Source organism: Pyrus communis, chromosome 14 (genome assembly GCF_041283825.1).
Source record: "Pyrus communis isolate YQ-2024b chromosome 14, ASM4128382v1, whole genome shotgun sequence".
NCBI lineage: Eukaryota > Viridiplantae > Streptophyta > Magnoliopsida > Rosales > Rosaceae > Pyrus > Pyrus communis.
This window is the reverse complement of record NC_142578.1, coordinates 14,610,325-14,682,413: the sequence shown is the minus strand read 5'-3', so window position 1 is coordinate 14,682,413 and position 72,089 is coordinate 14,610,325. Positions and strand designations below refer to the sequence as shown.

The window sequence follows — 72,089 nt, the reverse complement described above, 5'->3', positions numbered from 1 at the left end:
CCTTTAAACTAATTCATTTATCACTTATCAAACCATTCACTTATCACTCACCACATATCATTCACTTATCACTTAACATATCATTCATTTATTTCACTTCCATACTCCTCTTAATTCCACATGCATTCTCACACATGCACATCATTCACTCACATTTCCACCATTCATTCTTTATTCCTTTCCAAACATCTCACATGCATTTCCACCTTCCTACTTCATCATTTCACCACATTCTCCCTCTTTAACTCACATGCATTCATCATAATTCACAACACAAAACAACTTCATTGTTGTGGGTTCCCATTTCCTTTCCAAACATCTCACATGCATTTCTTCATTATTTCCTAACCCTACATGCATTATTTATTGCATCTTCACATGCATTCACACACACTTTACATGCATTATTTATTGCATCTTCATTATTTCCTATATGCCATTTTCAGATTTCCACCCACTAACCTAGTCATCAACACATGCACTTCCACCTTTCATCCACAATGATTCATGATTCATTCACTTTGCATCCTTTAAATCACATACTTTTCCATCATTAATTAGCCACTTGCATCTTAAACAAACAACCATATGTTCCCTCCACTACTCCTATAAATACCCTTGCATTCATTCATTCAAGAACATCTCATTCCATTGTAGATACCACAACACAAACACTCCATTCCTTCTCTAGCCGTGAGTTTCTCTCCATTTTCTGCACCATTTTCTCCACCACTCCTCACCTATTTCCATAATTCCCCACTCCATTCCACACTTCCATCCCCCAAACCAATTATCCCTAGACCTTATGCTACAATAAAGAGGAAGAGAAGAGGGCCTAAACGTTCATACAATTCAAGTTTGAGTTGTTGGAATGTTTAGGCGTTTCTTTGATTTCAATGTTTAATTTCAATTCTCTTTGTTTTGTATGAGGAACTAAACCCCCCTTTAGCTAGGGGGGGATTCGAAATATATGTTTATGCTTGCATTTTGATTTGATTACTTTTAATTACGTTTCATAAGTTGTGAATTCAATTTGTTTAACTATTTGATTGATATCCTATTTATGTATGTTTATTGAGAATGAACGCTTAATTTTCATGCATGAATATGACGCTAGAATATAAGTGAGTTTCACCTAATCGTTATGAACTTATATTCACAAGTAGTGGAGGTTGCTTATAAACAATCGCGTTAAACGAATTCTTGGCATAAGTTTCATGCAATCATAGTAACGAATGCCTCGTCAACACTTATAGTTTTCATGATGCTTAATGATTCTTGCTTGTTTCTCTATTATGCAATTCATGAAGGGAACTTGTGAGGAATGCTTTGGGTTGTCGTATGCAATCATCCAATTCATTAACTTAAGGAAAACTTGACGGTTAATTTAAGCGGACCTAATTAACCCGGGGTGATGAGTTTCATAATTTATTGAAATGCAATTGGAAATCATTTTATTATGCAAGTGTAACATGTATGGAGATGAACCCCTTAGCTAGCCATACCATCCATTCATTTCCGTCAATTTCATATTTACAATTTGTTTTCTTTACAATCTATCCATTTTAGTTTAAATTCGTCCAAAATCAATCCCCCCATATTTCGTTTAAGTCTTAGTCTTAATCTTTCTTATTTTTAGTTTTGCTTTCTTCGAGCATTAAATAGTGTTTTATATTGTGTTTTTACGTTTTTAAGTCAAATCCAAGTGATTAACAATCCCTCCTAATCCCCGGTCCAGAACGATCCCTACTTACATCATTACTACAATTGTCAAAAAGAGGGTTTAATTTGAGTGTCAAGTAATTCACGCATCAAATTTTGGCGCCGTTGCCGGGGATTAGAAAATTTGCTAATCCCTTGGATTGTTTGTTTCTGTATTGTCTTTTAGATTTAGTTTTTTTTTTTTATTTGTGTTTTGTTTGTTAAGAACAAGATGGCACTTGATAATGCTTCTCTTTTGTCACAACTCATGGAAAGGTCCCAAATGCAAAGAGTTGATATATTTAATCTTCAATCAAGGAATAACGTGTTTTCCAATACTTACAATTCGGATTGGAGTGATCATTCAAACTCTATGTGGTGGGAACCTCAAAATGCTCAACAAGGAGGATATTGGCAGCCACCACAACCTCATATTCAATATGCCCAACCAAATTTAAGTTCGTCAATAAATTATAACCAAAAGCTTGATGAATTAATTTGTTTGGTGCAGGGCTTACAAAATCAAGACAATGAGGCTCAACAAGAAGGATATTGGCAGCCGTATGAGGAGTTCTATTCAACGCCTATGCAGCCACCACAACCTGCCCAAAGGAATGTAGGTAATTCAAATGATAATGATACGATTTTTCAATTACTTACTACTCTGGAAAAGCAAATTGGGCAGATAGCGGAGTTCGAAGGACAATTTTGCGACCAAGGCGAACTCCCTAGTTCAACCATTGCAAATCAGAAGGGAGAATTTGAAACTGCCAAGGAAATCATGTTGAGAAGTGACAAGGAGGTTGGAACGGACCCTCAACCATCAAAATCAAATCACAAGGAAGAGGAATACACCCAACCCACGGAAAGGGTGGAAACACCTTTACCGGAGGCTCCTATGCCATCTAATACAGGTATGGTTCTTCCAAATTTCATTATTTTTAACCCTATTCCTTGCAGATTCATGACTTCCAAGGAAGAAGAAGGTGAAAAAGACATCTTGGAAGCCCTTCCAAAGGTGACAAGTAGGGAATGTCATGAATCCATCAAAGAGGACGTTCTTGAAACCACAAAATCCAAAGAAGTTAAATTTGATGACATTGGACAAGTAATAACCATCACTTGCAATCTGGCCAAGTCCAATATCCCTGAAACTTTCAAAGGAGTGGTATTTGTCATTGAGTTCTTGTCGGACAAAACAAGTAAGTATTTTTTTCCAAATTCCATTAGATTTTATACTAACTTGCTATTTTTTTTGAATCAGGCACCTACACTAGAATTCAAACCAATGCCGGTTCACTTCAATTATCACCTTCCATTCAAGGACCAATTCTATGCCGTTTGATTTTATTTATGTTAATAAAAAAAAAAAATAAAAAAAAATAAATAAAAAAAAAAAAAAAGAAAAAAAGAAAGATACTAAACATGGAGAAAGATGGAGCTTCACAAAGGTTGTTTGCGTGAAGTCCCACTACGAGGCGCAGAAGCGGAAGGCGCAGAAGCGGGAGGCATAGAAGCGGGAGGCATCGAAGCGGAAGGCATCGGAGCGGGAGGCATCGGAGCTAGAGCATTCCAAGCCTCAATACTTGGCCAAGCGCTGGATGACCCAGGAAAAAGGTGCCTCTGGAGATAAGACGCAAGCCTTTGACGGTCACTGTGAATTCGACCCTCAGATTCTTGCAGCTCATCAAGCTTCCTCTTCATCCCCGACGAATAGTTATTTGCAAGCACATGCAAACTTCTATTCTCGTACTTAAGCTGCTGGATCTCTTGCTTAAGTCTTTCCACCTCTGCCATCAACGATTCCACCTGACGGGAGCGGGCAAGCAGGCGTAGGCCCATGTTGGACACAGAGCTCGCACACTGAACACTAAGTGCGAGAGACTCTTGAACGGCCAACTCATCGGACCGTCCTGACAGCAGCCTACTATCTTTTGGAGTGAGGAGGTTTTTAGCTACTATTGTAGCTGTTGTGGCGTCCTGCATCACAGAGTCTTCACCTGAAAGAGGACCGTTAGAAGATAAAAAAGAAGGGCGCCATACATTACCTTGACGGGGCGCAACCGGATCGCTGCTGAGACTCAAATCTAAGCTAAGGTTCGATGAGTTTGCCATTTTTTTCAAAAAGTGTTCAAAGAGAAGGGGTGGATGGAGTTAAAAATTTCACAAAAGGCCGGAGTCGAGTTTCAGGAATGGGAAATCTTCAGAGTGTGTTTGTTGTGGTGATCGATAGCTCAATAAAAAAGCCAAGGCGACGCGTCCACCGATTCAAAAAGCCGGAATTTCCGGCGTAATTTTGGCGACGCTTTCTCTGCTTTTCAGAAGACGCGTTCAACTTTGTCAAAAGATTTCTTCTTTTCAGACAACACGTGGAGGCCATCACCGCAACTACATATCTTTAGCCGACAAGCGCAAAGTTCGGCGACGCTTTCTCTGCTTTTCAGAAGACGCGTGCAGCTTTGTCAAAAGGAGTCGCATCTGCACTACCACGTGTCGTTCAGAAAGCGAAGGGGCGTCGTTCAGAAATCGAAGGGGCGCCTGCTCAGAAATCGAAGAGGCGTATTCAAAGATCGAAGAGGCGCCACTATTTCAAAAAGCCGGAATTGCGGGATCAAAACGTTTGTCGACAAGGGTAAAAAGTACCACCACTTGATATTATCTCTATATATGTCGACCTTCGTCTTTTATGGCAGGGCAAACCTGAAGAAAATGCCCAACTCTCCCTCACCTCTGAGGGCGCACTCCCAGCAAGGCCTTTCAAAATACTCAATTCTTTCTTCTTCCCCAAAGATGATACCAGATGCCTGGAGTACATATGACCCAGGAGGAAACGGCGGATTGAAGCATGTGCTGATTCATCCACCGCTTCTTCAAAGCAAAGGTATCTCATATCATCAAGGTCAAAAGCAAAAGTATCTCATATCATGCTCTTTCCCTGTCTTTTTCTTTGTCCTTGTTCTTACTCGCATGGCAAAGTAAAAGAAGCAATCAGCCGGCACTTGGAGTCAATCTTCCGATCTGGAGCCAACTGCCTGGAATCTATTCCTGATTGCTTACCTAGCGTTGCTCTCGAGTAGTCATCTTCAACGGTTGATACACTTCCGGAGAAGGGACCACTTCTGCAAAGGGGAGCGAGTAAGGCAAGTGAAAATGATACATTGAAGCATGTGGAGACAAACATAGGCTGAGTTATCCTCCAACCCTTTTCAATACGAATTGGAAAGATTGAACAAAGAAACAGACCAAAAGGGTATGCTCAGACCTTCGGGGGAGACCAAATGAACCATCCTGCTGCCCAGTTCAAGAAGTAGCACAAAGGAAAATCAACGATGGGCAGAAACCAGTTCAAGAGTAAGCCTGTGGAATCACAAAGATCAAAAGCCTCAATGCAATTACCAAGGAGAAGATGGAATTTACACTCTATAACCAGATTTGCGTCTCTAAACTCTTCTCTTTGTTAATTACATTATGCCATGTTTAGTATGTTTAAGTGCTTTTTGTGTATTTACTTATGCTTTGTGTGAATCTATGCTTAAAACATTGAGGACAATGTTTGATTTAAGTGTGGGGGGGTAACTAAGTATATTTGATGCAAATTCGTTGGATTTTATCGCCTATCACTTCACATGTTGTGTCTCACTGTTTTAAAACTGTTTTAGTGTGTTTTGTCTTAAAAATTCGAAAGTCCCATAAAAATTTGAAAAATTGTTTTGAAAAACCCAAAAAAAGAGTTGTTTTAAAGTTGTTTTTGTGTGTGTGTTTGTGTCTTAGGATACCTTCCAACACAATGATAAGGATTTGGTTTGTAATTGCATGACTGTTAAAAAGAGTTATTAACATAGAGAAAAGTTTGATTTACTCTTGGTATATGCTTGGTTATGGTTATAATGTATAACTTCACATGCAATCATAAAAGAAAATTTAGTTTTTGTAACATGCCTGAAGGAAGGAACTCAAACAAATGCTACAACCCTGAGAGACTTGAGCCTATAACGTTCTTTGGAGAGTATAATCTGTGATTTCTTGTTTTCTAAAATCGTTGCATGATCTCATTATTCTTTGCTTGGTTACTACTTAGAAGGCGTTTCATCATATAGTTCCAAATGCTAGAACTCATGCCCATTTCATTCAAAGCATGTTATTGATTTGCATAACATATATCAAGATGAAGTTGTGTAGTTGCCACCATAGCCAAATAGCCTCGCTTCCCATATTTCGTATATGTTGTAAGTTTTACCCCCGTTGAGCCATGTTAACCCATGTTCTTTGTTAACCCACTTTATCTTCACCTAACCTAGAATATGACCGTCCTTACCCTTGTTCTTAAAAGATAGTGAGCATGACTTAATTGAATTCCTTTTGAGTTACATTATGAAAGAAAATAAGTGTGGGGGAGAGAATGTTTAAGTGTTTTTGTTTTGAGATTCAAAAGAAAAAAAAAAAAAAAAAAAAAAAAAAAAAAAAGAGAAAAGAATAAGTGATTGAAGAAAGGTTCCAAAACACCAATTCTGGGCGTAAATTGTCTAAATTCTCCCTTTTTGTTCAAAAGTTGAGTTTTCATTCAAAAGTGAATTCTAAGTTGATTAAAATGCTTTGCTCACTATTTCTTTAAGAACCTTTGTTTTCCATATCCCTTCTTTATCCACATACCCCAAGCCCCGTTACAACCCTTGACTTCTATCTTGAGTGTTGTGTATTTCAATTTGTGGAGTTTGAACTTGGTATGAGCTTATGGTGTCACTGGTTCTCGCGTCTAAGTAGTAGCATTCCATTCATGAGATCATATCTAAACTTGATTATTAACTCCAGAATTTGCGTTCTTTGTGATACATATATGTGAGTGTCGTTTTCATGTTTACATCAATCTTCTCACATATGACTAGATTAGGGTGTGTAGTTAGAAAATCTGAGTAAAAATTGAGTGCATATCTTGAAAGGAATTGAGCAAATTCTCTAAGGCATGTTACTACATTCAAAACATGGTTTTAAATGCTTAATTGTGAACTAGTATATGGTGACTATGATTAAGAATGTACTTAAATGTGAAGATGACTAAAATCTGTGAGAATGATGATTTTTAACTTGTCATGTGCATTGGAAATCCCTAAGACGGTTGTTGGAAGGTTTAGGTTGTGTTTTACGTGTTTAGTGTCGTTTTGTTTATTTGTTTTTATTCTGTTTTGCTCGAGGACTAGCAAAAGCTAAGTGTGGGGGTATTTGATAGGAGCATATTCATGCGACTTAAATGGCTTGTTCTCGTGCATTTACGTTATGTTTCTCTCGTTATTTTAGTCCTTTATGCTTCTTTTGTGTGTTTTCAGGTTCTAAGGGCCTAGGGAGCAAGAAAGTGCATTTTGAGGCCATTTGGAGCATTTTTGGGCATGGATTGGATAGCTTATCCATGGAGCCAAGAGGATGGACGAATTTGAAGGCCTTGTATGCACTTGAAGACACAAAACAATGGCTCTAGCCCAATCAAACACATTATGCCATACAAACCAACCTATTTTAGGCCCATTCTATGTACTTAAACCCTAGCCCTTTAAACTAATTCATTTATCACTTATCAAACCATTCACTTATCACTCACCACATATCATTCACTTATCACTTAACATATCATTCATTTATTTCACTTCCATACTCCTCTTAATTCCACATGCATTCTCACACATGCACATCATTCACTCACATTTCCACCATTCATTCTTTATTCCTTTCCAAACATCTCACATGCATTTCCACCTTCCTACTTCATCATTTCACCACATTCTCCCTCTTTAACTCACATGCATTCATCATAATTCACAACACAAAACAACTTCATTGTTGTGGGTTCCCATTTCCTTTCCAAACATCTCACATGCATTTCTTCATTATTTCCTAACCCTACATGCATTATTTATTGCATCTTCACATGCATTCACACACACTTTACATGCATTATTTATTGCATCTTCATTATTTCCTATATGCCATTTTCAGATTTCCACCCACTAACCTAGTCATCAACACATGCACTTCCACCTTTCATCCACAATGATTCATGATTCATTCACTTTGCATCCTTTAAATCACATACTTTTCCATCATTAATTAGCCACTTGCATCTTAAACAAACAACCATATGTTCCCTCCACTACTCCTATAAATACCCTTGCATTCATTCATTCAAGAACATCTCATTCCATTGTAGATACCACAACACAAACACTCCATTCCTTCTCTAGCCGTGAGTTTCTCTCCATTTTCTGCACCATTTTCTCCACCACTCCTCACCTATTTCCATAATTCCCCACTCCATTCCACACTTCCATCCCCCAAACCAATTATCCCTAGACCTTATGCTACAATAAAGAGGAAGAGAAGAGGGCCTAAACGTTCATACAATTCAAGTTTGAGTTGTTGGAATGTTTAGGCGTTTCTTTGATTTCAATGTTTAATTTCAATTCTCTTTGTTTTGTATGAGGAACTAAACCCCCCTTTAGCTAGGGGGGGATTCGAAATATATGTTTATGCTTGCATTTTGATTTGATTACTTTTAATTACGTTTCATAAGTTGTGAATTCAATTTGTTTAACTATTTGATTGATATCCTATTTATGTATGTTTATTGAGAATGAACGCTTAATTTTCATGCATGAATATGACGCTAGAATATAAGTGAGTTTCACCTAATCGTTATGAACTTATATTCACAAGTAGTGGAGGTTGCTTATAAACAATCGCGTTAAACGAATTCTTGGCATAAGTTTCATGCAATCATAGTAACGAATGCCTCGTCAACACTTATAGTTTTCATGATGCTTAATGATTCTTGCTTGTTTCTCTATTATGCAATTCATGAAGGGAACTTGTGAGGAATGCTTTGGGTTGTCGTATGCAATCATCCAATTCATTAACTTAAGGAAAACTTGACGGTTAATTTAAGCGGACCTAATTAACCCGGGGTGATGAGTTTCATAATTTATTGAAATGCAATTGGAAATCATTTTATTATGCAAGTGTAACATGTATGGAGATGAACCCCTTAGCTAGCCATACCATCCATTCATTTCCGTCAATTTCATATTTACAATTTGTTTTCTTTACAATCTATCCATTTTAGTTTAAATTCGTCCAAAATCAATCCCCCCATATTTCGTTTAAGTCTTAGTCTTAATCTTTCTTATTTTTAGTTTTGCTTTCTTCGAGCATTAAATAGTGTTTTATATTGTGTTTTTACGTTTTTAAGTCAAATCCAAGTGATTAACAATCCCTCCTAATCCCCGGTCCAGAACGATCCCTACTTACATCATTACTACAATTGTCAAAAAGAGGGTTTAATTTGAGTGTCAAGTAATTCACGCATCAATGATATGTGATATCTTCGATTAATATTTAATGAGATAAAATTACTAATTGACATAGTATTATACACGTCACTTGTCACATAATATGGTATTACTAGCATTATTGTAATCAAAACCAGTGTGAAAAAAATTGCAGAGTATGTCAGAATTTCCTATTTGTTTAACTCTTCTCCCAAAAAAATAGTCCCTCTAAAATTGACATATCTCATTATTTTAGTCCCTAAAGTATAAGATGTATCAATTTCATCACTAAACTTTACTATTGCACATAAATGTCATCCATGTCATCCAATTCCATCAATTTTCTAGTTTGTTTGAGGACATGGCACATGTGGGACTGACACACCCCGATCGAGATCAGGGCATGCTGGCCGTCACGTGAAAGTGACGTAACCATGTGCGCAATGCGGAAACTAAAAGAATAATAATAAAAATAGTACGAATAAATAAAAACCAGCTTTACACAGTAACAACAAACAGTGCAAGCCTAAGTGTGAAAACAAAGTTCAGAGCGCGAAGACCTAATGCAGTCCGGGAGAAAACGATACGACAAAAGCACACCCGAAGGTGGTCCTACACTGGTAATAGTCTGTCAGATATGCCGGGGAAATCCTCAGGGAAGCCACCAAAAGTGCTAGCCAACTAGAACCTGGAGGGGCGCAAAACAAAAAGTGTGAGTGGGCAAAAACAAAGCTTTTCAAAAACCATTTCATAAACAAGTTCTAACCCCTTGTCGTAAAACCTGTATACTTCCCAGAAAAATAGAATATACACATATATAAGTCATGCTCAGAAATATGCCATGCCAAAAGCCTTGAAATAAAATGCAAGTGCTCAGGTAATGTCAAAGCAATGCCATGTAATCTGTTAGCCGGAGTCACCTAACGTGACCTGTACGGCTGAATCTAGAGCTCAAATCTCCATCTCACTAACTATACCTGCACACGAGTCGGAACCACCTAAAGTGGTCTGTACGACATGACTGGGTGTAATATAAGTACGCTCAAGTGCTACGATCACGTGAAGGCTGGGCGAATAATTGCGGGTCACCTACGAGTCGGAACCACCTAAAGTGGTCTGTATGACAGGACTGTGCACCTAACTTGGATCCAAGATGAGCGTGTGGTGTGGGAGGTGAACATCACGTGAAGGACTGTGCCCAACTCTGGACGGGAGCACTAACACCGAAGGTGCAGGTTATGAGCTCTCTATGCATCTCAAATCACTACTGAACGTAAACATAAATCACAACTCACCTGGCACTTACCTGTGCGTCCGCAGCACCAAACATATATAAACATATGCGACTCATAATGCGTAAATAAATGGCAAACAATAAGCATGGCATATAAATGTATAAACGTTTCAAATCAATTTCTGGGAAAAACATAAGTATATAGATATTAACGGAAAACCAAAAGCCCACTCACTGGTATGTAGAAGGGTCGTAACCCCTTTGCCTTGAGTGACCGCGCTCGTCCTCGGGATAGGTCTCACCTATATGCGAAACAACTATAAAAACGTTAATTTTAAAGCACATAACCAACCTTATGAAATAACTTCTCATACAATGCTCAAATGGGGTGTATGAATACACCAACGTGATCTACTCAACCTCAGGAACATCCCCATATTTTTAGAAAAAATTTTCACCGTCGCACTCGCCCCCACGCGCCGGCCAAGGCACGGCCACACGCGCAGGCCACGCGCAGGCACGTGCCTGGCATGCTGACGGCGTCAGTTAACGCCGTCAGGAATATTCCCTTAACTTTAACGGAATCCGTTAACGCCGTTAGGAATATTCCGTCCAAACTGACGGAATATTTCGTCGTCTTCTCCGGCGAGGCTCCGGCGCCGTCGCTGGCGTCGAAAAATCATGAAATCTTTAAAACTTCATATCTTCTTCATTTTTCAACCAAATTCCACAAAATTGGTACCAAAATGAAGCTTACAACGAGAGGAACAAATCCATACCACTTCCAAGTGCTAAAATCCACGGAATCTCGCCGGGAAAACACCACCAACTCCGGCCAACCTCGAAACTCACGATCCTGACGTCCAAAACCTTCAAACGAACCACCCCGAGCCTCCTGAGGACCTCACCAAGCTTCCTACAAGCTTGAAATTCCCAAAAACACAAGAATTAACGTGTGCATGAACAGTGACAAAATCGGGGTATCCCGAGTTCGACGTGAAAACGAAGGTATCCTTACCTGAAATGGGTATGGTTGAACTCCTACGGACCTCACGAGCAAGAATATATAATTTGTTCCTTCGATCTGTGAAGATTACAAGGGTTTTGGGGTATGTCCGTACAAATGGGATATAAAATGGGGAAGGGAAAATGGCACGGGATAGGGTGCAGGGCAGGGAATGGTGAAGGAGATGTGTGGGGAAATGTGTGTGGTCCACAACCAGCCACACCAAGCTCAAAACAACCACACAACGCAAAAATCACACTAGGGGCAAAATCGTCTTTTCACGCGTACGTTTTAAAAATTTTCGAAAAGGGCTGTCACAACCTACCCACCTTATTAGAATTTTGTCCCGAAATTCACATCAACCATACTAAACAACCCCTAGTGATCAAAGAACAACCGAGGATATAAATCTCTCATCCGATCTTCAGTTTCCCTTGTAGCTTCCTCCACAGAATGATTCCTCCACAAAACTTTTACCAAATTCACTGTCTTGTTCCTCAGAACCTTTTCCTTCCAATCTAGGATCGTTACTGGTTTCTCATCATAAGTCAAATCCGGATTGATTTCCAAGGGTTGAGGAGGTATCACATGAGGCGGATCAGCAACATAATGTCGAAGCATGGACACGTGAAAAACGTTATGTACTCTAGCCAACTCCGGAGGCAACTCCAGCCTGTAAGCTACCTCGCCAACTCGCTCAGTGACCATGTATGGTCCAATATACCTGGGACTCAACTTACCTTTCTTTCCAAACCGTACAACGCCTCTTCATGGTGAAAGCTTCAGAAATACCCAATCGCCAACCTCATACACTTTGTCAGTAGCATGCCGATCTGCTAAACTCTTCTGCCTATCCTGGGCTGCCTTCAGGTTAGACTTAATTACCCGAACATTTTGAGTAGTCTCCTCAACAATCTCCGGGCCCACCAAAACTCTTTCTCCGACCTCTGACCAACACAACGGTGTGCGACAAGATCTACCATACAATGCCTCAAATGGTGCCATGCCGATACTCGAATGAAAGCTGTTGTTGTAGGCAAATTCCATTAAATCCAACTGCTTGTGCCAAGCATCACCAAACTGTAACACCGAAGCTCGCAACATATCCTCCAAAGTCTGAATGGTTCTCTCCGACTGTCCGTCCGTCTGAGGATGATACGCAGTACTATAAAGTAGTCTCGTACCTAAAGCTTCCTGAAACGCCACCCAAAATTTAGAGGTAAATCTTGGATCACGATCCGAGACAATACTCACAGGGACACCATGGTACTTCACGATCTTCGAGATAAACAACTCAGCTAATCGGCCCAAAGAATATTTCTCCCTCACTGGAATGAAATGTGCTGATTTAGTAAGCCGATCAACAATCACCCAAATGTCGTCAAAACCATTATGTGTACGCGGAAGCTTGTACAAAAAATCCATAGTAATGTTTTCCCATTTCCACTCTGGAACGGGAAGCAGCTGCAACAACCCAAACAACTTCTTCCTTTTCGCCTTAACTTGCTGACAAACGGCACACTTACTCACATACTCAGCTATCTCCCTTTTCATACCCGGCCAATAATAAAATGGTCGAATGGTATGATACATTTTAGTAGCTCCTGGATGCATAGCATAAGCCGAGATATGTGCTTCATCAAGAATTGCTTTCTTTAAATCCAAATTATTAGGCACAAACATCCTACCCTCTTGCATCAGCATGCCATCCGAATCACGAACTCTGAGGTCTCTCCTCCTCCCTCGATCTCGAGCTTGAATCAATTCTTGAGTTTCCCCATCAGCTACCTGAGCTTCAAGCACCCGATCAACTAAAATTGGCCTAACTTGAAAATTAGCAAGTAAAGCCACCTCTCGATTTTCTGCCTCCAACCTCACTCCCGTAGATCTTAAGTCTGTAAGAAAAGGAATGCGACTAGCGTACAACGCATTGATACGGCCCTGAGACTTCCTGCTAAGTGCATCAGCCACAACGTTTGCACGACCAGGGTGATAATCAATCGTGCAATCATAATCACTGAGCAGCTCCATCCACCTCTGCTGACGAAGATTAAGATCTTTCTGCGTAAAAAGATACTGAAGACTCTTATGATCTGTAAAGATCTTACATTTCTCTCCATAAAGGTAATGTCTCCACAACTTCAACGCAAAAATAATGGCGGCTAACTCCAAATCATGTGTAGGGTAATTCAACTCATGAGGTTTCAATTGTCATGAAGCATAAGCAATCACCCTACCATGCTGCATCAACACGCATCCCAGACCATTCAAAGAAGCATCACTATAAACTTCGAAATCACCACTATCGTCCGGGAGTGCCAAAACAGGTGCATGAGTAAGACAATATTTCAACTGCTGGAAACTCTGCTCACACTTATCATCCCACTCAAACTTAACGTCTTTCCTCGTTAATCTCTTCAGTGGTAAACCAATCACAGAAAAATCCTTAACAAACCGTCGATAATACCCTGCTAAACCAAGGAAACTCCTCACCTCAGTGACGGTTCGCGGTTGCTCCCATTTCTCCACAGCTGCCACTTTTTGAGGATCCACTAAGATACCCTGAGCTGAAATGACGTGCCCCAAAAACGTAACTTGGTCTAACCAAAACTGGCACTTACTAAACTTAGCATACAATTGGTGCTCCCTCAACCTTTTCAACTCCAAAGTAAGATGTCGAACATGCTCCGCTTTAGACTTAGAATACACCAAAATGTCATCGATGAAAACAATAACAAACCTATCCAAATATGGCTGGAACACCCAGTTCATCAAATCCATAAAAGCAGCTGGTGCATTCGTCAAACCAAATGGCATAACCAGGAACTCGTAATGACCATAACGAGTCCTGAACGCCATCTTAGGAACATCATCCCTACTAATATTCAGCTGATAATATCCAGACCTCAAGTCAATCTTGGAGAATACACAAGCACCTCGAAGCTGATCAAACAAATCATCAATATGCGGCAACGGATAACGGTTTTTAATCGTCACCCGATTCAATTGCCGGTAATCAATACATAGCCTCAAAGTTCCGTCTTTCTTTCTCACAAACAACACTGGAGCTCCCCAAGGTGAAGTACTAGGCTGAATAAAACCCTTATCCACTAATTCCTGCAACTGAACTTTCAATTCCCTCAACTCAGCGGGAGCCATACGATAGGGAGTCAAGGAAATAGGATTAGTACCTGGAAGCAACTCAATGGTGAACTCCATGTCTCGGTCTGGCGACAAACCAGGTAAATCCTCAGGAAAAACATCGGGAAAATGTCTGACTACCCTCACATCCTCTACTCTACTAGGAGCAGCCTCATCCAACACCACATGAGCTAAGTACCCCTGGCAACCTTTAGATAACAACCTTTTCGCTTTCACGGCCGAAATAACACCATGTCTCACCCCACTCTGCTTGCCCACAAAAGTAACCACAGGTAATCCAGGACGATGGAACGTAACTATTTTCCTGTAACAATCAATATTGGCACGATTGAAATGCAACCAATCCGTGCCCAGAATCACATCAAAGTCAACAATATCCAATGGGATAAGATCAGATGGCATAACAACATCCTCCACTATCACTGGACATCCTGGGTACACACGATCTACAATACATCTCTCCCCTCTAGGCATAGCAAACTCTAAATCATACCCTAGAGGTGTGGGGCGAGGTTGCGTCACTTGAGCAAATGTATGAGAAATCACATAATGTGTAGCCCCACAATCAATTTATACTCTAGCAAAATAACCAAGGATATTTAACGTACCCATGATCAAATCTGGATTGTTTTGAGCGTCCTGTAGAGAAATATTATGAATGCGCCCCTGGGTTTGCTGCCGTCCACCTCGACCTCTGCTCGTCTGGCCACCGCGACTCTAAGTGCCACGCCCCTGACTGGGCTGACCAGACTGCCTCGAAGACCCTGCACTACTCGTAGCATTCTCCCCCTGCTGAATCTGTCCTCCCTGAAACCACTGAGACCCGCCTGCTGGAGCTGGAGGATACGGCATATAGCCACCAGAATACTGAGGATAACCACCCTGAGAATATGGGTCCTGGGGATATTGATATTGCCCCGGGGCATAAGGAACAGCATCGCCCTGATAGTAATAGGCACCACCTCGACCTGTCTGCACATAACTACCAGGACCAGGAATTTGCTGAATCGGTACAGGTGGTGGCAAGAAAGTCTGCTGAGGCTTCTGCTGACTCTGGGGACAATTTGCAGCCCGATGTCCCATCTGCCCACAAGTAAAACAACCACTGCTGCCCCGCCTACACTCACCAAAATGCCGATTATTGCACCTGCGGCAAACTGGGGCCCTACCTCTACCAGCATCACTCTGTTTCTGGCCTCTAGCACCACCAGCAAACCTACCACCACGACCTTGACCAGTGGTGCTAAAACCACCGCTAGAAGAGCTAGAACTAGTGCCACCTCTCTTGAAGTTCTGTGTCCTACGAGGTCCAAGCGACGCCTGACCTTTACCCTTATCATCATTCCTTTGATTACCGTCTTTCTCTTCCTCCTCACTCTCGCTCGGCATATTTTCTGAATCCTCAATTCTCAGCAGAATCTCATAAAACTCCTGGTAGGTGTCACAAGGGGTAGTGGTCGCCATCGAACGCCACTTCTTTTTAGTGCCTAAACGGAAACGACGAAACATCTCCGCCGGATTACCAGCAACATCTGGATGATAGCGAGACAAATCAGTGAACCTCCGGTAGTACTTATTTGCTGTCAACTTCCCCTGTCTCAACTCAATGAATTCCTGCTTCTTGCGGTCAATATACTCAGGAGGCACAAACCTTCTCCTGAACAACTCTTGGAATACATCCCAATCAGTCTTCTCAGCTGGAGTCAAACGACGAAGTTCCTGTTCCCACCAGGATGCAGAATCCTTACCCAAAAACCACGATGTCGTCTCTACCCACTTCTCGACAGGGAGATTCCCCTGATTATGCAAAACACGAAAAATATTCTCAATATGTTCTAGCCACCGCTCCGCACCCTCATAACCCTCGTTGCCTTCAAACTTATCCAACTTCATATTATACATAGTCTCCAGAGGAGTCCTCTGGGGAGGGCGGAGCGCCGAATGAATAGATGTAGCAATAGCTTCCCCCAGCTGAGCTATATCGGGGAAACTAGGCTCAGCAGAGCGACGTGGTTCCCGACGAGGCGGCATAATTCTGACAGAAGACACCAAAACCATTAGAATACTCACAAAAGTACAGGACTGCCAAACCTAGGCTCTGATACTAAACTGACACACCCCGATCGAGATCAGGGCATGCTGGCCATCATGTGAAAGTGAAATAGCCATGTGCGTAGTGCGGAAGCTAAAAGAATAATAATAAAAATAGTCCGAATAAATAAAAACCAGCTTTACACAGTAACAACAAACATGTGCAAGCCTAAGTGTGAAAACAAAGTTCAGAGCGCGAAGACCTAATGCAGTCCGGGAGAAAACGATACTACAAAAGCACACCCGAAGGTAGTCCTACACTGGTAATAGTCTGTCAGATATGCCGGGGAAATCCTCAGGGAAGCCACCAAAAGTGCTAGCCAACTAGAACCTGGAGGGGTGCAAAACAAAAAGTGTGAGTGGGCAAAAACAAAGCTTTTGAAAAACCATTTCATAAACAAGTTCTAACCTCTCGCCGTAAAACCTGTATACTTCCTAGAAAAATAGAATATACACATATATAAGTCATGCTCAGAAATATGCCATGCCAAAAGCCTCGAAATAAAATGCAAGTGCTCAGGTAATGTCAAAGCAATGCCATGTAATCTTTTAGCCGGAGTCACCTAATGTGACCTGTACGGCTGAATCTAGAGCTCAAATCTCCATCTCACTAACTATAACTGCACACGAGTCGGAACCACCTAAACTGGTCTGTACGACAGGACTGGGTGTAATATAAGTACGCTCAAGTGCTACGATCACGTGAAGGCTGGGCGAATAATCGCGGGTCACCTACGAGTCGGAACCACCTAAAGTGGTATGTACGACAGAACTGTGCACCTAACTTGGATCTAAGATGAGCGTGTGGTGCGGGAGGTGAACATCACGTGAAGGACTGTGCCCAACTCTGGGCGGGAGCACTAACACCGGGGGTGCAGGTTATGAGCTCTCTATGCATCTCAAATCACTACTGAACGTAAACATAAATCACAACTCACTTGGCACTTACCTGTGCGTCCGCAGCACCAAACATATATAAACATATGCGACTCATAATGCGTAAATAAATGGCAAACAATAAGCATGGCATATAAACGTATAAACGTTTCAAATCAATTTCTGGGAAAAATATAAGTATATAGGTATATACGTAAAACCAAAAGCCCACTCACTGGTATGTAGAAGGGTCGTAACCCCCTTGCCTTGAGTGATCGCGCTCGTCCTCGGGATAGGTCTCACCTATATGCGAAACAACTATAAAAACGTTAATTTTAAAGCACATAACCAACCTTATGAAATAACTTCTCATACAATGCTTAAATGGGGTGTATGAATACACCAACGCGATCTACTCAACCTCAGGAACATCCCCATATTTTTAGAAAAATTTTTCACTGTCGCACGCGCCGGCCACGCGCAGGCACGTGCCTGGCACGCTGACGGCGTCAGTTAACGCCGTCAGGAATATTCCCTTAACTTTAACGGAATCCGTTAACGCCGTTAGGAATATTCCGACCAAACTAACGGAATATTCCGTCGTCTTCTCCGGCAAGGCTTCGGCACCGTCGCCGGCGCCAGAAAATCGTGAAATCTTTAAAACTTCGTATCTTCTTCGTTTTTCAACCAAATTCCACAAAATTGGTACCAAAATGAAGCTTACAACGAGAGGAACAAATCCATGCCACTTCCAAGTGCTAAAATCTACGGAATCTCGCCGGGAAAACACCACCAACTCCGGCCAACCTCGAAACTCACGATCCCGACGTCCAAAACCTTCAAACGAACCACCCCGAGCCTCCTAAGGACCTCACCAAGCTTCCTACAAGCTTGAAATTCCCAAAAACACAAGAATTAACATGTATGAACAGTGACAAAATCGGGGTATCCCGAGTTCGACGTGAAAACAAAGGTATCCTTACCTGGAATGGGTATGGTTGAACTTCTATGGACCTCACGAGCAAGAATATATAATTTGTTCCTTCGATCTGTGAAGATTACAAGGGTTTTGGGGTATGTCCGTACAAATGGGATAGAAAATGGGGAAGGGAAAATGGCACGGGATAGGGTGCAGGGCAGGGAAGGGTGAAGGAGATGTGTGGGGAAATGTGTGTGGTCCACAACTAGCCACACCAAGCTCAAAACAACCACACAACGCAAAAATCACACTAGGGGCAAAATCGTCTTTTCACGCGTACGTTTTAAAAAATTTCGGAACGGGCTGTCACAGGACTATCAGAGTAAATATTCTGATTAGTTGACTAATCAGAATACGTAATCAAACAACCTTAGTCCAACAGGCTAGGCTTAAGCCCATTATAAGTTATTACTTGTCTTCCAAGTAAGGAAACTCTAATTCATGTCAAATTAGGATACCTTGGGGATTAGGCAATGTAATCATATAATCCTAAGAGGATTGAATATTTTATCCTAAATTCCCTCCTAGATTGTCTCCTGATTTAATAGGGATTACTCGGTCAAGATCTTAATAAATACCCTAGTCTGGGTATTTATCTAGGAGAATCTCTGGATCTCGAGTGATCTTTTTAACTTCTCTACGATCATCTAATATCAACACATATTCTCTACAGGCTATTTGTCCACACATAGACATGGAGACTCCTCTTTCTTACACACGTAAGTCAAGGCATCTTCGTCAAAGATGGTTCACGATGTCGCACACACCACACCACACCACTCCATCTCTAGAACTATACCCGTGATTTGATTCTTCTTCCCAGAGAAATGTAAGTAGTCCGATCATGGATTCAATCACAAATCCGCCCTCAATCAACCCCATTCACACTTCGCTGGAGTTCATGGGTGGTTTTGATTAAATACCTCATTTTTGTGCATATGTGTCCAAATTTGCATCCAACAGTTGGTGATTTCATTAGGAGATCGAAGAAGAATCCTTTTTCATTTCCAAGATTTAATATATCATATATGTTCAAATGTAGGAATATGGTTAACTCCTACTAATCTTCTGTAAAACTAGTAAATAAAAGATTCATTAACATCTTTATGAGAAATCAAATGATTTGATCTTTTCTCATGAGACGCTTATAGCTCCCACTAGCTTGCTTAGGTTTATGGTGGATGGATCTCTACAACTTATACACCTTGTGGTTCCTAGTCTTAGACATATATCATCAAGACTATCTTGATAATGGTTTTAGAAACCCATATTATGTCCAAACGTTGAATCACCGTTTAGTTGTAGCAAGCAATCTTTGAATTAATTGAAACCAAGACTACGTCAAAGATGGTTTCTTCCAAGTCAACCAATCTCTTTGATTGTAGTCACCTTGAGCTATCAATTAGCTTTAAGGTTTCACTATTTCAGATCAAATGGTATTATACGATTTCCTTGAGTATATGTCCTACACACACCCAATGTAGTCATAAGGATCTTCATTCTTATTTCTTTCGAATTAAGAGGTGTAACTTTATGACATAATCACAAAGTTCAAATCATTCAACTGAGACGGTTTACAGATCCTTCTCGACTACCTTGGAGTTCGTGTTGTAGGAACTAGGTTGTTACATTTGTTGAGTATCATCTTGTCTCTTAAAGAACTTATTCCTTGAGTTCTATCTCTCGTTCATTTGCTCTATCTTAGGCAAATCCTGTTGTAGGATTATAATGAACTACCCAACATGCAACATTTGTTAGTTGGTTTATAGAAGTGATATCCTAAGGTTAATTTAAGGATATCCCACAAGATTGTTCTCAAACAAATATTGCTTATTCGCACATTACCCCAAATCTTAACTCGATTAAGACTTGTCTTTATTTCCAACTACATCCTATGGAGTTATGAAACTTTTTGGAAGACATTCTTGTTGACAATCAGATTGTCTTAAAAGTGTATATCCTATATATGGGTAATTTGATAATATGTAACAAACTACATCTAACTAGAGTTCGTTCTTCTCCTAATGGAGAAATCCATTCTTATGATGCTACTTTCCTTGATACCTTTCAAGCAAACTCTTCTAAAGTGTTCATTTTCCTTTGATCAAATCTAAGAAGAAAAATACTTTATACGTCATACTCATCAACTTACATTTTCTTTGAAACCTTTTGCAAAGTCTTCGGACTTGTGTTCATTCAAAATACACGATAGTCCAATCGATAGTGATCTTCGGTGAATGTCACACAACATGAGTAGTATTATGTAGTGGACATATTCCACTAACATCTAAGTGAATTAACCTCAACAACTTTGGGACCCTTTCTTCTTTCCAAAATAATAAAGATTTGAACAATTTGCCCTCATAAAAGTTTAACAAGAAGGCATCGGATCCGGACCTAACGATCCATAGCATCCATCTATGGCCAACTTGCAATTTATGTTTTTGAGATGTCACGACTTAGTATGGTTAGTCACTACCTTGTAACCTTTTGGGTAAGTATCATTATATTCTAAACAGTTAACACTACCACATAATCTCTATAATATAGAGACAATGAATCGGATTACAATAATCCAATTATTCGTTAATAACGAACAATGTTTTGTCAAACAAAACAATCCATCCATCTCTTAAAATTATAGTGACGGAATTAAGTTCCTTATTCAAAATTGGGATGTAAAGACAATTTTGGTTTTTCCAATTTCTTTGGTAGTTCATATGAGGAAGTAAGTATAATCTGCTTTCGCAATGATCTATATCTTTATTCACATTCCGAATGTGAAGTACTTTCTCTTCTCTCATTAATCTTCTACTTTTTATTAGTCACTCTTTTACAATGGTTGCAAAACACAGTTACTAGAATCAAACATTCAAACAAAAGAACCAACTATTTTGAAAAATTTCAAGAACAATTTACAACACCTTCGAAAGGTGAGTTCTCGACACTTGCAAGACGATGCTTGCAAATAACCTTTTCCATGTGCATCATTTCATAAAGAAAGTTTGTTCCCTTGGAGTTATTTTGCCTTCTTCATTGGACTTCTCCTATGACTACAACAGTAATGGTCCCTAAACTCCCACTGTCTCTCTTGAGACTTATTTCAATTATGTTATACACATCAAACGATTTGGAGAGTGTGTGGTTGTTGTTCACTATATAGTTTACAATAAACTTAGCGAACCATTTGCATAGGACGCAAAGGTGAAGTCCTAACTTAGTTTCTGTCTAGTGAAGTGGTTTAACACTTTCAACACCTAATGATTCAAAATCATCATTAGTGCATATTGATGGACTATTTTTGTTAAACAACCATCTTGTTCTAAACAAGATTACAAACTTTCAAGACTTGTTCAAGGCAAGTCTCACTTCTTTATACAACAATTTGTAAGTGAAGAATCATGGCACATAAACTGTCCATGCCTTTGTGTTTACTTCTCAAGTTCCATGTTTATTTAACAAAGAAACAAGCGCTGGTGTTAACTAAGGGTTGTTCAAAGAAACTCTTATTTCTTCATACAACGATTTGTAATTGAAGAATTATGGCACTTAGAGTGTCCATGTCTTTGTGCTAATCTTCTCAAGTTCCTTTGTCCATTTAACAAAGGAATAAGCACATATTGTTTGTGTTATCCTCTTTATGATAGACATATATAACATGTTCTTCCAATGATACATTATGAATAGGAAGATTGTGAGGAGTAGGTACATATCCAATCCATCCAAGACAATCTATGAGATTGTGGTACCAAGTATGGAAACTAAAGCCTTCAGTTTTTCTTTGTCAAGTTTTGGATAGTGCTTGCAAATATATCAGTAAATAAATATATAATGAATATAAATTGATTGATTTTAAGCTATTTGATCCGGGTCTTTAAATCAAATAGCACCACCCACTATTTGTCAAATTCCATATCCCTCATTGGAATCCAGGAGTTTTGGAGGAAACTTTTAGTAGGGTATGGGAGACTCACCATTACCATGCCAACCTCATCATATCTGATTATTGGCTAGCATTAATAATAATGAGAGAGTAACTCTTACTCTACAACTCTTGTAAGTTCCCATCTTATTTGGCCTCTAGAGAATCTATGCCTTATAATATCTTCTTATTGGCACTTCATTCACTTAGTCAAGTCTTACCCACCATGCTTGTTTGTGTAGGGGTTCAAGCATGCCTTAGAATGTCTTCTTATTGGTCACACTCGTTGCCTACCTTCACAACATCAAATGTATAGAATAGACTCCCTAAATGTAAACGCATGCTTTGTGCCCCCTCTAATGTAGAGTTAAAGCACGGTGCATTTGTGTACATTCGAAGAGAGCCAACCATGGTAGAAGGCCATGAAACGGTGTTCAAAGCACTTTCACGCTTGTCAACTTAATATTGGTTTGATTGAGGGTTTTAGGTCTCATCACATATTAATATACATTTTAATCCAATTAGAACTATTTGGTCCTATCACAACTATGGGTCCATGTGATTGATATAGTAGTATATGATACTCCCACTATGCTTGTAAAATGTTTTTAAAGTAAGAGTATATGGTACTACTAACTTGAGCTTTGCATTCTTTGATGGACTATATAGTTACCTTAGGGCATTAGGATGACTATGAACCTTCGATTTAATCCAACAAGAGCCTAGTGTTGGATCTCAGTCTAGGGATGGTAATTGATTTTAGTTACGCATTTAATCATATTAAAGCGTGGTTACCTATTGGGCGTTGGACCCAACTACTCCAATTTCATGCATATCAAATAAAATAAGAAAGGGGTACTTTAATGTAAAGAAGAGCTTATGCTCTTTTACAACATTTGATCAAATCAAATTACAACAAAAAAAAAATCTAATCTACACATTCCCATGGTTCAAACAAATTCGAGAGACGGCCTATCACATAGTTCAATTATAGTAGGTTCATAATCACCCTTTCTTTAATTAATTAACACTTTAACTAATTAAACTAGAATGTAACAATGTCATTTGGTTTTTGTATCCATAGAATTGATTTAAATGGAGCTAAATGAAATGAAAATCCAATTCTCATTTAAAGAGAAAACTATTTTGTTCTCAACCTAATTTGGGCCAAAATGCAATAACCTCAACAATTGGGCTATCATGCAAAACACAAACTTTTGGAGTCACTTTCTAAAAACACAAAAGTCCACTACTTCATGTAATTACAACTAGAATCTAAAATTTTTTACAATTACAAAAACTTTATTAAAGGAGCAAAAGAATTTGTCCTTTAGTGATTTTGGGAATTGTTATTGGCACTCCAAAAATCTAATTTTGCACTCCAAACTTTTTGTAATTAGAAAGAAAAATACACTTGTGAGGAGTGTAGAATGAGATTTTTCTAGTGCTAATAACACTTCCTTACGTAAAAACATAAACTTTTGGGCCAAAGTGCAAATACACAAAAGTATCAAATTTTATGTAATTGCATAAAAACCCCAAAAGTACCCTACATGTAGGGTGGCTGGTTTTGGGGAGAGGGATGGTGTCAAATATATTTTTAAGTTTAAAAAAAAAAAAAAAAAAGGTGATAGGTGATGTCCATGAAACATGAAAAAAATGTTGATGTGAATAGTGCAAATCATCTCACATCAACTATTACAAATAAATTTTTATAAAAAATCCAAAAACAATTTTGAATCAAACACCCAAAACTTTATGTTCTTGTTATGAACATGAAGAACACAACAAGAACATTGAAGAACATCCATGAAAACCCATAAGAGCTCCATGAACATTATTCACCTAAAGGCACCCCAAAACCCCTCAAACTTAAGGGAAATAACATATTAGATACTAGGGGTACTTAGGGGTTCCTAATGTCACTTTAAAACCATTTTAACAAGACAAACAAGAACCCAAAAATTCCACCCGTGGATTTGGCCGAATTTCCCCAAACAAAAGGCACAAAATTTAAGCTCCAAAATTCATGCTCATATGAACCAAATCTACAGCATTTGAGATGAACAACAAAACTCAAAACTATGAACAACATTCAAATCATTAACTATGAACAACAAAACTCAAAAGGATTCACCAACGGCTAGACCTAGGCTCTGATACTACTTGAAGGAAAATTTGTGAAAAACTAAGAACATCTGCACCTGCAGTTAACAATTAAAGGCGGAATCATGCTTATATGTACTAAAAAACAAAACTTTGCCCATTAAATTCAAAGCCTAGTAGTTGTGAACCAAGACTCAACTCAAATCAAAGAGAAAATAGTTGAGGTTTCTTATACCTTCGTTGAATCCTCTTTGCATAAGCAAAGGCTAATCACCCAGGAGAGAGGGCCTTCATTCCTTGCTTATTTGCTCCATGGATTTTTGAAAAATGGATGAGTAGCTTCTTCAAGTTCCCAAGAAAGGGAACCTCTAACATCACCGCACCAAGGAGAGGATGAAGAAGAGATGAATGACTTTGGGGAGAATTTGATGCTAGTAAAAACTCCTCAAAGGGCCGGTCTCCTAGAGGTGGAAGGAGAGCTTTTGTTCTCTTCAATTTCCTCAAAGAGAACCCTAATGAATTTTAGCTATAAAGTCCCTTTTATAGTCACTTAAGTGACAAAAATAACAAAACCTTTCCTTCATGCTATGGCCGGCCTTCTAAAGGCTTTTGGGCTGTTTGGGCCCTTTTGAGTCTTTAATCATTAAGTTTTAATACAACTTAAGTTAATGGGCTTGACGGTTCTAAGCCCAATGGGCCTTGAGGTCCAATAATTACTCAAAAGCTAAAACAAACTTATTCGTTTGATTAATTAACATATTAATTAATCCTAACCATAAACCATTAAAACATTTAATTGTCCTTACTCAACTTCGTTGTTTCTTCAATCTCTACCTTGCACGGTGTACGATCTATTAGGTTCTAATTAGCGAGGCAGTGGGCAGGTAGAACTTTTACTAATCGATTATCAATTGAAACTTACTTTCAATTCCCCTTTAACAAAAATTAGTGATTGCCAATCTTCAGGGCTTCCACAAACCATGAGTGACACCTAACCATATGTTATGGCTATGCAAGCTAAACAGAAGAGGTGGAGAACCTATTCAGTTTGGGATTACAATGCAATAAGGTCATTCTCTAAACCAATACTCTTGATCACATTCTTTGTATGATTACCTTGAATGTGATTTGGAACATACTTCCTAAATTGTATTCAAATGCTATGGCCATAGACTTTTAATCATATCATAGAGTATTCTCCTACAATGATTTGAAGGTTAAAGATCCCTTGTTGCCCACTCACATGCCTCTACGATTTGGTAGCTTAACCCCAACGATGCCGTGGACACTCTTAACGAAATGCCTTTAACATAATCAAAGATTAATGACCTAATTATATGACAACTATGGTGTCTCAGGTCAAATGACTACTTTGCATTATCCCAACCATAAGTTCTCATGTGACATGAGTACGAGAACTCCTCGTTGATCGCGTTTAGTGGACTCATTCTCTATTGAGCACCTACATACTTGTCTTGGTGTCAATCACACCAATGACTTGAGACTAATAACTTTTTTAGAGAGAAGACATAACATGTACTGATCTTAACGGATCGTAAATGCCTAATTGACAATACTATGATCACGAATGTTTAGGATATGTGTACGAAAGAGAATGACTTCATGAATCTAACTTCTTTCGATCACATTCTCCTAATTACATATTCATCGGACTTATTTTTTAAGCGTATACCATTTATATGAGACGACTTTAAACAATAATCTTCGCTCTTATATTAAACTAGTTTAGTTTAACATGTGAGATTCCACAAAATATCATCATATTATTGGATTTAGGGCATAGGTCCAACATGTATAAGTACTAATCAATTGGATTGATACCAATAACCCCATTGCCTTGCTAATTGGAACCTAAAACGATTGTGCACCAATACACTCGTGTGATGAGATAACCAAAGGTTGATGGAATTAATTAATTAGATTATTTAAGTAATGATTAATTAGAAAATCTAAATAAATCATAGAAGCAATGAAACATCATTTTTGGGCTTAACGGAAGTTTGGGTTCTTTCAAGCCTACTGGGCCTCAATCCCATCTGACTTTTAACTTAAGTATAAGATGGCTTGAAATGAGAAAATCCCAAGCCAAGCCAAGCACAAAGTGAGGCCGGGCATTGAGGGTGAAAGAGAGGGAGAAATTCTAATTGTTAGGGTTAGTTCTCTCTTCCTATAAAAGGGAAGTTATAAGGAAAAGTTCCCTTAGGGTTTTTGTGTGAACATCTTGCCTCAGGAGCAACAAAAACAACTTTCTCTCTCTCACTTAGGCCTGCCACCAAGGGAAGAAGATAGTTGCTTATCTCTTTTTCTTTTAGTTATTCCTTCATCCATCTCAGTACACTAGTAAGTGTGGATCTTTAGAGGTCTTCAATCTTGGAGACTAAAGGAGAATAAAAGAAGCCTAAATTCTTCATAATTTCCAAACTCCTTATGTTTTATGCTTACACACTCTGAGAAATGTAAGCCCACATGTGGATATAATCTGTTCTCCTCAACCAAGCAGACAAGCTCTGAAAGTTGGAAACAATCTTTAAGAATGAACTAGAAGCCAAAATTTAGTTTGAAAGACAATTTAAGGAGAAGTCTGCTGAGCTTAAGGTTCTAAAAAATGTTAGGCGCTAGTCAGACGGCGCGCTAGAAGCTAGCGCCTAGGAGCCTAGTTTTAGGCGTGCTAGGTAGATTTAAGCACATTTATGATATATGATATAAATAAGTAACTATTTACACAATAAACCTAGGCTTGCATTGGAATTTAGATTTATTAATTTATTATCTAATATATAACATACAAAAAAAATATTAATTGAGCGATACAGTTCTTTACTAATTAAATTGCCACAAAAGGGCCCCACCTCCTGCATTTTCAAAGCAAATGATCTAATTGAATAATAATTAAAAATAAAAAAAAACGAAAAGAAGCAATTGGCCACGCGAAAAAAGGTACAATCATCTCCCTTATCCTTTTCTCAAAACTGCAACATATCTCGTTTCTCTCTTTCTGCAACATCTACCGACTGCTCACATCGTGCTCCATCTGCAACGGTCATCGATGGCATTTTCACACTTGCATCTTCTTCTGTGCAACAATCATCTAATGCCTCCTCAAAATGCACCATTAGCCTCTTTTGCACGCAACTTATCTCACCCACTAGTCACTCTTCCACCAACGTCCCATGACATTTCTTTCAAAGTGATAGAGTTGTCGGTGGCCAATTAACTCACCAAGTGCCCACCTAGCCCACTAGATGCCGCTTAGCCATTCTAATCAGCTGCCTAATAGCCTAGATTGATTTGCTAAACGATTTTGGGTTAGTCGTGGCGGTGCTATGTCGCCTACCGCTTAGGTGGCTGCCTAGGCCGCTTTTTAGAACATTGACTGAGCTAGAGAGAGCGTTAGTAGAATAGCGATTGGCGAAAATTTCCAGCAAGTCCGAGCTGGTGATAAACTGTTCCATGAGGAGATTAAGGCCATAAACCTCTAACTAGAGATGGTTAAGGTCAAACCGAACTTGGAATTGGAGTAGAAGGCCAAAGCTGAGGTAGAAAGGACATTGACGGTGAAACAGAGTAATTGGAACACAGATTGTTCCAATCTGAAGTCTGATGTCGACAAGCTAGTCCATGAGGTGGAGTTTAAGGAAGAAGCGCATGCCATAACCCTTTAACAAACAAGAGAAAAAGGAGAGGCATGCCACCACCAACTGTGGTGATACACGCAAAGAATATTTTATGGGTTAAATTATTGCTGCTACTGTCCGCGGTTAAGCTTAACATAATCAAAATATGAAAAGCCTGCTACTGCACGCATATAGATAAGCATGAAGAAGCCATTGCAATTGCAGGATATCAATTATCATGCCCATATAAGCTTAACCATTCTTCTGCAATTTTTTGTTTCTATCCATTGTTATTTGACGCTTTTTAAATTACACCTAGTAGAGAATTATATCTCTATTACTGAAAATGAGTTTGTTGGTTTTACACATAAAAGATTAATGAATCTACTACTCGTTGTTTGTTGAAGTGATTCATGAAAAAAAAACCATGTTTTTTCTCTTACCACTTTGCATAGCCCTTTTTTTTATTTTTTATTTTTATTTTTATTTTTTTATGGCACAGTTTGTACTAAAGAAGCAATCAGGTCTCCGATGTGAACGTGAAGCTCCTGATAATTCATATATTTCATGCATTTATACCATCCATTTCTAGTCTCTTTGTGATGTTTTTGAGTTAAACTGGTTGCATTTTACCCTATTTTGTGTTAGTGTGCAATTACATGTACTTTAGGATCATTTTGAAGGCAAAAGAAGGGAAAACATGCCTTTTTTGGAGTTGATCCTTATTCGAATGCGGAGAGAAGTTTAGTGGCTTGTTTTGGAGCCCATATACAGTTGTTACTTGTTTTGAAGTCCAAATAAAGAATCCAAGATGAATCTGGCTTGTTAGAAGATCAGAAACAAAATGGGAAAGGAATTGGGATTTCTAGCCTGATTTGGAGGTGCCAAATAAGGCACAAACCTACAAAATAAAGGCTAAGTTGCTGGGATCACTTTGGAATATCTTCCAGCCTCTTTTACCCCATAAAAAATTGCCTTTTAGCCACTTTTACATGCCCTTTTTATTTTGGGCGAATTACACAATTCTAATTATCTATTTTTGCTCTCTTTTCATTCACTTTAAAAAAAACCCTAGCCATTCCATACACTTTCACCACTACTGAAGACTCATTGCAAAATGTTGTTCTTGGAGAAGTTCTACATTAGAATTGTTTCAAGGATTTCTTCTCTTGAATTTATTTTCACTGATATTGCGTATTTTTGTTTTAATTTTTGTGAACATGATGTGTAACTAAGTTCATAGCTAGGGATTTCGATGTAGCCTTGCAAAATTGATCCATGTTTTTAAGTTAAAGTATTCAGTTTATCAATCTGCTTCCTGTTTCATTCACTAAATCTATTGTTAAATTTGTTTGTTGATTTTAATGTTTGATCACCATTAGGGTTAACTACATATCATTTAATCAAGATTATAGTAAACATCATGCTTAATCTTGGTAGACATGTGAATGAATGAAGAGAATGCTATGCATACATGTTGCCATGTATTTTCTTTGGTTCTTTAACGTTTTCTTGCATGCTAACGACTCTTAATTAGGAACTGAAGTTAAACATCCCAATTAGGTTCCAGATTAGTAGAATTGATCAAAACCACACATCATATGGCTGATCATATATATGTAAAATGAAATCAGGAAACAAGTTGGTAGTTGAATGCGGCATAACTTTATAAACATGGAATTGGTTTTGTAATGGTGAATTCAAATCCCTGGCCTTATCCCCATTGTTTCTACATCACTATATTATTTGTTGCTAAATACTTCTTGCATTTTAAGTGATTTAAGTTTACAGCACAAAAACTACTCTGAATTGGTTACCTTCATTCTTTAGTTAGGGTTCTTTCAAAGTTAGTAATTTATAGAGGTCCAATCAGTCCCTGTGGTTCGACACCCTTACTTGTGCCATTATACTAACCATATTTTTTCACTAGGAAGGAACACAACAAAATTATGCCGGGGACTAATTTTAGTCCCCTATAAATGCTTGTTTTTGTTTAAAACCCTATCTATTTTCATTTAAAGTTTAGATTCCTAAATTCCTTTTTTTTTCTTTCTTATGTAGTATATGTCAAATAAACTTGTTGAGATAGGCCAAAGACTTGAACAGTTAAAGGGCAACACCTTCGAGAACTTTGTATCAACTAGTGCTCTGATTAACCGTGAAGAAGAAGATGATAGTTCTTATAGATCAGCGAGTGTAGGTGCTTATTCTGAGCACTCTAATTCGGACGGAGAAGAAGAGATGGCTGACAATAATGATGACAATTGAGCTTTAGAGGATTATGCTCAATTGATTATACCAAGTTCATCTTCATGCATCTTGCTGCCTCCTGAAGCTAGAAACTATGGTCTTAAATCTTCACATTTTCACATGCTTCCATCTTTTTATGGTTTACCTAACGAAGATCCGTTAGCCTATATTAAAGATTTCTATAATGTTGTGAGTGGTTTACCTTTGTAGGGAGTGAATGAAACAAATCTGAGGATGAGGGTCTTTCCTTTCACATTGAAAGATAAGGCTAAGGGTTGGCTAATGACTTTAGCACCTGGTTCGCTCACCACTTGGGATGCTGAAGCTAAGAAATTTTTAGATTAGTTTTTTTCTACTCAAAAGATAGACATTTTGAGAGGGCAAATCTTTAACTTTAAGCAAGATAATGGAGAACCTTTCAATGAATGTTGGGAGTGCTTCAAAGGCCTTTTGCTGCAATGTCCACATCATAGGTTGCCTCATTACTTACAAATGCAAATTTTTTATGATGGATTAACCCAAACATGTCAATCAATTGTTGATAATGCAGCAGGTGGGGCTTTGAAGAAAAAGAATGCTCAAGAGTCATATAACATCTATGAGATGTTGGGATCTAATGCTCAACACAAAGATACAAGAGGTAAACGAGTTGGAGTGTATAAAATGAGTTCTAATAATGATCTTGCATTGCAGGTGGCTAGTTTGGAAAATAAGCTTGATTTTGTGCTCAATACGATGCCCAAGATAGCTGAGGTGTGTGCTATTTGCAACATACCAGGTTATCCTACTTATCAATGCTCAGCTAGTGAGGCTTATCTCAAATTCGTCCAAGAGGAAGTGAATCTCATGAACTCTTACAACCAAAGGCCAAGGAATGATGCATACTCTAATACATATAACCCTAGTTGGAGAGATCATCCCAACCTCTCATGGAAGAATAACAATCAGTTTCAAAATTTCTAAAAGCCTCGCACTACACTTGAAGATACGGTCAAAATGCTAGCTCAAAACACCGTTCAATTCCAACAAACTACCAATAGTACGCTCCAACAATATTTAGTTGCTCTAACCAAAATGGAGATACAATTAGGTCAGATTGCAGATGCTTTAAGTGAAAGAGGGGCCATAACATTTCTGAGCCAACCAGTGATACTTCAAAGGAACCAAAAGCAGGCCAAAGCAATTACTACACTTAGAAGTGGTAAGGTTATTAATAATGGAGTTGGCAATGAAGTTACTAATGAATTTGATCATGTGAATGCAGGTGCCACTTAAGAAAAGAATGAGAAACCGAATGATGATCCAAGCAATGCCACTTCTTGATAGGAGCATATTCATGCGACTTAAATGGCTTGTTCTCGTGCATTTACGTTATGTTTCTCTAGTTATTTTAGTCCTTTATGCTTCTTTTGTGTGTTTTCAGGTTCTAAGGGCAAGGTATGCAAAATGATGCCTTTTGGAGCCTTTTGGAGCAAATTAGAGATTGGAATGGATATCATATGCTTGGAGCCAAGAGGATGGACGAAATTAAAGACTTGAAGTAGGAAAGTTAAATCCTAAAAGACCTCATGTTTAAGCATCATTGAAGACTCCTGCGCATTTTAGAACACAAAAACAACATTCCTTGCAGCCTTAGGACATTGTCGTGTGTTTCCTTGTGTCTCCCTTCCTTGCCATGCAAGGAAGGGCTTTTTTCCCTATTTTAAACACTTAAATCATTCACTTATTATAAGCATTCACTTATCATATCATTCACTTATCAAACCATTCACTTATCACTTCCATTCACTTATCACTTATCACTTCCATTCACTTATCACTCACCACATATCATTCATTTATCACTTAACATATCATTCATTTATCACTTAATACATCATTCACTTATCACTTATCATACTCATAATCATCTACACATTTCAACCATTTAAACATATGCATTTCAACTCACATGCATCATCATCATGCAACCAACCTTGCCACATGCTTTCCAAGCTTTCCCCCTTCATCATTAAGCCACATTCACTCCCATTTCTCTCCCCTTAACAGCCCTAAACCGTGCATAATTAAAGGACACCATTCAACACACACATGCACCAAAAGACAACATTGGCATGCATCACATGCATTTCCAACACTTCCCCCTTTGTGTTGTGCCTTCCCTTCCACTTTCCAACCACATTCTTTCAATTCCCACTTCATTACACCACCTAAGCCACATGCACTCCCATTCTTTAATTAAGCCACTTAAACCACAAAACAATCACACAACACACCAACACACATGCATCCTGAAATTCTTTGCCATGCAATCACATGCATTTCCCTTGACATTTTCAGCCATCACACTTCATCATTACACCACCATTCACTCTTTAACCCACACACACTTCACACAAACAACATTCACATGCATTCACATGCATTTCCAACACAAAACACACTCAAAACCGTGGCCACCTTTGCATTTCAGGATTCCCATTTGCATTTTCAGATTTCCAGCTTTCCCTTTTATTTTCCAGCTTTCATTCTTCATCATTGCAGCCATTCCACATGCAATTCTCCATCATTCCTCCACACAAACACCTTAAACAAATAGCCATATACATCTCCACTCCTCCTATAAATACCCTTGCATTCCCATCATTCAAATCATCTCATTCCATTATAGATACCACAACACAAACACTCCATTCCTTCTCTAGCCGTGAGTTTCTCTCCATTTTCTGCACCATTTTCTCCACCACTCCTCACCTATTTCCATAATTCCCCACTCCATTCCACACTTCCATCCCCCCAAACCAACTATCTTTAGACCTTGTGCTACAACGAAGAGGAAGAGAAGAGGGCCTAAACGTTCATACAATTCAAGTTTGAGTTGTTGGAATGTTTAGGTGTTTCTTTGATTTCAATGTTTAATTTTAATTCTCTTTGTTTTGTATGAGGAACTAAACCCCCCCCCTAGCTAGGGGGTGATTCGAAATATATGTTTATGCTTGCAATATGATTTGATTACTTTTAATTACGTTTCATAAGTTGTGAATTCAATTTGTTTAACTATTTGATTGATATCCTATTTATGTATGTTTATTGAGAATGAACGCTTAATTTTCATGCATGAATATGACGCTAGAATATAAGTGAGTTTCACGTAATAGTTATGAACTTATATTCACAAGTAGTGGAGGTTGCTTATAAACAATCGCGTTAAACAAATTCTTAGCATAAGTTTCATGCAATCATAGTAACGAATGCCTCGTCAACACTTATAGTTTTCATATTGCTTAATGATTCTTGCTTGTATCTCTATTATGCAATTCATGTAGGGAACTTGTGAGGAATGCTTTGGATTGTCGTATGCAATCATCCAATTCATTAACTTAAGGAAAACTTGACGGTTAATTTAAGCGGACCTAATTAACCCGGGGCGTTGAGAATTCATGGTTTATTGAAATGCAATTGGAAATCATTTTATTATGCAAGTGTAACATGTATGGAGATGAACCCCTTAGCTAGCCATACCATCCATTCATTTCCGTCAATTTCATATTTACAATTTGTTTTCTTTACAATCTATCCATTTTAGTTTAAATTCGTCCAAAATCAATCCCCCCATATTTCGTTTAAGTCTTAGTCTTAATCTTTCTTATTTTTAGTTTTGAATTCTTCGAGTTTAGTATAGTGTTTTAGTTTGTGTTTTTAAAGTGTTTGAGTCTTTTGGTTTGTCTTAGTGTTTTAACGTTTAGTTTCGCATTTCTTGAGTCTAGTTTAGTGTTTTATATTGTTTTTACGTTTTTAAGTCAGTTTCCAAGAGATTAACAATCCCTCCTAATCCCCGGTCCAGAATGATCCCTACTTATACTTATACTACAAATCGACAAAAATAGGGTTTAATTTGTGCGCGTATAATTCACGTATCACTTCTTCATTTGAAGCTCCAAATCTTCACAAGGCCGAAAAACCTTAACTTCTCTCATCCCATTTCCCGGAAGACTTGCCAAAAGCAAGCAGGATAAGTCATTTAAAGAAATTTTTGATATTTTAAGTAAAGTGAATGTTAATTTACCTTTGCTTGATGTCATTAGGAATATGCCAGCGTACGGGAAATTCTTTAAGGAACTAAACAACTATAAGATAAAGTATGGACTTAATGAGAAGGTGATGGTGTCTGAAAATGTGAGTGTTGTGCTTCAAAGAAAGCTCCCACAAAAACTCAAGGATCCGGGTAGTTTTTCTATCAATATCACTATTGGAGACAAGCTAGTAGAAAAGGCTATGCTTGATTTGGGTGCTAGCATCAATTTAATGCCCTATTTAGTGTATCTTCAATTAGGTTTGGGGGGTTTAAAGGCAACAACCATTTCATTGCAACTTGTTGATCGATCAATGAAATATCCAAGAGGTATAGTGGAAGATATCTTAGTTCAAGTTGACAAACTAATTTTGCCTGTTGATTTTGTAGTGTTAGATATGATAGAAGCTTGTATACATGATTGTGAGTTCCCTATTTTGCTTGGGAGACCCTTTAGGGCCACTGCGAAGACTATCATAGACGTGGAAAATGGTCTTCTCACCATGACTGTGCTAGGAGAAACTATGCAATTCAAAGTGTTTGAATCTCTTTCTCACCCTTCTGGTTCACTTGATTGTTCTTTGGTTGATGTGTTTGATTTGCTTGTTTTCACTAAGTTTTTGTAGGCACAATCCATGGATCCATTACAATTTGTTTTGAGTCAATCTCAAGATGAGTTTGACGAAGAATATACACTCATGGAAGTGGTGGCTGCCTTGGAAGCATTAAAACCATATCCTTCAACTATTTTACCTTTTATAGAGCCATTAGAACCATTTATCACATATATGATCCCTTCCATTGTTAAGCCTCCAAAATTTGAGCTTAAACCACTTCCACCACATCTAAAATATGCTTACTTAGCTAAACTTGAAACTCTTCCAGTTATCATAGCATCTGACTTCACCCTAATGGAAGAAGATGAGCTAATTAGGGTGTTAAAAGAGTTCAAATCAGCCATTGGCTAGTCTATTGCAGTGTTGGAAATGTGCCCTAAAACCGATCATATGATGATACTTTACGGACATTTCACATGTTAAACTAATCTAGTTTAATATAAAGGGCAAAGATTATTGTTTTAAGTCATCTCATATAAATGTTATATGCTTAAACGATAAATCCAAGGAATATGTAATTGGGAGAATGTGATCTAAAGAAGTTAGATTCATGAAACCATTTTTTTTTGTATACATACCCTAAACGTTCTTGATCATAGGATTGCCAATTGGGCATTGATAGTCGGTTAAGATCAGTACGTGCTATGTCTTCTCTTAGGGAGAGTGATTGGTCTCGAGTCATTGGTGTGATCGACACCAAGACAAGCTTGTAGGTGACCAATAGAGAATGAGTCCACTGAACACGATCAACAAGGAGTTCTCATATTCATGTCACATGAGAACTCATGGTTGGGATAATGCAAAGTAGTCATTTGACATGAGGCATCATAGTTGTCTTGTGGTTAGGTCCTTGATCTTTGACTATGTCAAAGTCACTCCATTAGAGGGTGTCCATGGCATAGTTGGGGTTAAACCACTTAGCCATGAAGGCAAGTGAATGCGCAACAAGAGATCTCTAACCTTCAAACCGTTTGAGGGAGAATACTCTATCATATGATTAAGAATCTCTGACCAGAGTATGAATGAGATTTAGGAAGTCGTTCTAAATCACATTCAAGGTAATCATATAAGTAAGATGTTGAGAGCATAAAGTTATATTTATATGTCCTCTTTTACTTAGGTTTTTGACGTAAAATCTCTATGCATCATAAGGTATTTTTTTTTGTTTGTATTGTATTTTAGGATGAAAGTAAGGGCTTGAAGAAATCATCTTATTTTGAATATTGTAACACGTGGCCCAAGATCTACCAGAAAAGGCCCTTGCAGAACAGCTAACTTGCGAGCTTTGCCCTAAAATGCTCAGACCAAATTAGAAAATGGGCCATATATCGTTGGAAAGCCCTCGAAGCCTTCTTTCTGATGGTCTTCACAGCTTCTGATAACAACTAGTTTTCAGTTACTCCAATATTAAAAGTTGGTTGTTATGAGCTTCAAGGATGTAAATGTGTTAGATGTTAAATAAGTCCTAAGCCTTTTAATAGGAGACAAATACTCAACAGAAGGAGGAAAATTTGGAGAGAGCATGAGTCTTTAGCCTTGAGCAGTTTCTAGGTTCTAGCTTTCTTAATTTTTTATGTATTTTGTTATGTTTTTAATTTAGTTTATGGATACTTAGGGCTACTTTGAAGCACTAGACATGATTGAAGTAATGTTATGATGCAGTTTTAGTTTATCAATTTCATTTGCAAGCTAGAATCAGTTTTCCATTTCAATCATTTCAAGCACATATTTTCAAGCTTAACTACCTTGTTTATGTTTGCATTTTGTTGAGAATGATAAGGATGACTGCCATATCTTCTTTCATTCATTAGCAATATGTGGTTAGTGATGTGAAATATTCTAACACTCAAATTAAAACCCTATGATTGTAGTATATGAAAGTAGGGATCGTTTTAGACCAGGGATTAGAAGGGATGCTAATCTACTCAATTTAAACTCTAAAACACTAAACTAGACTCAAAAACAGAAAACTAGACTCTTATGATTCAAAACAAACTAGAATGACTCAAAACAGCACAAAATAATTAAATAGACTCAAACTAGACACTAGGCATTGACAAGGCATTCGTAACTATGAACAACATGATACTCCTGCCAAGAATTCACTTAACATGATTGTGACTAGCAACCTCCACTACTTATGAATATAAGTTCATAACGATTAGGTGAAACTCCCTTATATTCTAGCATCAAATTCATGCATGCAAACTAAGTGGGCCCTCTTAATCAACACACAAGAATAAGTTCTTAATCAAACAGTTAAGTAAATTGCATTCACAATTTATGAAATCACAACTGGAAGTAATCAATTCATATCGCAAATATAATCATGGTTTCAAAGTCTCCTCTAACTAAAACGAATTTAGTTCCTCATGTTCGGAAAACAAAGATAATTAAATTTAAACATTGAAAACAAAGAATAGAATACACCTAGAAACGCTCCAACAATCCAAAGTCTTGAATGGCAAGCATGGCTCCAGGTGGCTCCTCTTTCCTTCCTTGCTGCGCACAATAAGGATTTTATGAATTTAGGGTCTTGAGGTGTGGTGGATGGTGTGGTGATCTGATGGTAGATGGTGGTAGTTGATTTATGCGGCAGAATGTAGTATTTATAGGCTAGGGTTTTGCACAATTTTTGAAAGGAAAAGGATTGCACAATGGAAAAGGACTAGGGTTTGGCAGAAACCAAGGGGGAAAAGGTTCACAAGGTGTGGCAGGTTCTTACGCTTTTAGAAAAGGGTTTTGTGACAGGTTTCTAGAAGGACAAGGGATAAGATATGTGGCACAAACTTAGGGCACGAAAATAGGGCTTCTAGAACCTGATATTTAGGTGATTTAATGTGAAAAGAAGTCCTCTTTGCAGCTGGAATTAAGGTAGGAAAAGATTAGGATAGGATACGATAAGATAAGGTTGGATAAGGTTTGGATAAGGTTAGGTAATTTGGATAATGTTCCTTCTTTGTAGCTGATTCCTTATCTTCAATCCTTCCAAATTTGTTTCTCCAGATATTAAGCACATTCCTAGCCTCTCTTGATCTTCAAATTCGTCCATCCACCTTGCTCCATGCATGTGCAATCCATTCCAAGCCCAAAACTGCTCTAAAATGCTCCAAATTGCACTTTCTTGCCAACTTTGTCAATTAAACCTGAAAACACACAAAAATAGCTTAAAATACTCTAACAAGTAGAAATTAGCTATGTAAATGCAAGAAAACAAGCTTACGAAGTCGCATAAATATGCTCCTATCAAATTCCCCCACACTTAGCTTTTGCTAGTCCTCGAGCAAAACAAAGAAAACAAAACATAACCTAAACCTTCCAACAATTGCCTCAGGGATTTCCAATGAAACATGACATGTTAAAAATCACTACTCATATAGATTTTAGCCATCCTTACCCTTGAGCATATACTTAACCGTAGTCACCACTCACTAGCTCACATTTAATCAATTAAAACAACATTTTGAATGTAGTAACATGCCTTAGAGAATCCCTCAATTCCTCACCGGATATACTCTTTATTTTCACATAGATTTTCTGACTACACTCCCTACACTAGGTATATGTGAGAAGATTGATGTAAACAGGTAGACTAACACTCACATATGTATAATCAAAGAAGGTGATTTCTGGAATTATTAACATGTATATGATATGATCTCATGAATGGAATGCCACTACTTAGACGTGAGAACCAGGGATACCATATGTTCATACCAATTTTAAACTCCACATATTGAAACACATAACAATCAAGATCGAAGTCAAAGGGTTGTAATGGGACTAAGGTATTGGCTAACAAAGAAAGGTAAGGATAAACAAAAGTTCTTAAAGCAATAGTAAGCAAAGTAATGAAATAAACACTTAGAATTCACTTTTGAATGCAAAAACCAACTTTAAACACCCAAGGGAGATTCACACAACACTTAGGGCCAGATTCAAACTTTTGGACCCTTTCTTCAACAACCAATACTTGTGAGTTAATTCTCACTTTTTTTTCAACTTTTTTTCTTTCTTTTCTTCAACTTTTTCTTCTTTTTTCTTTCTTTTTCACGTTTTTTTTTTTATTTTTTATTTTTTATTTTTTTATTTGTTCATTCCCTATTCTTTCTTTCTTTGGCACACTAAACGTACATCCTCATAAGTTTCCATCGAAAATCCTTCCCCCACACTCGTTTTTCTGTAAATTGTAGATCAAAAGGGGTTCCCTCTAAGTCATGCTCCACTATACTTTAAGAACAAGGGTATGGATAGTCTTATTCTAAACTAGGTAAGGATAATGTGGCTAACAAAGAAAATAGGCTAAATAAGGCTCAAAGGGGTTAAACCTACAATACATATGCAAAGGGTAAGGGTTTTTGGCTCTGGTTTAAACTAAACAACTTCATCTTGTTTTAAGCACTCAATTTTTATGCTTTGAATGAAATGGGCATGAGTTCTAGAATTTGGAACTATAGTGATGAAACGCATTCTAAGTAGCAAGCAAGCAAAGAAATAATGAGGTCATGCAACGACTTTAGAAAACATTTGTTTACCCCCCCCCCCCAACCACACTTCAACCAAACATTGTCCTCAATGTTTTAAACATAAACTCACAAACAAACAAACATGACAATTATGGCAAAGTAAAACCAATAAAGAGTAGGGTAAAAGAAAGCAAATTTGGTTGTAGGAGCCAGAGATTCCTAGATCTTCTTTATTTGAATACATGGGTTGCCTCCCAAGAAGCACTTGCTTTAACGTCTTCGAGCCGAACGATACCTCCTTTTAAGCTCCCCTAGGTCCCATGGCATGGAATTGATCTTTGAATGGGAGGTGATACTTGAAATGATCCGGTAATGGTTTAAATTCTAGAGTGGGTGCCTGAATCATTAACAACATATTAGTATAAAATAAAATTGAAATTCGGGGAGGTGGCTTACCTGTGTGCTCCTACGTGAACTTAAGAATAAACACACCTTCAAAAGTTGTAGGACTAGAAAATTCAGCCAGATTTGGTGTTTTGAGAGTTATGACTTGTCCCGTGTCATAAAATCCAACTTCTTTGGGAATTGTTGTCTCAAGTATATCCTCTTTGATGAATTCTAGACGTTCCCCATCCACTTCTTTCTCTTGAATCATTATTCTTGTTGTACAAAGTGCTTTGGACAATTCAACACATTCTGGAACTTGATTTCTTTGCACCTTTGGAAGGGCTTCCAAAATGTCTTTTTCACTCTCTTCTTCCTTGGAAATCATGAACCTGCACAGAATAGGGACATTTGGTGGAATGGGCTTAGGAAGAATTGAATTTGGAACAACCTTACCGGCGCAGGAGCCTTAGAAGGCTACGACAAGGGTGGTGTTATCCTTGCCGTGGCTTTGGCATCCTCCTCTTCCTTGAGCATCAACTTTTCATCCACGTTCAGGCTGTGTTTGGACGTTTTTGGGTCAACTCCAACCTCTATACTACTTCCCAAGGTGATAGCTTCAGTGACTTCAAAATCTCCCATTGAATTTACAATAGTTGATCATGGGAAAATAACAGGAAATAGAAACCTTCCATTCACTTGGGTATCGCTTCCTTCTCTATCAGAAATAAGGGCAAGCATTAATTCATTTTTTGCTTATCAATCCTTATTGGCAATTGAAAATGCATATTCTGTCTCGAGAGACTGATACCTCTAAGTTTGTTTGATGATCATTTCATATTTTAGTTTTTTGGTTTTTACTTTTTTGAAAACTAAAAATTGAAGTATTTCGGTAAGTACTTCCAACTTTTAGTTTTTATAAAAATGAAAACTGAAAGTAATTACCAAACAAGATTTCAATTTTCAGAAAAGTGAAATAAAAACTAAAAACTAAATAATTATCAAACGGCCCTTAGTTATAAAAACAAGAAAGAAATGTCTATTGTTCATCCCCTACAAAGATGTGAGAAATTAGTTCCTCTAAATTCCTTTCTAGGAGTGGGCACGGTGTGGTTTGGTTTGGTTCCACCCTCAAAAAAAAAAAAAAAAAAAAAAACACCCAGAACCGGAACTGGAAAATATCAACGGTTCGGTTTACGCCCGTTTTGATTCGGCTCATGCCGGTTTACGGTTCTGAATACCTTGGATGCATGCATTCAAATACTTCTAAAATGGTTATACAAAGTTGCAAATAAAATGAATCATTTCCAAGTACTAAATCCAAATGCAAATATTTTTGGCACTTTGGCAGCAAGCAAACAAAAAAAAAACAAATTCAATAAACCAAAAAACAAAACTCAAATTCAAAAGATAAAAAAATAACACCATATATCACATCCCCGCCCGAGCCCTACCATATCCCGGGCTTGACTCCACCGTAGCACGATATTATCCGCTTTAGGCCCCGACCACGCCTTCACGGATTTATTTTTGGGAACTCACACGAGAACTTCCCAGTGGGTCAGCCATCCTGGGATTGCTCTTGCACGCTACTCGCATAACTTCGGAGTTCCGACAGAACCCGAAGCCAATGAGCTCCCAAAAGGCATCGTGCTAGGTAGAGATGAGAATATACATATAAGGCTTATAGGATCCACTCTCCTGGGCAATATGGGATGAATTGTCACATCCTGGCCCTGGCCCCCACCATATCCCGGGCTCGACTCCACCGTAGCACGATATTGTCCGCTTTGGGCCCCGACCACGCCCTCACGGTTTTATTTTTGGGAACTCACACGAGAACTTCCTAGTGGGTCACCCATCCTAGGATTGCTCTTGCGCGCTACTCGCTTAACTTCGGAGTTCCGACAAAACCCGAAGCCAATGAGCTCCTAAAAGGCCTCATGCTAGGTAGAGATGAGAATATACATATAAGGCTTACAGGATCCACTCTTATGGGCAATGTGGGATGTTACAATCGACCACCCTTAGGGGCCCGACATCCTTGTCGACACACATTCGGCCACATCCCAGACTCGACTCCACCGTAGCACTATATTGTCCGCTTTGGGCCTCGACCACGCCCTCACGGTTTTGTTTTTGGGAACTCACACGAGAACTTCCCAATGGGTCACCCATCCTGGAATTGCTCTCGCGCGTTACTCGCTTAACTTCGGAGTTACGACAGAACTCGAAGCCAGTGAGCTCCCAAAAGGTCTCGTGCTAGGTAGAGATGAGAATATACATATAAGGCTTACAGGATCCACTCCCCTGGGCAATGTGGGATGTTACACCATACATAGCAACATTATTGTCCTAATTCCCCTATAGAGAAACTAATTTGAATAAAATTTTCTCCTCTCTAATTTGAATAACATTATTGTACTAATTCACCCTAGGCCTTAGTATGCACCATAAGCAAATCAACTTGTCCAAAAAGGTGAAGGGTTAATCCTCCTATTTTAATGTTCATCATTCTGGTGGCCATCCCAGTTTCTAGCCACTGCTCCCTTCTCTAATCAGAATCCTCAAAGCACACAATTCTCATGAAAATAAACAAGAATAAAAATATGAGAAAACTAATGCAAATGACTTCAAATCTTTGCATTTTAATCAAAAACTATCTACTAACTTTATTAATGATAAGGACAAAGAATAAAAAATAAAAAAATAAAAACATTAAAAACACAACTTGCTAAGCGCGCATCCCCTACTCCCCCCCTTTCCACTCTTTTTTCTCCTGTTGTCAGTTATCATTAAGAGATTTTTTTTTTCTTACAGTAAGAAAAAGACTACTAATTGAATTACATTTCTTAGTTTTATTTTTATGGTGTTGGTTCCCAATAGTAGTCAAGATGACGAGAGATTTTTCAATATGCCTAGAACACAAGGTGGTACACAACATGTCTCTATACAGTGGTGAGATTCTTTTGTTAAAAAAATAATAACATAAAAAATAAAATTCCCACCACTTACATAATAACACATGGTGTACCACTTGTGTTACAAGCACAAAGAAAATTTCTCTAAGATGACATCCAAGCTAAAGAAATTGGATGGAGAGCTACATTTAATTATTGTAGGTATGTAAAAAATGTGAGGGAATTTTAATTTGGTAATTGAAAACAACTTCTTAAATATAATTACTGAGAACATAATCTTCTCAAGGTTTTAATCTAAAGGATCACTTCTAGATTTATCATTTTCGATGCAATAGGTGCTTTTATAGGACCAAAAAGGGTCCAAGTTCCAAACCTTAAGAAATTGAACCAAGAATTAGGCACTATTTATAAAACTTGACTAATAAGTAGACACTATTTATAAAACTTGACCAATAAGTAGACACTATTTGTGAAACTAGACCAATAAGTACACTATTTATGTAACTGGACCAATAAGTAACACTATTTATGAAACGAAACCAAGAATTAGACACTATTTCTAAAACTAAACCAATAGGTGGAAACTATTTATGAAATTAGACTATATACTATTTATTAAACTGGACCAAGAATTAGGCACTATTATTGAAAGTGGACTAATAACTAGGCACTATTTATGAAACCGAGCTAAGAAAGAGACTATTTATGAAACTGTAGGCACTATTATTGAAAGTGGACCAATAAGTAGACATCATTTATGAAACCGGACCAAGAAAGAGACACTATTTATGAAACTATACCAATACTATACACTATTTATGAAACTGAACCCAATAACTAGGCACTATTTATGAAACCGAGCCAAGAAAGAGACTATTTATGAAATTGTAGGCACTATTATTGAAAGAGGACCAATAACTAGACATCATTTATGAAACCGGACCAAGAAAGAGACACTATTTATGAAAATGTACCAATACTATACACCATTTATGAAACTGAACCCAATAACTAGGCACTATTTATGAAACCGAGCCAAGAAAGAGACTATTTATGAAATTGTAGGCACTATTATTGAAAGAGGACCAATAACTAGACATCATTTATGAAACCGGACCAAGAAAGAGACACTATTTATGAAACTGAACCCAATAACTACGCACTATTTATGAAATATGACCAAGAACTAGGCACTATTTATGAAATTGGATCAATAAATAGTGTAGCACCGTTCATTTTCATAAATAGTATTCAATTTCATAAATAGTGTTTAGTTTCATAAATAGTATATGTGATGGACGCACAGGTCCTGCGCATTAGGTCCTTTTTTATTTTTTTATATTAAAATTATATCATTTTCATTAAAGTTTAAGCTCTTTTGCCCTTTTTATTAAAATTTAAAGGTTTTTTTTATTAATATTTAATTATTTTTCATTAAATAAAATTATAGCATGGTTTTTGTTCAAATAAACTTAGCCCAAGCCCTTATCATGAAAGCTACCTAAAAATAATCCAAGGATGAGGCCTCACTAGGTGAAAGTGAAATGGAACCGAATTGAGAAGTGAAGCCTAATTGAGAAATGCACCAATGCAGTCGCACTAAATAAAACCAGTCTGGGTTTGACTACTCATCTGATGACATATGTATATAACTAATAAATTTAAATAATTATTTATATTCATAGTTCGCTTCGGTTATAAGTGGTTCTACTAAGGTGAAAACTAGAAACAGAACTAGTATGAACGGTTTGGTCCAATTCTTGAACCTAAGTTGACTTTTTTTTGTCAACATGGTTTTTTGCAATTTAAATTGGTTTCTCGGTTCCACAGTTTTTATGGCCACCCCTATTCCTTTCCACGTAATTTGATTGGTTAGGGTCCGCAAGTAGCTGTGAACTTCAATGGCGTCAAAAGGTTTGCATTTCATTTGTAACACTATTTTCATGCTATAAATTCGATAGATATGATTCTTGTAAAAAGTGCCACCAAAAAAACAAAAACAAAATTCCCATTCGTTTACGGAAAAATCCCAAAATATGTTTAGAAACAAAAATTGAACGCCAGCAAAAGTTATAGCAAACTCACAAGTGAAATAACAGAATTACTTCAGCAGTTCAAAAGGAGAATGTGCATTATAATGTAAGTGAAACTCTGTTTCTCAAACATCCTACAGATGCGGTTTGCACCACAACGTTGGTAAATTGAACGTTTTAACGTACAAGAAATACTACAGCAGCCCAAGTTGGCTAATGAAAATCCATCAATCTTATCTCAGTAACCCTTTTCTGTTGATGTTCTTCTAGTAGGGTTTCAGAATACCAACACATTATTTCATCGGCTTCTTAATCTGCATCCATTTCTTCCAATGCTGCTTTAGCCGCTGCCTTTGCTTCCTCTAGAAGCTCATCCGGAACCTGAATAACCAATAACAAAATCATCAATCTGCAGTATCGCAACACAGCCTTCCAAATATAACTACCAAAAAGGGAACACAACCAACAAAAACAACTAAGGCAAAAAAAATTATAACAGTATTGAAGTAGCTAACAGAAACAAAGAACAACAACAAAGCCTTTTCCCACTAAGTGGGGTCGACTGTATGAATCCTAGAATGCCATTGCGCTCAGCTATGTACCACATCTTCCACTAGATCCAAGTACTCTAAGTCTTTTCTTAGAGTCTCTTCCAAAATCTTCCTAGGTCTTCCTCTACCCCTTTGGTCTTGAACTTCTGTCCTGTAATCACATCTTCTAACCAAAGCGTCAATAGGCCTTCGTTTAAATGCATCAGAACCCTCCGTGCTAAATCATCAAATTTGAATAAAACAAAAATGTGGAGGTATATAGCGCACAAGTTCGGTGAATCAGTAAGCAGCTAGGAATCACACACAACTTAAACACCACAAACTCCAAATCATGTACTGGTTGAGATGACTTGCATTTTAACAGGGAAATAGACTAAAAACAGCAACTAAGCCTTCAAACGAGAAGCACCACATTTTTTTTACCACCAGAGGTACGTGGGTCCCACCAATGTCGGTCCTAACTACCTTCATTTGAAAGGTGGCCAGCAAGGTGGTCAATATATGTAGTACAAATAGCAGCACTCAAAAAAGGATTGTATTCAAATCAACGTTTTAAAAGGCGAAGGCATAGGCAAGACGTTTCATGAATAGCCCTAGCTATGTGAAAGCCTTGAGGCGTGAGGTGAAGCCTCATGGGACCTAAATTTTATAAGATATAGGTACATATATTATAGATATAAAATATAATACTTTGTAAAACAAACATCCCTTGTCATTCAAAAGTGCACAAGTCATAAACAAGTTTAACTCAAAAACATATAAAATAAAAAATAAAAAAATAAAATCATTCCTCCAAATATGCTCCACATACATTGAAATAAAAACAAACAAAAAAACAAAAAAATTGACAACGAACAGTCTCTTTCCCTCGTTAATATCCACTCATTTTACAATACTAATATGCTCCACATGCAGCCCCCACCCACTCTCTTTCCCATGGTACACTGTCCCTCACTCTCACTTTCCCTCTTCACTGAGTGGTGGCGGTGCTGCTCAGTTGGTGGTATCGTGAGAAGAAGAGAAGGGAGGGTTTCAGCGATTCACAAAGGAGAAGAAGAACGTGAGGCTGTCGAGGACTCTAGTGTCGAACGAAGAAGACTGAGAAGAAGTTTTATAAAATAAAACAAAAACGCCCAGTTCGCCCTAAGGCGCACCTCGATCATGTCTAGGCGAGTTTTTGCCTACTCCCACTGGCAAGAGGCGTTTTCACCGCCGCCCCACCCCAAAAGCTGCTTAGGCATGCCTTGGGGTTTTTTTTTTTTTTAAAACATTGATTCAAATTAACAGTCTTAGATCATAATGAAAATCTTTTGCATAAATAAATCAAGATGGAAATTGATCATACAAATAAAGAGAATCAGCTCAGGCTCCAAAAATGTACTCAATTTTTGTTCCAAACGTTAGCATTTGTGAGACCCGCAATTGAAATGTACAATTCTACATGATCCAACTGAGATATAGGTTATTGGTCATGGAGTCATGGGCCACTCAACTGATCGGTGGATCCTTAAGAACAGCTATGGACTCATGCTTAGAATTCACAAACAATGGTGTGTAACAAACAATTAAAAGGAAAATAGAAAATGAAACAAAAAAGAATTAAAACAAAAATACTTCTGAAAACATAAAATGTCAAAAGGATGGTATGAGAAGCAAATGTGGCAAATAAAAATAAAAGCCATGTCGTAAATTAGTTTGAAATTTGCAGGTGCATTGAACTTGGAAAGAAATTCAGATACCTTCTGATGCAGACGGTTTGATTCATCACAGACCCAGCTCATTTCTAACTCAAACTCCTTGTCCTTTGCCTCATCATGAATTCCATAAATGCTGTTGTGCATCATTGAATATTTAAATTAGTAGAAAGTTCAGATTGAGTATCACTAGAGATGTATAAATACATGAATGCTACAATATTTGTTATGCAATGTTGGGGTGATATAACATGAGTGAGTTTACTATTAGATCACTTTTTACAAAAAGCACATTAGTTCAGGATATAAATCAGGGCTAACTCATGAAGCGATTGAAACAACCAAGTGTCTGAAACAGAAAAACAAATGACCCATTAAAATAAATATATGATCAAAGAAATACAAACTAATATTCATAACAATTATGCAACATGCCACTGCCTCTTTGAGGATCCAACTTGAGGAGTTGTATTTCATCCGTGATATCAAAACATTGACAACTAGATGCACTGTGAAATAATAAGTGAGAAACATCTGGCTAATAACTTTTTTATTTTTGGTGGAAGATAAAAATGAATTCTCTTTAGAGATTAATAAGAGTACTTGAGAGTTGAGACGGGAATGCTGCACCACAACATGGCTAAGCCAAAAGGAAGAAGAAAATAAAAAACAACAGCAATAGGACCAGAACAAAGCCCACAATTAAGAACCGCAGAAACCTTAAACCCAAGGAAGAAAAGGGCCTTGAGGTGCAAAATCATTAACTTTTACAATAGACTTGTAAAGATGTATCTCTAACCCCACAAATTCCCCACCATGTAGACTTTTTTGGATCTATCTCTTACCCTATATTACCTTCCATATGGGTAACAAATATAAATTTTTGTCCAAAATCCCAGCTACAGGGCATAGAGTCCAAGAGCAGTTCTGCCCATGTGCAGTCCTCATCTGCTCAATTCTCGTTTAATCTTACACAGACACCAAAATTGCACAAAGTCAACTGCCTTTGTTTAGTTCACAATGAAGTCTTCTTTCCTTTTTCTTTTCTATTATAGTTTGTCCAGTAATTATTCCGTTAAGAAGGCACAGTTCGAATAGCTGTTGTAGCAACTCTCATTTGTTACAGTACAATAAAAAGATAGGACTCGTACTGGTTTAGGCATATAAATGGAACAGTACACTTTAAACTAACCATTATTTAATGACCTTGTAACAAAATAACTCCATGTCTAGAAGTCTATAGCTAGATGTCATCATCATTATTATCAACTTAAAACGTGCAGAGCAAAGTATTCATTGTATATGTCACTCACATCTTGGCTACTTCAATAACGCCTTGCCGACAAGTCAACTCCGAAAGCTTCAACTTTTCAATCTCTCTGTCATCACATGATATGGATATATAAGTATCACCATTCAAATTTCTCAGCACAATAAAATATAATTAAAACGTATTAAAGTCAGAAAAAAACTGACATTAATGTCTTTGTTAAAATGTAAAAGACACATGCTCAAGAATCCTTGTCATTACTATAGGCTCTATACAGCCTGGTAGATTGATTTTGGTTTGGTCTTTGACTATTTGATTCAAGGCTTACAGTTTGGTAGTTCAATTCTTGTTTGATTCGAGGTTTATAGACAGCCTATATTCTCAAATGTTCCTTAAACCAAAACTCTTCCAGCCTAGTTCTACCCTATTTTGTTCACAAGCTTTCAGAGTGACCAAGATAGACCAAATTGAGCCCATATTAATAGGAAGATTTTCACACAGATAAAAAGTTTATAATACTGCAATATCTGTCAGAAAAAATTTAGAAATCAAACTCTGAACTTACGTCTTAGCAGCCTGCCTGCCTTTTCCAATTGCAGCACCAAAATACCTCTAGATGATATGCACAAGCAAAGATTAATACAAAAAACCAAAGAAAAAACATAATTCAAATGTTCAAGGATAAACACTATTCTTATAGCAATGACAACCAGATACAAAAGTAAACCTACATAAGAAACACCAGAAGGTTCAACCATGTATAATTGCGGCCCATCTCTGTCATAACCACCAAGGATTATCCCACATCCAAATGGTCTGCAATATAACATTCACAGATAATCAGAAGAGATGAAAAGAACCTTTGAAATGACAACATGATTAGTGAGTTCTCAACAAACCTGAGCCACCAATATAGTGTACACAAATGCACATAACTAGCAATACGTTCAGCAAGTTCCTTAACAGGAATCTGTTCACCATACACACTGCAGGAAGAATCATAAAAATAAGGACAAATAAACTAAAAGTACAAAGACCAATCATGTATAATTACGAGCCAATCATGAAATAGCAAATGGTAATCATTCTAAAAAAGGAAGAGAATATATTTTGTTACAATTATGCACATGCAAACAATTATGATGCAACATTTACAGAACTTGTTCACCAACCAAACTGTCTAGATAACTCGAGCGGATATTAACAAAATTGACCTCTTAATGTCCATTATTAACAGGCGTCAAACAAGAATAAACAAGTCCTGACTCCTGAAAATACAGGTGTATGCAAAATAGATAATAGCCATCAAGTGAGGGACCAAAAATTATTTTCATTTTATAAAGGTGCCAGCAGTTGTAAAGATTACACTGTGTGCATGTAGCATGCAAGTAGGATTCAAACAAAATATTTTGGGCCTTTCTATTGACTCATTAAATTACCTGCCAAAGTAAGACTATATATACTCAGAATAGATTAGACCAACTTAGAGTTGATATTTAAATACAAATCCAGACTAACAGACCTGTTCTTTCAAATTATACTAGTGTGACAAACTGAAAGGGAAAATGGAAGGATAGTAAGGGAAGGATAGATTAACACAAATCCACGAGTGATAGAGAGGGAGAGAGAAAATGTTTAGACGTTCCAAAGAACATAGACCTTCCACGTTTTCTTGTTTGTTTTATACATGAAATCCAAAGGAAAAGGCAAACCTTTCATAGTTGGTAGCTTCAGACTTGGTCCTAGCAACAATTTGCCTACCATCCGCAGCTAATCCTGCCACTGCCTGTAAATGGTAAATATCACAAAATGCATCATACACTACTTTTGAAAGTCAGTTCTCTGATGGTAAAATTGATTGGATATACTTAAGCCACCAAAATTATCAGACAAATCTCTTAGGATGTCAAAAAATCAAGATATGGCACCAAAATGTTTGAAATCTGTGTATATCATACATTCATTGAATATCTCAACATATCCGCCAATGAGCTAAGGAATTAAAGATGCATCAAATTATAGTTTGGAATTAGTTATACAAATTCACATGTTATTTAGAATAACATATCACCAGTTTGACAGCATAATAAGGAAATCTTAAAAGGAAATGCACAAATGATGCAAGATTCAGGCTAGCCCAGTCTTACAGATTCAAACCAACTTGTGACTTTTCTGTTCCCAATCGCATTTGAAAATAAGCAGCAGTCAATATGCTACTCGTTTTCAAATACAATCCCAATGATGAGGATAGGAGTATATACATTAAGATATGGAGGGTAAGTCAGAGATATTCAGGTGCTAACTCCTGTTTGGTTGAAGAAAAAAAAAGGTCTGTAAATTTTTGAAAATAATCACTCTTTGAGCACCAGGATTGCTTTAAGTTTAAGAGATAGATCTCTCATATTTTTAAGCTGCAAACACTTCTTTCTTTTCAAAACGCAGTTAGAGGCCAGAGCAACTGAACTTTCAGATAACCCAACAGCAAAACTGAACTATTTAACATGTAATAAAAGATTTCTGTAACTTTATATATAAAAATTAAGGATAATATTGATTCAACAGTTACAAGTAGTATTGCTCCTTCCTCACACCCTCCATTTCCTTCATAACTCAGTAGTTAATTCAAATTTCTTATGAAGATTATGGAATCTCCCTCACATTATATATGTCCATGGAACATATAATCGAACATTCAAACGATCATGACCACAACAAAACCCTGACCTCCTTAATTAGCAGTAAAAGATATGTTAAAAACCAAAAAGTTAACAAATTAACCATAAGTGAGCTCCCTGAGCATTTGGTAGAACTGGGTATTAAACAAAACAGCAAAAATCTACAAAGAATCCAAGTAAATACCATCCCGGAGTGGCGATGGACTGAATGAATCCTTCTATTGGAACCGGGCAGCATCATCTTCGACGCTATGAGCTTTTCCACACCCTGAAATTCAAAAGAAATCAATTTAAATAAAGAAAAACCCCTAAGTTTGAATATCCAAGCGTATGAGAGCAAGAATTTCAAAAAATTTATAATATCAAATATTTTTTATATAAATAATAAATAAGAAAAGGAAAAAACGGTTTACCATAACAACGCCGTCCTTACATTTGATCCCAATAACAGTCCTGCAACACAAAAATTTCCAATTACAAAACCCTTAACCCCAAATCAGATGGCGAAAAATCCTGCAGATTGAGAATTTGGATTGCTGCGGGGAAGAAAATAGGGTTTGGAGAGGAAAGGTAGGTACCCGGAGTTGTCGACGGCTTTGGCGGCGTACTCGATCTGGAAGACCCGGCCGTCGGGGGAGAATGTGGTGACGGAGAGATCGTAACCTGTTCCGATGCTGCTCATCTTCTTCTTCTTCCTCTTTTTTATTTTTCTGCTGTTTATTGTTGTCTGTTGAGTGCTCGACTGAGAAACAAACAGCTACAAAATAAAGAGACAATGGCTTCCCTCTCAAGAAATAATAAATAAATAAAAATGACTTTAACGAATAGTGTGCTTTTCATTTTAATGCAAAAATATATTTTTACATTAAAAAGTTAATTAATGTAATATATACTTTATTTTTTTAGTTTATTCTTATCGTTAAAATTTAAAATTTTCAAACTATTTCCATTAATTTTTTTGTAAATAAAACAATACAATTTTGCTATTAGCTAATCCAAACCAGAACAAATCTAAACAAAAAAAAAAGTATAGAAAATCGTTAATGAACAGTGATTGGGCCTTACATATTTGATTAGGTCAGCCCATGTATGCACGCTAATCTCATTTAGATCTCGTTTGACAGCTTGGACTGTACTAACTATTTCAGTCGAGTAGAATAATTACTGCATCTATTGACTTAATTAATCGGACGATTAGTGCAATATCGGAGTAATGACTGATTTGTTGAAGTAGAAAAACTCATTTTTTGTTATTGCGTAAAGTGCAGATTTGAATCTGAGGAAGGGGAGGGGAGCAACAACAATTCCATCACTCCCTTCAATCACTGCTGCTAGATTCCAACATTTCTAACCCATTTAAATAAAAAGCCCAGATCAAATCTTTCCTTCAACTGGATTTTGAAATATAAAGAATTCTGCAAATTGATTTTGTTTTGGGCGAAAGCTAAGGGACAGAGGAATGGTGATTACTGAATCGATGTTTTATTGAAATTGATTTTTGCTGACTGAAATTGCAATAAGTGCATATTGGAAGAATTAGCCGTCCTACAGCCGTCAAGCCGTCCTACAACTGTCCTACAGCCGTCAAGCCGTCCTACAGCCGTCCTACCTTGTCCTACCTACACACTAGCCGTCCTACAGCCGTCAAGCCGTCCTACAGCCGTCCTACAACCGTCCTACCTTGTCCTACCTACACACTAGGACGGTTACCTTGTCCTACCTACACACTTGTATCATGTATATATATCCTTGTAATCTTGTAGAGAAATATAATGAGAAAAAAGCATTCTCTTCCATATTTTTCACAAAGCATTCTCTTCCATATTTTCCACATGGTATCAGAGCCGGAACCTTAACCAGCCTGACTCCATTGTTGTCCCTTCTCTTCTTTTGCACATTTGTTTCGATAATGGCAGAAGATAATCTTTTTGTCTCAGAAGCTGAAAGCTTCACAGCTCCTCGCCCTAGTTTTCCAGAAGCTGAAGTCAACCCAAACCAACGTTTGTGTTCTGTGTTGTTAAATGAGTTTAACTATCTTCCATGGTCCAGATCAATATCTCTTGCCCTTGGAGGAAGATCCAAACTTGGATTCATCAATGGAAGTATTGAAGCACCTGACGTCGCGTCACCGGAGTATGAAGCATGGCTGTGCAAAGACCAGCTGGTCATGTCGTGGCTCCTCAACTCCATGGATCCTAAGCTATCTGAAATTTTCAGTTTTTCAGAATCCTCTAGTGCTCTTTGGAAGGCAGTCAAGGACATGTATGGAAATCAAAACAATGCTGCTCGAGTGTTCCAGCTTAAGAGGAATCTTGCAAGTCTTCAACAAGGTGATAAATCCTTTGTTCATCATCTCGGTTGCATGAAAAACATGTGGAACGAACTAGAAATGTATCGACCACACACTATCGATGCTGCCGTACTGTTAAAAAAGTCCGAGGAAGACAAAATCTTTCATTTGCTTGCAAGTTTGGGTTCTGAATATGAAGATCTTAGAAGCCATATTCTAATGAATCCCGAACTTCCATCATTTGCAAGTGTTTGCACTACTATCCAGCGAGAAGAAGTACGCAGAAAAGTCATGAATGTTGACGTAAAACCTAGTGTGTTTGAGGCTAGAGCTTTTGTGACAAATCACAAGTCATTTGGAGATAAAGTATACAAGGGAAAAAGGCCAGATCTGAAGTGTCTACATTGTAATAATGTTGGACATCTAATAGATCGATGCTGGATATTACACCCTGAGTTGAAGCCAAGGTTTGAGAACAAGCCTTTAAGAGATCATAAGGGCTCACACGCTAGACCACATACAAACAAGTACCATGCTGCTACTGCTACATCCATCGGTGGGTCGATGAACTTTACAGCCAATCCGGCTGACTTGTTGAATGAGTTCTCAACCTACCTTCAAACCAGAAAAGGAAGCACAGGTGAAACGTCGACTGGGGAAAGTCAAACTGCTCTTCTTGGACAGTTTGCAGGGTTCTTAGCTGAATCTGGTCATGTACCTCAAGGAGACATGGTGCGAAATTTATACGCACACAAATTAAACCCTCTTTTTGTCAATTGTAGTAAGTATGTAAGTAGGGATCGTTCTGGACCGGGGATTAGGAGGGATTGTTAATCACTTGGAAACTGACTCAAAAACGTAAAATAAAGTTAAAAACGTTCACAAAGACTCAAAGGACTCAAAACAAGTTCAAAAGACTCAAAACTGCCTAAAAACACTAACTAGGCAGTTTCTGACCTTAAACCCAATGTTGGACGAATTTAAGATTATGGTTTGATTCAAACGTAAAAACACAATATAAAACACTATACTAGACTCAAAGAATGTAAAACTAAACTTTAAAACACTAAAACAAACCAAAAGACTCAAACATCACCCAAAACACTCAAAACAGCCTTAAAATCACTTTCTGGGCAGTTTTGAGCACTTTGGTGAATTTGGACGAATTTTGGGAAATAAATTGAATCAAAACACTTTAAAACATAAACTAAACAAAGTCTAAACACTAAAGAACAAGAAAGTAAAGGGGGGGTTTTAAATTGACGAGAATTGAAATAACGAAACAAGTTAATAAACTAGACAGAATGTAAAGATGAATTTGATGGAATTGAATGGATGGGAACCTAGCTAAGGGGTTCATCTCCATACATGTTATACTTGCATAATAAAATGATTTCCAATTGCATTTCAATAAACTATGATACTCAACACCCCAAGTTAACCGTGATGCACTAATTAACCTTCAAATCTTCCTAACGTTATTGAATTGGATGATGCATGCGACAATTCAAAACATTCCCCACAAGTCCTCAACATGAATGCATAGAAGAGGTACAAGCAAGAATCATTACGCTCTATGAAAATTATAAGTGTTGACGAGGCATTCGTTACTATGATTGCATGAAACTTATGCCAAGAATTTGTTTAACGCGATTGTTTATAAGCAACCTCCACTACTTGTGAATATAAGTTCGTAACTATTAGGTGAAACTCACTTATATTCTAGCGTCATATTCATGCATGAAAATTAAGCGTGCACTCTCAATAAACATACATAAATAAGTTATCAATCAAACGGTTAAACAAATTGAATCCACAACTTATGAAACGCAATTAGAAGTAATCAAATCAAAATGTAAGCATAAACATATATTTCGAATCACCCCCCTAGCCAAGGGGGGTTTTAATTCCTCATAACTTTGAAATCAAAGAAACACCTAAACATTCCAACAACTCAAACTTGAATTGTACGAACGTTTAGGCACTCTTCTCTTCCATTCCTCATACGTACAAAACAAAGAGAATTGAATTTAAACATTGAAATCAAAGAAACACCTAAACATTCCAACAACTCAAACTTGAATTGTATGAACGTTTAGGCACTCTTCTCTTCCTCGTTGTTGTAGCACAAGGTCTAAGGATAGTTTGATGGTGTGAATGGTTTGGGGAGTGGTGTTTGGATTAATAGGGAAGGCACGGCACAAGGGTGGTTTGATGTCTACATTTTTGCAATGGATGAGTTTATGGAAGAGTGTTTGGAATGGATGAATTTCTGGCACAAAGGCCTTATTTCTGTGGTGAATGGATCCCCCTCCTTGTGGCTGCAATGAAGGGTTATTTATAGGTGAAATGGGGGGAACATGACAGCTAGGAGGGTGGTGGAAATCTGGAATGGTGATGGGAGATGCATGTGGCTGATTTATGCATGTGATTAAAGGGTGGAAATGCATGTGCTTTGAATAAGTGGCTGCATGTGCAAGGGGACAATCTGGAAATGAGATGGGAGATGCATGTGGCTGATTTATGCATGTGATTAAAGGGTGGGAGTGCATGTGCTTTGACAGAAATGAAAGGGAATGCACGGTTTTGGTTGATTTCTGGTGGTTGTGAGATGGAAAGCTAGGTGGAAATGCATGTGGATTAAAGCTTTGTATGAATGCATGTGGCTGAAATGGTAAAGGATGGGAGTGCATGTAAGCCACGGCAATGATGGTGTTTGTGTGAATGATGGCAGATTGTGTGGATGAATGATTAGGGTCTTGTAAGGGTGGAAATGCATGTGGAGTGCATGGTTGTGTTGGTTGAATTAAAGAATGGGAATGCAATCTGAAATGCATGTGAATTAAAGCTATGTGAATGATTAGGGTGAATGTGCATGTGAAATCTGCCAAGATGCATGTGTTGAATGATTTCTTGGTGAGGGATGTGGAAGATTGCATGTGGATTAAAGGGGTGTGAATGATTATGGGATGCTGGAAATCTGGAGGAGGAGCCACGGAAATGAGTGTTTGGGGTTGGAAATGCATGTGTTTGCATGTGATTGCTATTTGTGTGAAGTGTGTGTGAATGCATGTGGATTAAAGATTGAATGGTGGCTGCAATGATGAAGACATGTGGTTGAAATGAAAGGTGGAAATGGGAAGGAATGTGCACGGCAATGATGGTGAATATGAATGCATGTGGCTGATTTAAAGAATAGGTATGCATGTGAATTAAAGGTGTTGTGTTAGGTGATGGGTGCATGTTAAGTGATAAGTGATAAGTGATGATGATAAGTGATAAGTGATAAGTGATGATGATAAGTGATAAGTGATAAGTGATATGATATGTGGTTATGATAAGTGATAAGTGGTGATGATAAGTAATGGGAGCATGTGAGGGAATGAATAATGAATGCATGTGTATGGTTTTGGGAGAAAGGTGGAGATGCACGGCATAAGGGAATTGGAAAGGTTTAAATGTCCTAAAACTAAAGGGAACAAGGTTCCAACACTTTGGTCTTCAATTAGGTCTTCAATTTCGTCCACCACTTTGGCGCCAAGCATAAGCTATCCATCCTTAGCCCAAAAGTGCTCCAAAAGTCTCCAAAATGCATCTTTTTGCTCCTTTAGCCCTTTGGACCTACAAACACACGAAAATAGCTTAAAGGACTAAAATAACTAAAGAAACATAACGTAAATGCACGAGAACAAGCCATTTAAGTCGCATGAATATGCTCCTATCAAGACATTCCTGGTATCATGTGTGCTCTTTCAACTTGAGGGGGAGTATTGGAAGAATTAGCCGTCCTACAGCCATCAAGCCGTCCTACAGCCGTCATACCTTGTCCTACCTACACACTAGCCGTCCTACAGCCGTCAAGCCGTCCTACAGCCGTCCTACCTTGTCCTACCTACACACTAGGATGGCTACCTTGTCCTACCTACACACTTGTATCATGTATATATATCCTTGTAATCTTGTAGAGAAATATAATGAGAAAAAAGCATTCTCTTCCATATTTTCCACAAAGCATTCTCTTCCATATTTTCCACAGTGCAGTTGGGTTGCTCCTAATCTTTGCAAATCTAATGGTGTTCTAAGAATATAGAAGTAACAAGGAGTGGCGTATCAAGGAGGTGAGAGAGAGGAGATGCGAACAAGACTCGAAGACGAGCGGGAGAAAGCAGAAACGTGTTTTAGAGCTCAAGACATCGGACAAATACTACTAGGCTTTTGGAGGGGACAAAGCAGCGGGTGCTGACCATATAAAATAGGTCGGATAGTTTAGTTAATCTGATGACTATCTTCAATACAATTACACCAAACATCTCATATTATTAATCATATCCAGTCCTTTATACAAATTATTAAACGAGGTCTTATGTGACATCCCACATCGCCCAGGGGAGTGATCCTTATATGTATATTCCCATCCCTACCTAGCACGAGGCCTTTTGGGAGCTCACTGGCTTCGGGTTCCGTAGGAACTTCGAAGTTAAGCGAGAAGGGGGCTAGAGCAATCCCATGATGGGTGACCCACAGGGAAGTTGCTCGTGAGTTCCCAAAAACAAAACCGTGAGGGAATGGTAAGCCCAAAACGGACAATATCGTGCTACGGTGGTGGAGCGGGCCCGGGAAGTGGTCCCGCCCGGGCCGGGATGTGTCAGTTTGGTATCAGAGCCTAACCCTGGCCGCGTGTGTGCCGATGAGGACGTCGGGCCCCTAAGGGGGGTGGATTGTGACATCCCACATCGCCCAGGGGAGTGATCCTTATATGTATATTCCCATCCCTACCTAGCACGAGGCATTTTAGGAGCTCACTGGCTTCGGGTTCCGTAGGAACTTCGAAGTTAAGCGAGAAGGGGGCTAGAGCAATCCCATGATGGGTGACCCACTGGGAAGTTGCTCGTGAGTTCCCAAAAACAAAACCGTGAGGGAATGGTAAGCCCAAAGCGGACAATATCGTGCTACGGTGGTGGAGCGGGCCCGGGAAGTGGTCCCGCCCGGGCCGGGATGTGACATCTTATTTACCTATTCTCTTTCGATCATTAAATATAATACTTTTTTTTTCTCAAAAGTAAAAAATAAAATAAAATTTGGTAAGGGACTTTAGAATATATGAACTACCACAAAAAATAATTTTTTTTTTTTTTTTTTATAGATTACATTTTACCATCTCAATTTTAGGCCACATAGCAAACTCATACATTATATTTTGAACATTGCAATGTTATATATTAATTTACAGATTCGTTGCGATGTCAAACCTCTCTGTTAAATTTTCTGTCAATTTGGTTGTTAAAAGGATAATGTGGTAGGCGTAGGACCCACCACCTTGCCCAATTAAATTGAAAAATTAATTAAATATTAATACATTGAAGAAAAAAAATTTTAAAAAGTTAAAATTAATTAAGAATCTTCCGGTTCATCTTGCTCCTGTTCGATTTCCTTTTGTGTGATTTCATATTGAATCTTCGAGTACATGTTTAATTTCGTACGAGTCCTTGTGGAGTAGCTCCGCCGGCACCACCCGAGGAAACATTCATAGAACCGATTGTTGCTCCAATCGAGCTCAAACCCATATAGCTAGAATACGCAACACACAAATCCTGATGCAGACGCCGCTCTCAATTTCTCAGTATCACCATCGAACCATCCTTCTCAAACTTTTCCAAAGCTTTATCCTGCACCGTGTCGCCACACCATACCCTTTCTTCTTCATAACATCAACCAAACCCAAAAATCATTTACAAACCATTAACTCCCAAAACACTCAGCTTTGAATTATACGACTTGGAGTTCAATTTATCACCTCATACAAGAAAACCCAATCGAAAAACCTCCTCGCGAAATCGGAGCTCGATTCGAAGCTCCTCACAACCGGTGTATTTGTAGACATAAGATCCGACCCAATTGCCTGTAATGTTGAGCGGGTCGGAGAAAATGGCCTGCTTCCACGCCTGCAGAGCTATGTAAACGTTCTGGAGCGGGTCATTCTCGCAGGTGCTTCTCGAAACTTGGGGAGCTCGACGTAGATGAACACGAAGAACTCAGAAAAATTTTGTTCTGGGTTTTTAGAGTGTTTATATTTTTTTTAATTATTCAATTATCTTTTTAATTATTTTAGTTAAATTTTTAATTAGTTTTAACACAATTCTTTAGTTGTTTTTTTCTTTGTTTGGTATTTCTGTGAATAAAAAAAAGGACTCACTTATTCCACGTTATCATTTAACAATCAAATTGATAGAAAATTTAACAGAGGTCTAGCATTGCAACAAATTCGTAAGTTGATGTATGATATTGCAATATTCAAAAGACAGTTATGAGTTTGCTATGTGACCCAAAGTTGAGATGGCAATATGTAATATACCTAAGATTTTTGTATAAATTGTTCATTTAATTAATTTCAAATTTTAACTGTGGAATTTATTGTGTGTGTAGATTAAGTTTCTTCTAGGTAAAGAGATGTTTAAGGCTTTCATGATTTGTGAAGATTCGGCATATTTCCCCTTAGAGATAGTGTCACCAGATTTTAGAGCAAAAACAACAAATGCTAGCTCCGAATTGTGGGTAAAGTAGTTCTTCTAATGAAGTTTTAACTATTGAGATGCATACACAATCACCTTACCATGCTGCATCTACGTCCAGCCTAGACTATTCAATGAAGTGTCATTATAGATCTCGAAATTACCTACGTCATTGGGAAATGCTCGAAAATGGGCATAAGTGAGACAATACTTCAGCTGCTAGAAACTTTACTTGCAATCATCATCCCATTCGAATCTAACTCATTCCTGGTTAGCTTTGTCAGATGTAAATCTATGGTTGAGAAATCTTTCATAAAGCCTCGATAGTAGCCGATAAGACCAAGCAAACTCCATATCTCCGTAGATGCTCCCAATTTTTCATCGTAACTATCTTCTGAAGATTACCATGAATACCTTCTGCTAAAATCATGTGTCTCAAGAAGCACACTTGATAAAACATTTGCTGAAATTGGCGTAAACCTGATTCTACCTTAGCTTCTTTAAGACCAAATGCATGTGTTTAACATGCTCGACCTTGCTAAACCAGAATATCATCGATGAAGACTATCACAAACATGTGCAGCACCAACAAAATACCAATTCTTCAAGTCCATATAAGCCGCTTAAGCATTTATTAACCTGAATAGCATCACAAGGAACTCATAATGACCATATCGAGTCATGACGCAATCTTGGGAACATTGTCACTTTTGAGTTTCATTTGATAATATCTAGACCTCATATCATTTTTGGAGAAAACCTAAGCACCACGGAGCTGGTCAAATAGATCATTAACGTGAGACAAAGGATAACGATTTTTAATCCTCACCAGTTCAACTATATGTAATCGATGTAAAGCCTCAAAGTTCCATCATTCTTTTTCACGAACAAGACTAAAGCTCCCCAGGTTGAAGTGCTGGGCTAGATGAATCATTTATCTACAAGCTCTTGTAACTGAGCTTTCCATTCTCTAAACTCTACTAGAGCCATGCAGTAGGGTGCAAAAGAAAGAGATTTTGTACTGGAAGTAGATTGATGGTGAACTTCAATTCTCTATCCGGCCATATTCTAGGTAAATCTTCAAGAAAAATAACATAAAACTGGTTGACCACATGCACATACTCAACTCCTGGATGAATTTCTTCCTTCACCAACAAGAGCTAAGTAGCCTTGACAACCTTTCCTCAACATCCATTTTGCTTTCTTAGCAGAAGCTAATTCGCGCTTCAGTCTTTTGTGTTTGCCTGTGAAGGTCACAATAAGCATGTTGGGTCGTTGGAAAGTGAGTACTTTCTATCGACAATCTACCACAGTATAATTCTAATGTAGCTAAACCATCCCCAAGGTCATATTGAAACCCTCGATGTCCAACAGAAGGAAATTAGTTTGCATTGTTTGATTAACAATAAAGACGTGGCATCCTTTGCATTCCCATTGGCCATAACAGGCTTTGCCTTTGGGCATTGTGATTCCCATATCATACCATATAGGAGTATCTTGTGGTTAGTTCATACAAGCAAATAAAGGTGATCAGACCAAGTGGGTGAAGAAGCCATAATATGCAAGTGATGTGTAAGAGTATGGGTAAATTAAAAACCAAAGTCTAAAGTTAAGTTAAACTAGGAGTGCAGAGTGTAGGGATGAACCCTTGTTACAATGCATTCAATGTCAGAGCACAAATAAAACTGTAGCATAAATAAATAATATTCCCATCCTAGATAAGATGGATAGTTACACAAAATAACAAGAAATAATTTCCTAGATTATCGAAAGTGGATGTCAGCAAGTGCTAGTTATTGTTGGAAATATGCCCTAAAAGCCAATCATATGATGATACTTTACGAACATTTCACATGTTAAACTAATCTAGTTATATATATATATAAAGGACAAAGATTATTGTTTAATTTGTCGCATATAAATGTTGTATACTTAAACGATAAGTCCAAGGAATATGTAATTGGGAGAATGTGATCTAAAGAAAGATTCATGAGACCATTCTCTTTCTTATACATGTCCTAAACGTTTCTAATCATAGGATTGCCAATTGGGCATTGACAATTCGTTAAGATCAGTACATGTTATGTCTTATCTTAGATAGAATAACTAGTCTCGAGTCATTGGTGTGACTGACACCAAGACAAGTATTTAGGTGCTCAATAGAGAATGAGTTCACTGAACACGATCAACAAGGAGTTTTCATACTCATGTCACATGAGAACTCATGGTTGGGATAATGCAAAGTAGTCCCTTGACCTGAGGCATTATAGTTGTCTTGTGGTTAAATCCTTGATCTTTGGCTATCTCAAAGTCACTTCATTAGAGGGTGTCCACGACATAGTTGGGGTTAAGCCACTTAGCCATGGAACCTTTAAACCGTTTAAGAGAGAATACTCTATGATATGATTAAGAATCTCTGTCTAGAGTATGAATGAGATTTAGGAAGTCGTTCCAAATAACATTCAAGGTAATCATATAAGTAAGAGAATCACATTGGATAGTAGACATGAATAAACTATCAAACCAAACAATGTGGTCAAGAGTATTGTATTAGAGAAAGACGATATTGCACTGTAATCCTAAACTGAATAGGTTCTCCACCTCTTATGATTAGCTGGGGTAGTCATGACATACTACTAGGTGTCACTCATGGTTTGTGGAAGCCCTAAAGGTGTATAATCACTAAAGGGAGAATTGAAAGTAAGTTTCAATTTAGAATCGATTTGAAGAAACAACAGAGATGAGTAAGGATAATTAAATGGTTTAATTATTTATGGCTAGGATTAATTAATATGTTAATTAATCAAATGAATATGTTCGTGATAGGAGCATATTTAGGTGACTTACTTAGCTTGTTTTCGTGCATTTATATTGTTAATTCCTAGTTATTTTAGTAGTTTAAGCCATTTTCGTGTGTTTTTAGGTTCATATGGCTAAGGAAGCAAAAAGATGCATTTTGGAGCAAAATTGGGCTTGGAATGGATAGCATATGCTTGGAGCCAAAGTGTTGGACGAATTTGAAGGCCTTGTATGCACTTTGGACATAAAACAAAGGGCCTAGCCCAATCAAACAATCCTTTGAGCCATGCAAAACCTCTAACCCAATCAAACAATCCATCAAAGCCATGCAAAACCACCATCCACACACACTTCACACAAACCACAACCCTTAGCCGTACCTTCCCCTTGCATTTCCAGCATTCCACTTCATCATTACACCACATTCTCCCTCTTTAATCCACATGCATTCATCATCATTCACTCTAGTTTTAATTCACATGCAAACACATGTATTTCCAACACTAAACACACCTTGCCGTGCATCCTATTCCATTTTCCAGCTTTTCTCCTTCTCTTTGCAGCCACACTTCCACATGCATTCCCTCTTTTCCTAGCTGTTTTTCCATCATTATTTCAACCTAACATTCACCCACATGCACCCTTTAAACAAACCCAAACATGCAGTGATAGGAGCATATTCATGCGACTTAAATGGCTTGTTCTCGTACATTTACGTTATGTTTCTTTAGTTAGTTTAGTCCTTTATGCTTCTTTTGTGTGTTTTCAGGATAATAAGACGTGTTTGACGAAAGGATGCATTGTGGAGTGTTTTGGAGCACTAATTGGGCTAAGGATAGCTTATGCTTGGAGCCCAAGTGTTGGATGAAATTGAAGGCCTTGTATGCACTTGAGGACACAAAACAATGGCCCTAACCCAATTACATTCACCTTGCCTTGGGCTTAACACAAACACCATTCCTTGCCATGCAAGGGGGAGCAATTTGGGTCCATTTCATGTACTTAAACCCTAGCCCAATCCACAATCACTTCAAAACCATGCAAAACCTTTCAACACCCTTTAATCATCTCCCTTTAAGTTATGATTTTATTTCCTAACCCTACATGCATTATTTATTAGCATCTTCACATGCATTCACACACACTTCACACAAACAAACAACTAAAAACCGTGAGCTCCCATTCCCTTATGCCATTTTCAGATTTCCACCCACTAACCTAGTCATCAACACATGCATTCCCTTCACATTCACCCACATGCACTCCCACTCTTTAATCATATGCACTCCCATCATAATTCCACCACCAATTCAGCCACAAAACATTATCATTGCACCACATTCAACCACTCCACATCCCTCACCAAGAAATCATTCAACACATGCATCCATAATCATTTCTCCAACCTTTGCCGTGACCTTCATTCCCATTTCCAACATCTTCACATGCATTTCCAGCTTTCACATGTCTTCACATTCATTTCCAAACAAGCATTCCTTCTTTAATTCACATGCATTCACATTCATTCACCATTAGCTTTATTTCTCATGCAAACACATTCATTTCCAGCACCAAACACCATCCTTGCCGTGAGTTCCCTACCTTTTCAGCATTCCATTTCATCATTTCACCAACAATTCAGCCACATTTCACATGCATAACCAACCTAGTGTCACTCCCATTCATTCCCTTTAATCATTCAGCCACCATCATACATTTATTCTCTTCCCAAACACATACACAACCTGCCATCATTCCAGAAAACCATCCATGCCGTGGGTTCCCTTTCATTTCTGTCAAAGTACATGCACTTCCACCCTTTAATCACATGCATAAATCAGCCACATGCATCTCCCATCACCATTTCAGATTTCCACCAACCTCCTAGCTATTATGTTCCCCCCATTTCACCTATAAATAAGCATCCAACACTCCTCAAAATTCATTCACTCTTCCATACACATTTCAGTCACAAACACCAAGCAACAAACCCCTTGTTGCCGTGTATCTCCCTTACAATCCAAACACCATTCCAACACTTCACAACACCACTCCTCTACCATTTCCATAATCCCCCAAACCTCACCTTAGACCTTGTGCTACAACAACAAGGAAGAGAAGAGGACCTAAACGTTCATACAATTCAAGTTTGAGTTGTTGGAATGTTTAGGTGATTCTTTGATTTCAATGTTTCATTTTAATTCTCTTTGTTTTGTACGTATAAGGAATGGAAGAGAAGAGTGCCTAAACGTTCATACAATTCAAGTTTGAGTTGTTGGAATGTTTAGGTGTTTCTTTGATTTCAACGTAATGAGGAACTAAAACCCCCTTTAGCTAGGGGGTGATTCGAAATAAATGTTTATGCTTGCATTTTGATTTGATTACTTCTAATTGCGTTTCATAAGTTGTGAATTCAATTTGTTTAACCGTTTGATTGATAACTTATTTATGTATGTTATTGAGAATGCGCGCTTAATTTTCATGCATGAATATGACGCTAGAATATAAGTGAGTTTCACCTAATCGTTATGAACTTATATTCACAAGTAGTGGAGGTTGCTTATAAACAATCGCGTTAAATGAATTCTTGGCACGAGTTTCATGCTCATCATAGTAACGAATGCCTCGTCAACACTTATAGTTTTCATAATACTTAATGATCTTTGATTGTATCTTTATTGTGCTGCTCACGTAAAGGACTTTTGGAGAATGTAGTGAATTGCGTTGCGCTAACCCATCCAATTCATTAACTTAAGGAAAACTTGACGGTTAATTTAAGCGGACCTAATTGACCCGGGGTGATGAGTTTCATAATTTATTAAAATGCAATTGGAAATCTTTTTATTATGCAAGTGTAACATGTATGGAGATGAACCCCTTAGCTATTCTATCATCCATTCATTCCATTTCATCAATTCCATATTTACATTCTGTTTTAATTTGTTCATTTAATTTAATTTCGTATAAACTTAAATCCCCCTTTACTTTAATGTCAATTTAGTTAGAAATCATTTTAGTTTGTGTTTTTAAAAGCATTTTGAGTCTTTGGTTTGTCTTAGTGTTTTAAAGATTAGTTTTGCATTCTTTGAGTCTAGTATAGTGTTTTATATTGTTTTTACGTTTTTGAGTCAGTTTCCAAGAGATTAACAATCCCTCCTAATCCCCGGTCCAGAACGATCCCTACTTATACATTTACTACAACTTGACGAAAAGAGGGTTTAATTTGTGCGCGTATAAATCTCGCATCATGCAGCCACATATTCCTCCCTTTGCCGTGGCTTTCCCATCACAATTCCAGCTTTCCAACCTAGCCACATCCACATGCATTCACTCATAATCATTCACTAACATTGCAGCCACATTTCCACCCACTTCCTAGCTGTCATGTTCCCTCTTATTTACCTATAAATAAGCATCCATTGCAGCCACAATTGATTCATTCCATTCACAACACAACACCTCAAACCAACACAAAAACACATCCATTCAAGCTTTGCCGTGGGTTCCCTTCCAATTCCAGCAACCCCTCTTCTATTTCCACCACTCCCCAACCCTCCAAAACACTATCCAACCATTCCTCCATACAAACACCAACCCAAAACCTATCCATAGATCTTGTGCGACAACAAAGAGGAGGAGAAGAGTGCCTAAATGTTCATACAATTCAAGTTTGAGTTGTTGGAATGTTTAGGTGTTTCTTTTCCTCGATTTCAATGGTTAAATTTACTTATCTTTGTTTTGTACGTATGAGGAACTAAACCCCTTAGCCATTCCATCATCCATATTTTCTATCACAACTTGTCTTACAATCTGTTTTATTTATAATCTGTCCATTTAATTTAATCTTGTCCAAACACAATTCCCCCCCCCCCCCCATATTTTGTTTAGTCATTACAATCTTTCTTATTTTGAGTTTTGCATTCTTTGAGTTTAGTTTAGTGTTTTAAACTTTGTTTTACGTTATTGAGTTAGTTTCCAAGTGATTATGCAATCCCTCCTAATCCCCGGTTAAGAACGATCCCTACTTACATACTTACTACAATTGTCAAAAAGAGGGTTTAATTTGTGTGCGTATAAATCTCGCATCAAATTTTGGCGCCGTTGCCGGGGATTAGCAACTTTGCTAATCCCTTGGTTCTTTTCTTTTTGGTTTAGTTGTTTTCGTTTTAGTTTCTAACTTAGAGTTGTTTTCTTTGTTTGTTGTTACTTTTGATATTTGATTTAGTTCTCTTTCTTTAATTTTAGGTACTAGAGAAGTAAGATATGGATTTTGCTAGCATTCAAGCTCAATTGGCAAATCTTACTTCTCAATTGTCGCCGTATGCCGAAAGGACCACAATGCAGAGTGTCCCTACATTTGGTGCTTCATATAGGCAAGGATTTCAAGCCAATCAATGTCCACAAAGAGATTGGAGGGATCATTCAAACTCTATGTGGTGGGAAGCTCAACAAGTTCAACGTGAAGCATATTGGCAGCCATATGAGGAGTTCTATTCAAGACCTATGCAGCCACCACAACTTCATATGCAATATGCTCAATTAAATTCAAGTTCGTCAATAGATTATAATCAAAAGCTTGATGAATTAATTTGTTTGGTGCAGGGCTTACAAATTCAAGAGCAAAGTGAACTCTCCAACTCAACTATTGAAAACTCGAAGGAAGATTTTGAAATCCATAATGCTATCACTTTGGGAAGTGCTATGGAGGTTGGAGCTGACCTAAAAATGCCCAAACATAGCCTAGAAGTGGATGAGGAGCTGCTAATTGAGGAGGAGGAAGAAGACATGCACACGGCAAGGGTAGAACAACCCTTGCCGCAACCCCCTAAGCCCTCTAAACCACCCACCACAAGTAAGGACGTCCCAATTCCATGTTATTCTGATGTTATTCCACCCAATGTCCCTTTTCCTAGCAGGTTTTTGATTCCCAACCAAGAAGAGAGTAAAAAGGACATCGTGGAAGCCTTCCCAAAGGTGCAAAATGCTATTCCAATTCTTGGTGCAACACAGCAAGTTTTAGATGGTGTTGAATTCTTCAAAGGACTTTGTACACCAAGAAGAATGATTCAAGAGAAGGTAGTGGCTGGAGAAGATGTAGAAGGCATCAAAGAGGACATATTTGAAACCACAATTCCCAAAGAAGTTGGATTTTATGACACGGGACAAGTCATAACTTTCGAAGGGGTGTTTATTCTGGAGTTCATTTCGGAGCACACAGGTAAGCCGCTTCCCCGAATTTCAATTTTCTTTTATACTAACATGTGGTTAATGATTCAGGCACCCAATCTTGAATTTAAACTATTACCGGATCATTTCAAGTATCACCTTCCATTCAAAGATAAAGTTCATGCCATTTGATTCAAAAAAAAAAAAAAAAGAAAAAAAAAAGAATGTAACTTTCACAAAGGTTGTTTGCTTGATGCCCCACTACTTGGCAAAACTCTTGAAGCGGAAGGCATCGGAGCGGAAGGCATCGGAGCAGAAGACATAGGAGCGGGAGGCATCGAAGATAGAGCATTCGAGGCCGCAATACTTGGCCAAACGCTGGATGACCCAGGAAAAATGTGCCTCTGGAGATAAGCCGCAAGCCTTTGACGGTCACTTTGAATTCGACCTTCGGATTCTTGCAGCTCATCAAGCTTCCTCTTCATGCCCGACAAATAGTTATTTGCAAGCACATGCAAACTTCTATTCTCGTACTTAAGCTGCTTGATCTCTTGCTTAAGACTTTCCACCTCTGCCATCAATGATTCCACTTGACGGGACTGAGCAAGTAGGCGTTGGCCCATGTTGGACACAGAGCCTGCACACTGAACACTGAGAGCGAGGGACTCTTGAACGGCCAACTCATCGGACCGTCCTGAAAGCAGCCTGCTATCCTTAGGAGTAAGGAGGTTCCTAGCTACTATCGTAGCTGTTGTTGCATCCGTCATCATGGAGTCTTCACCTGAAAGAGGACCATTAGAAGATAAGAAAGAAGGACGCCATACATTACCTTGACGGGGCGCAACCGGATCGCTGCTGAGACTCAAATCTAAGCAAAGGTTCGATGAGTTAGTCATTTTTCAAAGGTGTTCAGAGAGAAGGGTTGGATGGAGTAAAATTTCAAAAGGTCGGAGACGATTTTCAAGAATGGGCAATCTTCAGAGTGTGTATGTTGGAGGTGATCGATACCTCTATAAAAAGCCAAGGCGCCGCGACCACCGATTCAAAGAGCCGGATTTTCCTGCGTAAAGTTCGGCGACGATCTCTCGGCTTTTCAGAAAACGGGTTCAACTTTGTCAAAAGATCTCTGACAAAGTTGAAAACACGTGGAGGCCATCATCGCAACTACACATCTTTTGCCGACAAGCGCAAAGTTCGGCGACGCTTTCTCTGCTTTTCAGAAAACGCGTGCAACTTTGTCAAAAAGAGGTGCTCGTTCAGAAATCGAAGAGGCGCTCGTTCAGAAATCGAAGAGGCGTCGTTCAGAAATCGAAGAGGCGTCGTTCAGATATCGAAGAGACGTTTGTCGACAAGGGTAAAAGAACAGTACCACCACTTGCTATTGAGAAATCCCTATATATGTCGACCTTCATCTTTTATGGCAAGGCAGACCTGAAGAAAATGCCCAACTCTTCCTCACCTCTGAGGGCGCACTCCCAGCAAAGCCTTTCGAAATACTCAATTTTTTCTTCTTCCCCAAAGATGATACCAGAGGCCTGGAGTATAGATGACCCAGGAGGAAACGGTAGATTGAAGCATGTGCTGATTCATTCACCGCTTCTTCAAAAGCAAAGGTATCTCATATCATCAAGGTCAAAAGCAAAAGTATCTCATATCATGCTCTTTCCCTGTCTTTTTCTTTGTCCTTGTTCTTACTCGCATGGCAAAGTGAAAGAAGCAATCAGCCGGCACTTGGAGTCAGTCTTCCGATCTGGTTCCGACTGCCTGGAATCTATTCCCTGGTTGCTTACCTAGCGTTGCTTTCGAGTAGTCATCTTCAACGGTTGATACACTTCCAGAGAAGGGACCACTTCTGCAAAGGGGAGCAAGTAAGGCAAGTGAAAATGATACATTGAAGCATGTGGAGACAACCAACAGCTGCATATGCTAAGCTATCCTCTAACCCTCTTCAATACGAATTGGAAAGATTGAACAAAGAAACAGATAAAAGGGGTAAGCTCAGACCTTCGGGGGAGACCAAAAGAAACCTGCTGCCCAGTTCAAGAGTAGCACAAAGGAAAATCAACGATGGGAGGAAACCAGTTCAAGATTAAGCCTGTGGAATCATCAAGATCAAGCCTCAATGCAATCACCAAAGAGAAGATGGAATTTACACTCCATAACCAGATTTGCATCCCTAAACTCTTCTCTTTGTTAGTTACATTCTGCCATGTTTAGTATGTTTAGTGCTGTTTGTGTGTTTACTTATGTTTTGTGTGAATCTATGCTTAAAACATTGAGGACAATGTTTGATTTAAGTGTGGGGGGGGGGGTAACATTCTGTTTTGAGATATTTTTGCATGAAATTCGTAGGGTATTACCACCTAACATGTCTAAACTTGTTTCCCACTGTTTTTAAAGTGTATTTAAGCTATTTTAGAGTGTTTTAGAATGTTTTGTTTTATAACTCCGAAAATCACATAAAAATTTGAAAAACATGTTTTGAAAAGCCTAAAAAGAGTGTTTTGAGTCGTTTTTGTGTGTTTGTGTCTTAGGGTACCTTCCAACACAATGATAAGGATTTGGTTTGTAATTGCATGACGGTTAAAAAGAGTTATAAGCATAGAGAAAAGTTTGATTTACTCTTGGTATATGCTTAGTTATGGTTATAATGTATGACTTCACATGCAATCATAAAAGAAAAAATTCGTTTTTGTAACATGCTTGAAGGAAGGAACTCAAACAAACGCTACAACCCTGTGAGACTCGAGCCATTACCTTCTTTGGAGAGTTATATTCTGTGATTCTTTGTTTTCTAAAGTTGTTGCATGATCTCATTATTCCTTGCTTGGTTGCTACTTAGAATGCAATTGTATCATGATAGAACTAAATTCTAGAACTTATATCCGTTTCATTCAAAGCATGACATTGAATTGCATAACATATATCAAGATGAAGTTGTGTAGTTGCCACCATAGCCAAATAGCCTCACTTCCCATATTTCGTTTATGTTGTAAGTTTTATCCCCGTTGAGCTTTGTTAAGCCTTTATTCTTTGTTAACCCACATTATCCTCACCTAGCCTAGTTTAGGACAATCCACACCCTTGTTCTTAAAAGATAGTGAGCATGACTTAATTGAATTCCTTTTGAGTTACATTATGCAAGAAAATGAGTGTGGGGGAGGGAAAGTTTGTTCTTAAGTATGTATGTTTTGAGATACAAAAGAAAAAGAAGAAGAAAAGAAAGAAAAGGAGTGAAAATAAGTGAGAATGAACTCACGAGCGTTGATGGTTGAAGAAAGGGTCCAAAAAAGTTGAATATGGCCCTAAGTTTTGTGTAACTTCCCCTTGGGTGTTCAAAGTTGATTTTTGCGTTCTAAAGGGAATTCTAAATGTCTAATTCATTACTTTGCTCACTATGGCTTAAAGAACCTTTGTTTTCCATCTTTGTTATCCAAACACCCCAAGCCCCATTATAACCCGTGACTTCAATCTTGAAAGTTATGTATTTCAATTGTGGAGTTTGAACTTGGTATGAGCATATGGTGTCACTGGTTCTCGCATCTAAGTAGTAGCATTCCATTCATGAGATCATATCTAAACATGCTTATTAACTCCAGAAATTGCTTCCTTTGAAATACATATATGTGAGTGTTCGTTTTTATGTTTACATCAATCTTCTCACATATAACTAGTTTAGGGTGTGTAGTCAGAAAATCTGAGTGAAAATTGAGTGCATATCTTGTAAGGAATTGAGCAACTTCTCTAAGGCATGTTACTACATTCAAAACATGGTTTTAAATGCTTAATTGTGAACTAATATGTGGTGACTATGATTAAGTATGTACTTAAGTGTAAGGATGATCAAAATCTGTGGGAATGATGATTTTTGACATGTCATGTGCATTATAAATCCATGAGACCATTGTTGGAAGGTGTAGGTTGTGTTTTGTTCATTTTGACTAAGTTTCGTGTTCTTCTGTTGTTTTGTTTTGCTCGAGGACTAGCAAAAGCTAAGTGTGGGGGAATTTGATAGGAGCATATTTAGGCGACTTACTTAGCTTGTTTTCGTGCATTTATATTGTTAATTCCTAGTTGTTTTAGTAGTTTAAGCCATTTTCGTGTGTTTTTAGGTTCATATGGCTAAGGAAGCAAAAAGATGCATTTTGGAGCATTTTGGAGCAAAATTGGGCTTGGAATGGATAGCATATGCTTGGAGCCAAAGTGTTGGACGAATTTGAAGGCCTTGTATGCACTTTGGACATAAAACAAAGGGCCTAGCCCAATCAAACAATCCTTTGAGCCATGCAAAACCTCTAGCCCAATCAAACAATCCATCAAAGCCATGCAAAACCACCATCCACACACACTTCACACAAACTACAACC

At 38.1% G+C, this 72,089-nt stretch overlaps 2 protein-coding genes, 1 non-coding gene and 1 pseudogene across 3 annotated transcripts; 1 reads left to right on the top strand and 3 right to left on the bottom strand.

Annotated features, from left to right (window-relative positions):
* Nucleotides 1-15,133: 15,133 nt before the first annotated feature.
* On the bottom strand, nucleotides 15,134-16,447 carry LOC137737399 (uncharacterized). Its single transcript, XM_088683975.1, has one exon. The coding sequence runs from the start codon at nucleotides 16,445-16,447 to the stop codon at nucleotides 15,134-15,136; it is 1,314 nt and encodes a 437-aa protein (XP_088540101.1).
* Nucleotides 16,448-30,644: 14,197 nt separating this feature from the next.
* On the bottom strand, nucleotides 30,645-30,751 carry LOC148691281 (small nucleolar RNA R71). The gene has a single exon (XR_015956069.1). It is a non-coding gene; the product is annotated as a small nucleolar RNA R71 (small nucleolar RNA).
* Nucleotides 30,752-30,938: 187 nt separating this feature from the next.
* Nucleotides 30,939-35,315, top strand: LOC148691280 (uncharacterized; annotated as a pseudogene).
* Nucleotides 35,316-44,840: 9,525 nt separating this feature from the next.
* Nucleotides 44,841-51,742, bottom strand: LOC137712531 (proteasome subunit alpha type-3). The gene is made up of 10 exons (XM_068451607.2): nucleotides 51,537-51,742; nucleotides 51,372-51,411; nucleotides 51,143-51,226; nucleotides 49,996-50,069; nucleotides 49,183-49,269; nucleotides 49,015-49,099; nucleotides 48,849-48,895; nucleotides 48,327-48,392; nucleotides 47,059-47,149; nucleotides 44,841-45,149 (listed from the first exon to the last, which is right to left on the bottom strand). Exons 1-10 carry the CDS (start codon nucleotides 51,638-51,640, stop codon nucleotides 45,078-45,080), a joined length of 750 nt encoding a protein of 249 aa, XP_068307708.1. The 5' UTR covers nucleotides 51,641-51,742; the 3' UTR covers nucleotides 44,841-45,077.
* Nucleotides 51,743-72,089: the final 20,347 nt, after the last annotated feature.

Excerpts from the sequence above, each read along its gene's own strand:
- LOC137712531 (XM_068451607.2), bottom strand. The coding sequence starts at position 51,640 with ATGAGCAGCATCGGAACAGGTTACGATCTCTCCGTCACCACATTCTCC. Across the intron at positions 49,270-49,995 it reads GAAGCTACCAACTATGAAAG|TGTGTATGGTGAACAGATTC; the intron begins GTTTGCCTTTTC and ends TTCTTCCTGCAG. Across the intron at positions 45,150-47,058 it reads CAAACCGTCTGCATCAGAAG|GTTCCGGATGAGCTTCTAGA; the intron begins GTATCTGAATTT and ends TTGGTTATTCAG.
- LOC137737399 (XM_088683975.1), bottom strand. The coding sequence starts at position 16,447 with ATGCCGCCTCGTCGGGAACCACGTCGCTCTGCTGAGCCTAGTTTCCCC.